Source organism: Rhinatrema bivittatum, unplaced genomic scaffold (assembly GCF_901001135.1).
Source record: "Rhinatrema bivittatum unplaced genomic scaffold, aRhiBiv1.1, whole genome shotgun sequence".
NCBI classification, from domain to species: domain Eukaryota; kingdom Metazoa; phylum Chordata; class Amphibia; order Gymnophiona; family Rhinatrematidae; genus Rhinatrema; species Rhinatrema bivittatum.
In genome coordinates, this window is record NW_021820313.1 from 377,629 (window position 1) to 438,241 (window position 60,613).

General features: G+C 53.3%; 3 protein-coding genes across 3 annotated transcripts in view; 1 reads left to right on the plus strand and 2 right to left on the minus strand.

The window, feature by feature from the left end:
* Positions 1-4,362: 4,362 nt before the first annotated feature.
* Positions 4,363-16,609, plus strand: LOC115081457. Its single transcript, XM_029585926.1, has 9 exons — positions 4,363-5,454; positions 6,665-6,793; positions 7,021-7,143; positions 9,536-9,652; positions 11,593-11,730; positions 13,250-13,417; positions 14,167-14,367; positions 14,684-14,875; positions 15,617-16,609. The coding sequence occupies exons 1-9, from the start codon at positions 4,381-4,383 to the stop codon at positions 15,719-15,721; spliced, it is 2,247 nt and encodes a 748-aa protein (XP_029441786.1). The 5' UTR covers positions 4,363-4,380; the 3' UTR covers positions 15,722-16,609.
* Positions 16,610-17,517: 908 nt separating this feature from the next.
* On the minus strand, positions 17,518-43,545 carry SLC44A4 (solute carrier family 44 member 4). Its single transcript, XM_029585923.1, has 22 exons — positions 43,430-43,545; positions 32,877-32,925; positions 32,203-32,276; positions 31,383-31,461; positions 30,887-30,986; positions 29,512-29,631; positions 29,312-29,372; positions 29,055-29,160; positions 28,621-28,704; positions 27,073-27,185; positions 26,684-26,806; positions 26,352-26,451; positions 25,860-25,952; positions 23,183-23,285; positions 22,743-22,999; positions 22,217-22,311; positions 21,923-22,026; positions 21,684-21,757; positions 20,929-20,999; positions 20,677-20,771; positions 20,197-20,281; positions 17,518-20,035 (listed from the first exon to the last, which is right to left on the minus strand). Exons 1-22 carry the CDS (start codon positions 43,458-43,460, stop codon positions 19,929-19,931), a joined length of 2,124 nt encoding a protein of 707 aa, XP_029441783.1. The 5' UTR covers positions 43,461-43,545; the 3' UTR covers positions 17,518-19,928.
* A 15,568-nt stretch (positions 43,546-59,113) lies between these two features.
* Positions 59,114-60,613, minus strand: part of EHMT2 (euchromatic histone lysine methyltransferase 2) — a gene marked incomplete in the record, with an annotated part of 20,134 nt that continues 18,634 nt past the window's right edge. The window contains 2 exon segments of the mRNA XM_029585866.1: positions 59,114-59,433; positions 60,089-60,264. Coding sequence (XP_029441726.1) covers positions 59,223-59,433; positions 60,089-60,264 — 387 coding nt within the window.

A 60,613-nucleotide genomic window follows, 5' to 3' on the forward strand; every position in this document is an offset into this window, starting at 1 on the left:
GGGGGGGGGGGGGGGGGGGGGGGGGGACGGACGACTCCTGTCACCCCTATGGAACAGGTAAGGGTACAGGAGTGAGGGGGGGGGGGCTCTGTGCCATCCCCAGGGATGGGACAGGGTATGGACGGGGGGGGGGGGGGGGGAGGCTTCTGCATCATTCCTGAAGACGTGAGGGAGTGGGAGGGGAGAAGCTGACACCGTGTGGAGGGCAAAGGGGGATGAGAGAGAAGAGCCAGAGGCGCAGGGAGGGGAGATCTTTTAAGGAGAACCAGCTGCCTGCCTCCAGGGCAAAAGTATAATCCGGAGCGAGACAGGCAGAGAGAGAGAGAGAGAGAGAGACGCACCCAGGTGCCCTCTGAGATTCAGGAGGCTCTTTTGGCAGAGAGAGAGACAGAGCTCCAGGGATCGGGAGGGGGCACGGCCGGACTTTTACAAATTCTCATCTCATCTCCCCCCCCCCCTGCACTGAAGCCTCGTGTGTGTGTGTGTGTGGGGGGGGTCTCCTGTAAGCTCCTGGGGGCAGGGACCATCTCTTCTCCAGGTCTGCCATTAAGGCTAGAGGGGGGAGGGGGGGCGGTGAGAGTCTGGGGTGAATGTCATTCCTTCCAGAAAGGAAGGGGGCGCATACCCAGGACGCCCCCCCTGCCATTAGACCGGGAGTTCCACCTTCACGGGAAAGGTAACCCGGAGAGGGAGCTGGCAGCCCTGCAACTGGGTTCTACCCTTATTGCTAAATACTCGGTTTTTCATTCTCTCTTTTCTATTGGAGCACAAGGACAGACTGGGAGGTCAGGAACGAATGTGGAGGGGGAGGCCAGGAACGAACGTGGAGGGGGAGGCCAGGAACGAACGTGGAGGGGGAGGCCAGGAACGAACGTGGAGGGGGAGGCCAGGAACGAACGTGGAGGGGGAGGCCAGGAACGAACGTGGAGGGGGAAGGCCAGGAACGAATGTGGAGGGGAAGGCCAGGAACGAACGTGGAGGGGGAGGCCAGGAACGAACGTGGAGGGGGAGGCCAGGAACGAACGTGGAGGGGGAAGGCCAGGAACGAAGGTGGAGGGGGAAGGCCAGGAACGAAGGTGGAGGGGAAGGCTAGGAACGAACGTGGAGGGGGAGGCCAGGAACGAACGTGGAGGGGGAGGCCAGGAACGAAGGTGGAGGGGGAAGGCCAGGAACGAACGTGGAGGGGAAGGCCCCAGGGAGAGAGAGAGGCTGGGGGGCAAAGGCGGGAGCTGGGCTGCCTGTGCCCCTGATTCTCTGCAGCTGGGTGGGTTGCCGGACCCCCGGTTTTCTGGTGTCTGGGGGGGGGGGGGAGCCGGGAGAAAGTGCACTTCCTAGATGCTGCCTTACTAACCCCTGCAAAAAAACTGCAGGGTAGGCGATCCAGTGAAGCCGTGAGGAAGTAACAAACAGATGGATGCCACAAGAGCGTCTCTTTCAAACTTTAATCAAGGAGAGGTAAAAAATCAAGTACAATTGCCCGACTCTGGCCGAGTTTCGCCACCTATGGTGGCTGCCTCAGGGGCTTAATAGTCAAAGAACAGTGTTCAGGTGATGGTCCGGATAAAGTCAACAATGTACATTCATAGATCTCGTGTATTCACCAACAGTGTTCGTCATTGAGAGGAGACGATGACGAACACTGTTGGTGAATACACGATATATGAATGTACATTCATATATCGTGTATTCACCAACAGTGTTCGTCATTGAGAGGAGACGATGACGAACACTGTTGGTGAATACATGATATATGAATGTACATTCATATATCGTGTATTCACCAACAGTGATATATGAATGTACATTCATATATCGTGTATTCACCAACAGTGTACGTCATCGTCTCCTCTCAATGACGAACACTGTTGGTGAATACACGATATATGAATGTACATTCATATATCGTGTATTCACCAACAGTGTTCGTCATCGTCTCCTCTCAATGACGAACACGGTTGGTGAATACACGATATATGAATGTACATTCATATATCGTGTATTCACCAACAGTGTTCTTCATCATCTCCTCTCAATGACGAACACTGTTGGTGAATACACGATATATGAATGTACATTCATATATCGTGTATTCACCAACAGTGTTCTTCATCGTCTCCTCTCAATGACGAACACTGTTGGTGAATACACGAGATATATGAATGTACATTGTTGACTTTATCCGGACCATCACCTGAACACTGTTCTTTGACTATTAAGCCCCTGAGGCAGCCACCATAGGTGGCGAAACTCGGCCAGAGTCGGGCAATTGTACTTGATTTTTTACCTCTCCTTGATTAAAGTTTGAAAGAGACGCTCTTGTGGCATCCATCTGTTTGTTGCTTGCTAACCCCTGCAGCAGGGGCAGAGAGAGGCTTGGAGCAGAGACCTCCCCGGGGCAGGTGAATCTGCCCCGGGGAGCCGGGTGCGTGGAGGAACCGGCCTTCCGACACCGGTTACACGGAGAAGGGGACTGCTCGAGGACCCACAGAGTTGCAGGTGGAAGGGGCGGGCTCCTGTTGGAGTTTCCCAGGAGGATCAGGAGCCGGAAACTGGCTGTGTCCACCTGAGGAGAGATTTCTGTGCACGAGGGTGAAATGCATGGGCCTGTCTGTGTCTGTATCCCTCTCTTTCTTTGTGTCTCTGTGTCTACATATGTGTGTGTGTGTCTCTCTCTCTCTCTCTGTGTAGCTGTGTCTGTATATGATTTTGTGTGTGTGTGTGTGTGTGTGTGTGTCTCTCTCTCTCTGTAGCTGTGTCTGTATATGATTTTGTGTGTGTGTGTGTGTGTCTCTCTCTCTCTGTAGCTGTGTCTGTATATGATTTTGTGTGTGTGTGTGTGTCTCTCTCTCTCTGTAGCTGTGTCTGTATATGATTTTGTGTGTGTGTGTGTCTCTCTCTCTCTCTCTGTAGCTGTGTCTGTATATGATTTTTTGTGTGTGTGTGTGTGTCTCTCTCTCTCTGTAGCTGTGTCTGTATATGATTTTGTGTGTGTGTGTGTCTCTCTCTCTCTCTCTGTGTAGCTGTGTCTGTATATGATTTTGTGTGTGTGTGTGTGTGTCTCTCTCTCTCTGTAGCTGTGTCTGTATATGATTTTGTGTGTGTGTGTGTGTCTCTCTCTCTCTCTGTAGCTGTATATGATTTTGTGTGTGTGTGTGTCTCTCTCTCTCTCTGTAGCTGTGTCTGTATATGATTTTAGTGTGTGTGTGTGTGTGTCTCTCTCTCTCTCTGCAGCTGTGTCTGTATATGATTTTGTGTGTGTGTGTGTGTGTGTCTCTCTCTCTCTGTAGCTGTGTCTGTATATGATTTTTTGTGTGTGTGTGTCTCTCTCTCTCTGTAGCTGTGTCTGTATATGATTTTTTTGTGTGTGTGTGTCTCTCTCTCTCTCTGTAGCTGTGTCTGTATATGATTTTTTGTGTGTGTGTGTCTCTCTCTCTCTCTGTGTAGCTGTGTCTGTATATGATTTTGTGTGTGTGTGTCTCTCTCTCTCTGTAGCTGTGTCTGTATATGATTTTGTGTGTGTGTGTGTGTGTGTCTCTCTCTCTGTAGCTGTGTCTGTATATGATTTTTTGTGTGTGTGTGTGTCTCTCTCTCTCTCTCTGTAGCTGTGTCTGTATATGATTTTGTGTGTGTGTGTGTGTCTCTCTCTCTCTGTAGCTGTGTCTGTATATGATTTTTTGTGTGTGTGTGTCTCTCTCTCTCTCTGTAGCTGTGTCTGTATATGATTTTGTGTGTGTGTGTGTGCCTGTCTGTAGCTGTGTGTGTCTGCACCTGTCAATATATGTAAGCTTGTGTGTGTCTCTCTTTGTGTGTCTGTATCTGTGTGTTTGTGCGTGTCCCTCTCGCTCTCTTTGTGCGTTGCTCTCTCTGTAGGTTTGTGTCTCTTGTGTGTGTGCACGAGTCTGTGCTTTGGAGCCGATGTTATGTAATAATTAAGGGGTTTGGCGCACAGAGCAGATGCCCGGAGGTAGGCAGAGAGAACAAATTATTCTGTACATTGTCCCTCCGCCCTAAAGAAAGTCCCCTCCTAGCCGCAGCACAATGGCATTAGGGAGTCGGGGAGTTGCTGTGCTGTTCATCATCATGAGCCCGCTGTATTGGCACGCCATGGCAGCCACAGTTGGGCAGTGCACCAGTGGGCATAGAAAAATATAAATAAATAAATCATACCTTTCAACGAGAAAGAGAGGAGAATTGCGAGTAAGACCAATAGACGCCTTTCGAGAGATGCTGAAGAAAAGTGATCTCCTTCTTTCGAAATGTCTTTTTTCTCTCTCTCTCTTTTTTTTTTTCCTTCCAGCTTTGTCCCGTCCGGCGCCTCACCCCCCCCCCCGGGAAAGAACATTCAGGCGAGAGCCCCCCCCCCCCCCCCCCCCCGCCACGATGAACGAGATCTGCCGCATCTGCGCCGTCCGCCTGCGCGGCAACCAGCGGCGCTGGGTTTTCGGCCAGGGCGGGCGGGCCAGCCTGCGGGTGCTGCTGTCCCACGCCCTGGGCGGGGAGGTGGGGCGGGACGGGCGGGGGGAGTTCCTGTGCGGGAAGTGCGGGCACGTGCTGGAGCGGGTGTACCGCTTCGACACGGTGATCTCCCGGGTGCAGGCGCTCTCCATCGAGCGCCTGCAGCGCCTGCTGGCCGAGAGGGACCGGCTGGCCGGCTGGGTGCGCCACCAGCACGCCCGCCACCACCCGGGGCTGGCGGGGGGCGGCTACGGCGGGGAGGAGATCACGGTGGACATCGCCCACCTGCCCCACGTGCGCTACCAGGCCCTGCTGCAGGAGGACATGGCGCTCTCGGAGTACGAGAGCTGGTCGGAGCGGGGCGGGGGGCGGTGCCAGGAGCGGGAGTGCCGGGGCAAGGGCTGCTACGGCTGCGGGGCCCTGCGGGTGGACGACGCGGACTTCGAGGCCGTGTGCGGGGTGCCCCGCCGGCTGCGGGGGCTGCGGGGGGGGGCCCTCTCGCAGCTCTCCCGCTCCAAGTCCCGCAGCATGCCCCTGGACGGCCTGCTGAGCCCCCGCTCGCCGCGCCCGGCCTCCCTGGGCGGGGGCGGGAGCAGCCGCGGCCCCGGCTCCTTCTCCTCCCTGTCCTGCCTCTCGCTGGACACCCTGCCCGACTCGGAGGGGGACCCCTTCGAGGAGCTGCCGCCGCCCTCCCCCCCCCCCCGCCTGCTGGCCGAGGCGCTGGCACGCCTGAGGGGCGTAGGGTACCGGCCGGTGAGGGCGCCGCCGCGCTGCCGGATCCCCGTGCGGACCCCGGGGGGGAGGAGGAGCCCCCGGTCCCCTGGGTCACCCCTCTGGCAGCTGGAGCTGGGCCGGAGTGGGGGCTTCGGCACCAGGGAAGGTAGCCCAGGTCCTAGCCCCAGTGGAGATTTCGGGGCCAGAGGAGGTGGCCGGAGCGACGATGTCCTCTTGCAGCTGCTCGGTGACTTCCCTGACGAGTACCTGACGCTCAGCCCCGAGGTGAGCTGCTGAGGGTCTACAGCAAGGCGTGGCCTCTCTAGGACCCTCAGCTTCTATCTGTGACTCTCTCTCTCTCTGTGGCCTTCACCCTCTGTCTCTCTCTAGGACCCTCAGCTTCTATCTGTGACTCTCTCTCTCTCTCTCTCTCTCTCTGTGTGGCCTTCACCCTCTGTCTCTCTCTCTCCCCCCCCCCCCCCTCTCTCTGATGCTCACCCTCCTTCCTTCTATCTGTGTTCCAAATCCATCCTCCCCTGTCTCTCTGTGACTCTCCCCCTCTCTTCTCCCTCTCTCTATAGCTTTCACTCACCCTCTCCTCCTTTCTCTCCTGCTCTCTCTCTCTCTCTGTGGCCTTCACCCTCTGTCTCTCTCTAGGACCCTCAGCTTCTATCTGTGACTCTCTCTCTCTCTCTCTCTGTGGCCTTCACCCTCTGTCTCTCTCTAGGACCCTCAGCTTCTATCTGTGACTCTCTCTCTCTCTCTCTGTGGCCTTCACCCTCTGTCTCTCTCTCGCCCCCCCCCCTTCTTCTCTCTGATGCTCACCCTCCCTCCCTCTATCTGTGTTCCAAATCCATCCTCCCCTGTCTCTCTGTGACTGTCCCCCTCTCTCTATAGCTTTCACTCACCCTCTCCTCCTTTCTCTCCTGCTCTCTCTCTCTCTCTCTGTGGCCTTCACCCTCTGTCTCTCTCCCCCCCCCTCTCTCTGATGCTCACCCTCCTTCCTTCTATCTGTGTTCCAAATCCATCCTCCCCTGTCTCTCTGTGACTCTCCCCCTCTCTTCTCCCTCTCTCTATAGCTTTCACTCACCCTCTCCTCCTTTCTCTCCTGCTCTCTCTCTCTCTCTGTGGCCTTCACCCTCTGTCTCTCTCCCCCCCCCCTCTCTGATGCTCACCCTCCTTCCTTCTATCTGTGTTCCAAATCCATCCTCCCCTGTCTCTCTGTGACTCTCCCCCTCTCTTCTCCCTCTCTCTATAGCTTTCACTCACCCTCTCCTCCTTTCTCTCCTGCTCTCTCTCTCTCTCTGTGGCCTTCACCCTCTGTCTCTCTCCCCCCCCCCTCTCTCTGATGCTCACCCTCCTTCCTTCTATCTGTGTTCCAAATCCATCCTCCCCTGTCTCTCTGTGACTCTCCCCCTTTCTTCTCTCTCTCTCTCTATAGCTTTCACTCACCCTCTCCCTCCTTTCTCTCCTGCTCTCTCTCTCTCTGAGGAAGTTCCAGAAGCTGCAGACGTTTCGGAGGCTACAACATGCGTTCGGGCAACTGAAGGGACAGCTGGAAGAGGCCCGAGCCGAGCTTCACGCCCTGAAGGAGACCTCGGCAGGGAGAGGGACCGCAGGAGAGGTAAATACAGGGGAATGGGGAGGAGGAGGAGGGGGGAGGAGAGGGGCTCCGCGAGTGTCTCCTCCATCACACAAGAGGCCCGGCTCAGCCTTAGTGGCTGCGGGAGAGGGGAGAGCGTGTGGATTGAGTGCGAGAGACGACGGGCCGCATCCCGCCTGCTGGAACGAGACTGCTCTCACCTCCTCCCTCCCTGTCCTGTTTTCCCGTCCCCTCACACACACTTCCAGGGCGTGGGAGAAGCTCCGGAGCCCGGCCTGCGGGAGAGCGGCGGAGCATCCGGCACCCAGCGGCAGGAGCAGCTCATCCGCTGTCTGACAGAGAGCTTGCACAGCAAGGAGGAGATCCTACAGGTGAGAGATCACGCGGGCGAGGCAGCCGGGGCAAGGTCCTCCAAGGGGGGTGCGATGCCAGGGTGACACGCGAGGAGGTCCCACGGCTGTGTGCGTGTGGGTGTGCGAGGTACACGCGTGAGACACAGGCCGCAAGAGGTCCTGCAGGCGACGAGGAGCAGTGCTTGGAGGGGGGACGAGGAAATGGCGGAAACATTTTCAGAGGTGTGCTGGCGGCTCCGCTGCACGATCTGGGAACGGGAGTGGTGCCGAGTGATTGGAGAAGAGCGGTGGTGGTCCCGCTTCACAAGAGCGGGAGCAGAGAGGAGGCCGTAGGTCAGCCTCACCTCGGTGGTGGGAAAAGTAATGGAGACTCTGCTGAAGGAAAGGATAGTGAACTATCTACAGTCAGGAGTATTTTGGACTCAAGGCAGCATGGAGTCACCAGGTGCTGTCAGACAAATCTGATCATTTTTTCTTTTGATTGGGTGATTAAAGAACTGGATTAAGGAAGAGCACTCGATGTCATCTACTTGGATTTCAGCAAAGCTTTTGATAAGGTCCCGCATAGGAGGCCTATGACTAAAATGAGAAGCTTGGGAATGAGTGCCAAGGTGGTGGCCTGGATTACAAACTGGTTGTTGGCAGAAGACAGCGTGTGATGGTGAATGAAGAGAGAATGGTGTTAAGTGGAGTGCCACAGGGATTGGTGGTGGGACTGTTCTGTTCAACATCTTTGTGAGCGACATTGCGGAAGGGATAGAAGGTAAAGTTTGCCTATTTGTAGACGATACTAAGGTCTGCAACAGAGTGGACATGCCAGAAGGAGTAGAGAGAATAAAAAGTGATTTAAGGAAGATTGAAGAGTGGTTGAAGACATGGCAACTGGGATTCAGTGCCAAGAAGTGCAGAATCACATATCTGGAGTGCAGTAAACCAAAAGAGCTGATTGTGATGGGGGGTGAAGGGCTATTGTGCATGGAGCAAGAGAGGGACCTTGGGGTGATAGTGTCTAGCGATCTGAAGATGGTGAACCAATGTGACAAAGTGATAGCTAAAGCCAGAAGAATGCTGGGCTGCATAGAGAGAGGAATATCGAAGTAAGAAAAGGGAAGTAATTATCCCCTTGTACAGATCCTTGGTGAGGCATCACCTGGAGTACTGTGTCCAGTTCTGGAGACCTCAACTCAAAAGGGACAGAGACAGGATGGAGGTGGTCCAGATGAGGGTGAACAAAATGGTGGGGGGTCTCCATCAAATGACTTGTGAGGAGAGGCTGAAGGACCTGAATATGTATCCCCTGGAGGAGAGGAGGAGCAGGGGAGATATGATACAGACCTTCAGATACCTGAAAGGTTTAATGATGCACAAACTTTGAACCTTTTCTGTTGGAAAGGAATCAGTAGGACTAGGGGGTCACGAAACGAAACTCCAGGGGGGGGGGGACGATTCACGACCAACATCAGGAAATATTTCTTCACAGAGAGGAGGGTGGATGCCTGGAATGCCCTTCCGGAGGAGGTGGTGAAGACGAAAACAGTAAATTAAAAAAGGCATGGGATAAGCACTGTAGCTCCCTAAAGGCCAGAGCATGAAGAAGAGGGTGCATGGTGGTAACCTGCACGGAGCGGCAGTTACTACCATAAGAAGCTTGCTGGGCAGACTGCATGGACCATGTGGTCTTTTTCTGCCATCATTAACTATGGCACTTATGTTAGGTGTGTGTGTATATGTCAGATACACATCACAGGGCAAGGAGACTCTACAGGGATGCATGTGTGTGTGTGTGATACACATGCTGCTGGATTATACTACATGTGTGTATGTCGGATACACGTCACAGGGCAAGGAGACTCTACAGGGATGCATGTGTGTGTGTGATACACATGCTGCTGGAGTATACTACATGTGTGTATGTCGGATACACGTCACAGGGCAAGGAGACTCTACAGGGATGCATGTGTGTGTGTGTGTGTGTGTGATACACATGCTGCTGGAGTATACTACATGTGTGTATGTCGGATACACATGTCATGGGGCGAGGAGTCTCTACAGGGATGCATGTGTGTGTGTGATACACATGCTGCTGGTGTATACTACATGTGTGTATGTCGGATACACGTCACAGGGCAAGGAGACTCTACAGGGATGCATGTGTGTGTGTGATACACATGCTGCTGGAGTATACTACATGTGTGTATGTCGGATACACATGTCATGGGGCGAGGAGTCTCTACAGGGATGCATGTGTGTGTGTGATACACATGCTGCTGGAGTATACTACATGTGTGTATGTCAGATACACGTCACAGGGCAAGGAGACTCTACAGGGATGCATGTGTGTGCCTGTGTATTGCATGAGCATGCAGTTACACCCGTGACGCTGGTGTGTCCTGCTCCTCTCTCTCTCCAGGACTGCCTGGGTTTACTGAGGTCTGTGAAGCCGGGGAGCGCTCCCAGCCCTGATCCTAGGGAGGCACTGATTGAGAAACTGCGGGAGCGACTGAAGGAGCGGGACAGTGCCCTGGAGGTACATATCTATACGGATGGGGAATGGGCAGCACTGCACATATCCCTTTCCTGGGGCTCTCATTCTGACCCCAGTTTGGATCAAAATCTTCCCTCGAATCTCTCTGCTTCCCCAAAAGCTCCGGTCTATCCCAGGCTGTAAAGCTCGTATCCCTCCCAAGGTACAAACAGCAACAGGGGTAGGGTAGGGGGTGAGAAATGCTTGGGTCCAGCCCCACCAGTATTCTGGACAGCAAGCATTTTATCCTTAATATAAAGCGACGGGCTGTATCCTGTGTATAGGGGACTGGTTAGAGGGGGAAGCAGGTGATTTATCCTTAATATAAAACAATGGGCTGTAACCTGTGTATTTATATGCTTAAATTTATTTTTATAAATTATATTTATATTTATTATATTATATGTATTAATATCCTTATATTTATCAACAACAAAATATCACGCACCAACAACCCCCCCTCAACTACCAACATCCCATGGTCTGACCGCAAACTGATCCACACCACACTCCAACACAAAATCAACCACAGCGAAACCAGTTACAACAAAAAAATACATCAAATTCCCCAAACCATGGGTGTTTGGTACAATGCCATGCGCCATGGTACAAACATGAGCTGAAAATCATCAAGCGAACACCCCGACAAGCTGGAGAAACGATCCTACCACAATCCACCTGGACAAATACAAAAAATGTCTTCACACCTACAAAACTAACATAGACCAAGCCAAACGAAAACACTATGCAAAGAAAATCCACGATCACCAATACAACCCAAGAGCACTCTTCAATTTCATCACCAAACTTACTCAACCCATCCAAACCACACCCTCCAATGAAAACACCTCCATAACCTGCGACAAACTAGCACAGTTCTTCCTGGACAAAATCTCCAAACTAATAACACCCAACCCTCAAACTACCTGGGATACAATGACTTTTCAACTCCCAACTGTCCCCACCTGGTCCACCTTCGAACCCATAGCCTCCAAGGAAATAAAGATCATCATACAAAAAATAAACCCAGCCACATACCCCCTCGACCCCCCCATGCCAAATCACAACCTTGAAACTAATCCCAGATATCTTAGCCAAAAACCTATAGCCGACATCATCAACATATCCCCTAGAGCAAGGAAACTTCCCCAAAGCCCTTAAATGCGCCATCATCAAACCTATAATAAAAAAAAAACACACCTAGACCCCAATGACCCTACAGACCCATATCGAACCTCTCCTTCATCGCAAAAATCATGGGAAAATCTGTCAACCATCAACTCTCTGAACACCTGGAATCCCAAAAAATACTATACCCATCGCAACACGGATTCAGAAAAACACTCAGTACGGAGACCCTCCTACTCTCCCTTGCCGACTCAGCACTCAGAGGTCTTGACGCCGGCCAATCCTACCTTCTTATACTACTGGACATATCCGCCGCATTTGACACCATCAATCACAACACCCTCCTATCCAGACTAAGCGAGATAGGACTTGAAGGTACCACAATCAAATGGTTCAGCTCCTACCTAACGCACACATCTTTCAAGGTAACCTTGAAAGATGTGTGTGTTAGGTAGGAGCTGTGTGTGTGTTAGGTAGGATCATCACTTTCCTCCACCCTGTTAAACATTTACATGCTCCCACTATCCTTAATATAAAGCGATGGGCTGTAACCCATGTACAGGGGACCGGTTAGAGGGGGAAGCAGGTGATTTATCCTTAATATAAAGTATTATATTACTCCTGTACAGGGGACAGTGAGGGGAGGGGCATCTTTATTTTATACCCACGTATGTGACTTGTCCAGGATCTCATAGCTAGTGCCGGGGCCGGGATTAGACCCCAACAGCTTCCTTTCAACCCCCCGGGCTGGTCGTGGAACATAAGTCTGCGCCTGTGCGTGGATCTGATTTTTCTGCTCCCATTCCCCCCCTCAGCAAGCCTCCGAGAAGCACTTTGCTTCCCTGCAAGGGAAGGAGGAGGCTGCAAGGCAGCTGCAGCAGGCCCTGCGGGAGAAGGATCGAGATCTCGCCCGGCTGGCGGATGTGCTGCGGAAGAACGAGGAGATGCTAAACGTAAGAGAGGCGAGGGCGCCAGCCATGGTGCACTCCTTAAACCCCCGCCTGAGGAAACGTGCACCCAGGAATCACCCCATACAGCCATTCGCTGCACAGTAACGAGAAATAATAAATTGTTTACCTAATGCCAAAGCGTACACAGCGTTGTCCAAGGTAAAATGCACGGGAGGCGTCTGAGCCCAGGGGCTTACAGGCTGACTGAGCACAGAGAGATTAAGTGATTTTCTGAAGGTCACAGACTGAGAGATGGTGACAAGAGTGGGACTGGAGGCTTGGCGTGCAGGTGTTGCATTCTCTGTGTCACCCAAAGTGGTAGAGAAGCAAAAAGGAAGATATTTGGGTAGACTAGATGGGCCAATTGGTCTTTACCTACCGTCACTGACTATGTTACTACATCACATAGTGAGAGCTGGTGGCAGCAGTGGGATAGGAGCCTAGGTCACAACTCTGTTCTCTCTGCAGTAGAGTATCACATAGCAAGAGTTGGTGGCAGCAGTGGGATTGGAGCCTAGGTCACAACTCTGTGCTCTCTGCAGTAGAGTATCACATAGCAAGAGTTGGCGGCAGGAGTGGGATTGGAGCCTAGGTCACAACTCTGTGCTCTCTGCAGTAGAGTATCACATAGCAAGAGTTGGTGGCAGCAGTGGGATTGGAGCCTAGGTCACAACTCTGTGCTCTCTGCAGTAGAGTATCACATAGCAAGAGTTGGTGGCAGCAGTGGGATTGGAGCCTAGGTCACAACTCTGTGCTCTCTGCAGTAGAGTATCACATAGCAAGAGTTGGCGGCAGGAGTGGGATTGGAGCCTAGGTCACAACTCTGTGCTCTCTGCAGTAGAGTATCACATAGCAAGAGTTGGCGGCAGCAGTGGGATAGGAGCCTAGGTCACAACTCTGTGCTCTCTGCAGTAGAGTATCACATAGCAAGAGTTGGCGGCAGCAGTGGGATTGGAGCCTAGGTCACAACTCTGTGCTCTCTGCAGTAGAGTATCACATAGCAAGAGTTGGTGGCAGCAGTGGGATAGGAGCCTAGGTCACAACTCTGTGCTCTCTGCAGTAGAGTATCACATAGCAAGAGTTGGCGGCAGGAGTGGGATTGGAGCCTAGGTCACAACTCTGTGCTCTCTGCAGTAGAGTATCACATAGCAAGAGTTGGCGGCAGGAGTGGGATTGGAGCCTAGGTCACAACTCTGTGCTCTCTGCAGTAGAGTATCACATAGCAAGAGTTGGTGGCAGCAGTGGGATTGGAGCCTAGGTCACAACTCTGTGCTCTCTGCAGTAGAGTATCACATAGCAAGAGTTGGCGGCAGCAGTGGGATTGGAGCCTAGGTCACAACTCTGTGCTCTCTGCAGTAGAGTATCACATAGCAAGAGTTGGTGGCAGCAGTGGGATAGGAGCCTAGGTCACAACTCTGTGCTCTCTGCAGTAGAGTATCACATAGCAAGAGTTGGTGGCAGCAGTGGGATTGGAGCCTGGGCTTGCAGGTGTGACACCTCTGTGTTTTCCATGGCATTGCAGGCCCTACGGGACTTGCTCCAGCAGAAGGACTTTTCCATCCAGCAGCTGGAGGCATCACAGATGACCATGCTGAAGCAGGAAGAGATGAGAGTGTACGCGCTCCAGGAGAAAGACGCCATGATCTCTTCCTTGCAGGAGGCTCTGGCCAGCAGCAATCGGGATGTGGAGGTAAAAAAAAAAAAAAAAAAAAAAAAAAAAAAATCAATGCTCCTTTCCCCCTCCAGGGTCCTGCTGCCTCTACACCTCTCGCTCCTCCGATTTACTGAGAAGACATCACTTTCGTTTTGCCCTCACGAGAGCGCAGGGGGGCAAAGGAAGGCTAAGCTCAGATTCTCCTTGTCTTTCTCCTGCGTGGATGCTACCCAACAATTCCCCGATGCCCTTAGACAGAAACTGCCTCCCCTTTCAGGAGGATCAGAGATGGGAGCCCATGGGGCAGCCGGGCACACACAGGCAACAGCCTAAGGGATTGTTTATATGCAGGAAAAAACAAATGCCCACAAGCTGCCCTCTGTGCTCCAGCATCAGCCTGCAGTAACGGAGCGTGAATTGTAGCAGGAGAGGAGCTGGGAGCAGAGCCGTAGGCCAGGCCATTCGGCACCTATGGCCAAATGAGCCATAGGCGCCCTCACCCCCTGGACACACCACGAGCTGGGAGACAACCCTTACGTTCACAGGGCTTTGATTTTTACTTTCATTGTGACCCAGAAGTTTCCTCCTGAATCACCTACCTCGGTTGCCTTTGAAAGTCAGTAGCCAAAAAAAGTCTGCAGCCATGTGCTATTTGCACCGCCCAGCTGTTCAGCAGAACAAATGACTTGGAAAGATCTCTCTTAAATGTTTAGTTTAGTTTTTTTTAGGATGAAACCTTGGGCTAGCTCCTACTTAACCCCCCTCTCCATCCCTCGCTTCTCCAGGCATTAGCCGAATCGCTGATGGGGCAAGGTCTGGGGGACGCAGACTCTCCCTCCCCTTCCTGCCTCCTCTTCTCCCAGCTGCAGGAGAAGGGCCGGCTCCTGCTCCAGGCACAGGAGGAACGGAGGCAGCACAGCTCAGCTCACCAGCAGAAGATGGAGAAGTTGCTGAGCACACTGACAGGCCAGGAGGAGCTCCTGAAGGTAAGAGGCGCTTCCAGCTGGCGCAGAGAAAGAGTTGGTGGCCAGCATGAGATGGCAGCCTGGGTCCGTAGATGTCCCAGTTCTGTGTTCCCAGCACTAAAACAGTCACAGAGAGTTGGAGCCCGGGTCTGAAAGCGTCACCCAAGCTCTGAGGCCTAGGCTGCTGCAGAGTAAGAATTGGTGGAAGCGGTGGGATTGGAACCTAGGTCCGCAGGTGTCACGCCGCCATTTCCATCGCAAACCATGGCTCCTTTTAAAATCTCTTTACAAATTTTTGAAAGCAAAAAAAACACTTTAATCTCACTCTGCGTTGCAGGAGCAGCGCCAGCGCTACGGCGAGACCCTCTCTTCGAAGTCCCAGGAGGCGCGGGATCTGCGGCGGCGCATCCTGGGAAAGGAGCGGGAGCTTGCCGAAGGCCGCGCGCGGGAGCAGGAGAGCACGCAGGCCTGGAGGAGTCGGGAGGCTCGCCTGCAGGCTTCGGTGGAAGAGAAGGACCACGCCATCCTGGTATGAACCAAAAGTCTGCAACCCCTTCCAGGCCTGGGGCCGGCTAGCGGGTCATTTGCTGGGTCAGCTGGGCTGCTTAAAATGTAAGGGGGTTAGCGAGACTGGTTGAGTGGCTGGCAAGCCTGTGCCCGTCCAGTTGGAGAGTACTTGAGCTGATCGAGATTGGTGGTTGGTTAATCAGCTTGGTTAAACCGAGGAAGCACTGAAGAGGAGTAGTTGAGTTGGTTTGGGTAGTTGGCTGGACTGGTTAATAGTAGGGATGTGCAATCTTTTTTTTAGGCAATTTCAACGAAATTGCCTAATTAGGAATGGTTCGGGAGAACGGAAAAAAAAAACGATTGAATTTTTTCCGAAATTTCGGAAAGAAAATTCATTTTTGGGTTAGCGCTCACTAACTCCTGCCACTAACGTGGCAGAGTTCGCGCCTGCTGACCCAAAAAACGGGGCCCCCTGAAAAACAAAACAAAACCGAACTGCGGGAAAAAAAATGAAATTCCCGCGGGAGGGGGGGGGGAGGGGGGGCCCGAAACGAATCCAGACACGATATACACATCTCTAGTTAATAGGGCATTGTGGGTAGCAGGGTTGTTTTAGCCGGTTAGTCAAGTTGGTTAATGGATTGGATGGGCACTCAGGGAGGTTGGTTGGCTCGGTTAGTTGGGACAGGTTAATGCAACGGGTTAGCTGGGCTGGTGGATTTTAACTGCCCCTTTGCTGTCTCCTGGCTCTGCCCACGGGTAGAAGCTCCTCCAGGAAGGCCGGGAGAAGGACCAAGCGATCGGGAAGCTGCAGGCGCGCTTCCGGGAGAGCCTGAGCCTCGGCGCGGGCATGAAGCAGACCCTCTGATTGGGAAGGAGCCACCACCACCGCCGCTCGGGGCTGGACTCCTCCCTTCAAAAACTGCGTCCCCAGCCACGCCGCGGGAGGGGGGGCACGCTGCCGGGACCGCACCGGCGAGAAGGGGCGATGGCCCGTGGGCCACATCACCGGTAAAGGGAAAAAAAGAAAAACAAAACAAAAAAACTGACGCCTGCTCGACGCAGCACCCGAGCTCCGGAGAAGTAAAAAAATGGAAGGGGATACGAGGTGGGGGGATTTGCATGGTCGCCCTCGCTGCTGCCTCCGACCCGTGGACTGTTCTCTCCCTAAGCCCAACAAAGATTTATGCATTTTTTTTTTTTTTTTAATTGTTTAAAGATTGTGTTTCGGATTCGCCCCCGGCCCCTGATGGGTGGAGGTGGAGCCAAGAGTTAACAACCCCGCCCGCCTGCGCCCCCTGTTGCCCACCGGAGCACTGCTCGGGCCGTGCAAGGTGGGACACCCACTCGGATTTTGCCAAAGAAGTGGGGGGGGGGGGGGTGTGAAGTTTTCACGTTTTAACCCTAGATAGGGGCAGGGGGGCTGGGTGCCTTGTATTTTAATTTTAATTTTTTTTTTTTAATTCTTATGGGAAAGAACTGGTGCTCAAGGGATAACTTATTCAGCCCTATAGCAAATGTAAAAAAAAAAAAAAAGTATTTATATATAATAATCACTGCCTTCTCTTATTTTAAATCAGCCGTTTGATTGGTGCAAGATTAAGCTGTACAGGCAGAAAAGCCAGGGGGAATGGAGATAGGGGCGCTGGGGGCGTGGGGTTGCGCCTCCGATAAAATGCATTATTGTTTAAACCTAAGTCAAGGCTGAGAAGTAATTTATGCAAATAAAGATATTCCGGGTGTGGCGGTGGATTCATTGTGTGCCTGCTTGGGAATGGGGAGGGGACGAATCGTCGTGGCGAGAGGGAGTGATCCACTCTTAAGACCGATCTTACAGGCCGATGCAGTACAGTGCGCTGCGACAGAGCGCACCGTTAGCCTGCTACTGGACGCGCGTTTTCCCTTACCCCTTATTCAGTAAGGGGAGGAAAACGCGCGTCCAACCCGCGGCACCTAATAGCGCCCTCAACATGAAAAATGCACGTTGATGGCCCTATTAGGTATGTGCGCGGGATACAGAAAACAAAATGTGCAGCCAAGCCACACATTTTACTTTCAGATATCAGCGCCTACCCAAAGGTAGGCGCTAATTTCTGCCGGCACCGGGAAAGTGCACAGAAAAGCAGTAAAAACTGCTTTTCTGTGCAGCCTCCAACTTAATATCATAGCGATATTAAGTCAGAGGTCCCGAAAGTTTCCAAAAGTAAAAAAAAAAAAAATTTGAAGTCTGCCCGTGGCTGTCGGGTCAAAAACCGGATGCTCAATTTTGCCGGCGTCCGGTTTCCGAGACCATGGCTGTCAGCGGGCTCGAGAACCGACGCCGGCAAAATTGAGCGTCGGCTGTCAAACCCACTGACAGCCGCCGCTCCGGGCCAAAAGGAGGCGCTAGGGACGCGCTAGTGTCCCTAGCGCCTCCTTTTGGCCCGGATCTACCGCTGGGCCTAATTTGAATAGTGAATCACGCGCACAGGAGAGCGGGCATTCACCCGCTCTCCCGCGGACTTTACTGTATCGGCCCATGCCAGTGATCTCTCTCCACCCCTCCCCCAAAAGATAGTTATCCTTCCCCAGCCGGACTCAACCCCCGGACCTGTAGCACCCTTGGTTGAGGATAAATATCACCCACGGTATCCGTCCCACAAAGAAGAGGCAGAGAGTCCAAGCCAAGTGTAAACATCTGTAGTGATTTATTTAAATATATATATATATATATATATTTATTTATTTATTTGTAAAATCTATGAGAAAAGTGCATTTGCAGGGCTGGGCAAGGCACGTGCGGTGATCTAGCCTCGAGCCCCAGCAGATTGGGAAGATGAAACGGACGCATGGATTATCTCCCACCCACGCCGTGCTTTGGCGGAAGGACGATTCTGTGCTAGTGGAAAGGTCCGGTCCAGGCACATGCAGAGTCCTCGAGGGGCCGGCGCTCTTCAGCCGGCAGCGCGGACCGGCCGTCCGGGATAGGTCGCAGCCAGCACCCAAGGGGAACGCATCAAAAAGCAGCAGATGCCCTGCCCTCCCCACTCCCACGGGACTGGAGGGAGAGGGTGGGGGGGGGCCTCGAGGCATGCCAGGCGGAGTAATGTTAAACGTGGACGGGCAGGAGGGGGAGGGTGGGTATTGCACTGGTTTTGCATTACCATCTGTGAGAAGATGCCCTTGCCCCGGGTCCTCCCCCTACCTCAGGTACCAGAAACAGAGCGGGAGGGGGGTAGAAAGCCAGGGGATGGCAACATCCTCGAATTAGGCATGAAGGGACACTGAAAACCTGCCCTTTTACCAACAGATGGCGCCCTCGTACCTCTTTGATAGGCACAAAAAATGGACCTGAAGGCACAGAAGGCCAGATGTTGGTCTCAGGCACAGAGGTGCGCCCGACCGCACCGCTGCTGGATGCCATAGCTCACGGTCTGACACAGACGTCGACCGGGGTTAGGGCTGGCGGAAATCGAGAGGCTGTGCTGAACGGCTGCACACTGGGGGGTGGGTGGGGGGGGAGGACCTACCGTTCCTCCTCCGCCTGCGTCTGGCACCATGCTCTTTCCACCATGTGGCCATGATCCCCGGGGAAGCTCGGGGCCCCATCTCCACAGATTGCGCCGTGCGTCTGCTCCCTCACAGCAAGGGGAGGGGTCAGGGCTCAGGACACCCCGGGCCTAGAAAACCTCTGCAGAGGACGTCACGCCTGCTCATTTAGTTATCTGCTCTCTCTATATATGTTAAAAAAAAAAAAAAAGGTAACAAAACGTTATGTACAGGTTAGTATTCTACATTCTCCACTGCACTGTGCTGGAATAGCAAGCATTACATGCTTCAAGGCTTAAAGAATGAGGGGAGGAGGTGGGGGTTAAACAGGAAGTGCCATGGGCAGACAGACTGAAAACAAATCCAGTCTAGAATCCAGACACCCTCCTAAGTTATCCTGAGCGGCCATTTTGAATCTCGATATCATCAATACCCACGTTCTGATCAAAAATTCAAGATGGCTGCAAGTGCCACCTGCCAGCACCTTGCGGTTTTAAAATTATTTGGCAAATTAATTCTCAAATTTTGTTTGTTTTGATGTAGGTTCATAACTTACACCGTGTCAGCCTTTGATTGCTTAACATTCTGTTTCAAAACATTAGGAAAATGGCAGGAGGTCTGCTCCCTCCTAATTCTAGTCTCCCCTGCCCGTATGGTGGGCTCTCAGTCCAGAGGGCTTTTCCACAGAAAGTGTGTGTGTGTGGGGGGGGGGGGACGACAGCAATAGATCACACCACTCCACATCTGGGAGGGAATGGGAAGGGTTGATTTTTGTCTCTTAACTGATCTTAATCAGATTTAATAAAAAAAAAGTGTTTAAAATTCAGATACAGAACTGAGGCAGCTCGAGGTGCCCTGGTAAAATTTGCGATCGGTTGAAAATTTCTCGAAAGTGCATGAAAGAAACATTAAGGTTGCGGGGGGGGGGGGGGGGGGGTAGAAGGGGGCCTTACTTCCCTGCATGTGAATGGGACCCTGAAAACTAAAAAAAAAAAAAAATAAGATCGCCAAGGAGCTGTTAATGTATTGGAAATGTTTGGCCTTACAAAAAGGCTCCTGGGCGTCAAAACCGGTTAATCCCCACTGCACAAAGGCAGCACGGACGCAGTCCCGCCCTCGAGAAGGGGGGGGCGCAGTGTCAAAGGTGGCCGTAAACCATAGCATAAAAGGTTGAACGCACCAGGGCCAGACCTGGCCCCATCCTGCTTGCAAACTCCACCCACGGTGCTAGCCCTTCCTTCCAGTAAGGGGGAAAAAAAAAATCAGGGGCCCCCTGGTGGCCAGAACGCAAAGATCGGGCCCACTGTGTATTTGAGCCTTAGCGAGCATCTCCCAGAGCATGCGCCAAGTTGGCGCCAACCAATGACAGGAAATGGTACTGGACCCTACTGGGAAGTAAGTGGGAAGGGTCATGAGGTAACGAGTCAGAGTGCCGATGATGGACGGACGGATGGATGGGGGTGGGGGAGGACAGGAAGTAATGGGAATACAAAACAGGAAGTGGGGGAGGAAGTGAGGTAGGATTCCCCAGGAAGACGTTCTTTGCCCTAGGATGATGGCGGAGGCTTGTTCTTCTTGTTGAGGATCGACATGAGGGATTTAGACATGAAATACGGCTTCTCCGCCGAGCCATCGTTGCGCTCCAGGTCCTCCACTGCGGAAGAAGAATTTAAAAAAAAAAAAAAAGAGGGGGGGCGAATTAAGAAGCATTTAATCCCAGAACGCCAGCGCACGGTGGAGGAAGGAGAGGATATCGGGAAGGAGACCGCGTCCCCCACCCGCCAGGTGGCACCCCCCCCCCCTTTGGCTACTTACAAAAGCACAGGAAGAGCGTGTCCACGCACATGTTGTACACGCTGAAGAAGCCCTGAGCGATCATGTACGAGCCGAGCACCACCGTCTGAAAGGAGAGAAGGAGAGACGCGGTCACGCCCGAAGGCGCGCACTCCCCCACCAGCACCACCACCACCACCCCGCCACGCGCACGGTGCCAGAAGAGGCTCTCCCGTCAGACCTCGGCCTAACTCCCGAGGGGGGGGGGGGGGGGGGAGACAACATTTCAGTCTCCCCCTATTCCGGTCCCAAAAACGCTTGCACTGGAGGAGAATTCGACGCGTCTTTGCGGGAAGTGCCAGAACCCCCCCCCCCCCAACCCGTCCTCTCCCCACCCTCCGCCCGTAATTCCTAGGGAAGGATGGCCTGACGGGCATTTCTTTATAAATAGTGCAAAAAAAAAAAAAAAAGAAGTTTCAGCTCCCTTCCAACCCCCCCCCCCCCCGAGCAAGGCGACGTTACCAGGATGGGAATCCAGTAGTAATTCAGCACCGGGTTCTTAAACCTGGGGTCCGAAATCGGGATCCGGCCGCTGAAGAAGAAGAAAGCCAGGACGCCTGTGGAGGGGGGGGGGGGGGGAGAGAGAGAGAGAGACTGAATGTGTGAGCGGGGATGCCCGGAGGAACGAGGCAGCTCATTTGGGCTTCCCGCCCCCTTCAAAAAGGGGTGGGGGGTGGGGGAGGGGTGCGGAGTCGGACGGCTGGCGTCACTCACCCACACCCCCGACCACCAGCAGCTTTCCAAACAAAATGAGGAGGTCCGTCACTTTATCCAGTACCACCACCCTGGGGGGGAAAGAGAGAGAGAGAGAGAGAAGTAAAAAAAAAAAACCCCACAAAAATATCCCACATCAAGTGTCAACTGAATTGAAGGGTCCAGAGGGAGGCGCAATCACAAAATAATCCAATAAGCAGATAAGAACCAGGCGTGGAGAGGGAACGGCGGCTACATCTATAGGAGAGGGAGAGAGAGAGAGAGAAAATAGAGGGCTAGCAGGCAGAGAGAGCAAGCCGAGGGTAGGAGGAGAGCTGTAGAGGGAACTAGGAGGGTGTAACAGAGCCTGGTGGGGCAGAGAGATCAAGCCCGAGGAAGGGGTGGAAGACAAGAGGGAAATTCTCCACCCACATCAAATGGTGGTTTGTTTTTTTTTAATTAATGCATCTTTTCAGTAATAATGTTTCTGTATTGCATTATAAAATGAATTATACAGACTTGAGTATATCGTGTTATCTGAACATGGGCAGTCTGCAAAACTTTAAAATACTGCGCGCAGAATTCCCTCAGGATTTAAAAGCGTCTTGGGTAGTCGACCAAAAAAAAAAACCACACACTGAAAACACTTGCGCTGTATAGTGTCCTGCCCCTAGTGTCCGGAGGTCAGAACCGCAGCCAGTCCAGGTCATGCGGCTCTCCCTCTCGGCTTGGGTTTGGTGGTCACGGCGCTGTATCGGGGGGGGGGGGGACCGTACCTGACAACGTTTCTCATCAGCAAGGAGAAGGCGTTCTTAGCCGACGTGCAGAAGTTCTTCCCATAAACGGCGATCTGAAAAACGGGAAATGCGGAAGGTGAGAGGGGAATCTTGCGCTGCGCGGTCCCCTCCTTCCCAGAGTCCGCTGCTCAATGCCCCGAGAGAAAGAGAGAGCGAGAAAGAGAGAGAGGAGCGCTGCATCTCTCCTCACACGCCTGCCTCCCAGCCCGGTAACTCACCATGATGTAGGCGTTCCGGTTCAGGAACTTGATGAATTTCTCCAGGCACCAGAAGCAGCACTTCAGGCAGCAGAGCAGGAAACGGGTGAAGGGGTTCTGTACATCTGGAAGGGGAGGGAGGGCTTAGGGTAAGCCGGATCGCACTTCCCGCCTACCCACCCTTGCGCGCGCGTCTCTGCCTCCTCCAACCCCCTCGCCGCTGACCAGATCTCCCCCTCCGCACCTCGAGCGGTGACTCATCGTGCAGGCCTCACTCCCCCCTTCCCTCCCTCACACGTCCCTGGCAGGACTCACCTTTCAGCTTGTGGTCCAGATACTCCAGTATAATACGGATCATCTGGACAATGGTGAGAATGAGGGAGCCGAACGCCAAGGAGCCTGTATGATACCTGCCAGAGAGAAAGCGAGTGAGTGAGAGGGGGAGAGAGAGAGAGGAGGCCCTTTGTGCTGTTGGCAATGCCAGCTGAGCCACGGGAGCAAGGCGGCGCACAGTCTCCCGCAGGCACAGCACGTGACAAACGCCTGAGAGGAAGATCCGTAGGCCTAGATGACCGCGGGGCCGAAACTTCGACTCATTCTCGGTCCCCCACCCCTGGCCCCAGCCAACCACGGCATCCTCTTCCCATGACTCTCAAGACACACCGTGGTACCTTGTCATGAGAAAGACCCAGCCCTCCAAACCTGAGACCCAACCTCTAACTAAACCATCACCTTCCCCCATCAACACCAGTATAGCTCCCTCACCAGATCTGCGAGATGCGAGCTTTCGTCTCCCCCCTGGCAGCCCCGGAGAGACCCACGCTGCCCCAGTGCTTCTCACCTGAGGGTCCTCACGAAGGCCCCCGACACGGGGAACCAGGGGATGTCTTTGGGCTTGTGGAAGGCCCAGTAGTAAGAGGCAAAGGCCCCCGCCAGCACGCACTGCCCCAGGGCGATGACAAAGTTTATGCACCAGAGGAAGGCGAAGATGTTGTAGATCTGAAGGTTGAAGAGGTTGCGTTGGTACAGGCCCTCCGTGTTGTACTTGTAGAAGATGCACCGGACTTCCTTGCAGGCGTACTCGGAGATGCTGAAATTCTGCAGTGGGGAGAATATACAGGTAAAAACGGGCGCCAAAGTCAGAGCAAGAGCCGTGTTTGCCGCGAGGGGCCGAGGGGAGCGAGAGGGAAGGGCGGCCGATGTAACGTGCGAGGGAGAAGGGAGGGAGACACCCACAGTGCCTCCTGGTGGTGGCAGCGGCGAGGGTGGGTGGGTGCTTACCAGCGGGTTACAGCTCTGGTTCCCAGTGATGTTGCTACAGTTGGGGGCGCTGCTGTTCAGGGTCGTGAGTCGATACAGGGGCGAGCCGGAGGTAGCCAGGTAACTGAGATCACCAGGTTAAGGGTTTGAGAGAGAGAGAGAGAGAGAGAGGGGAGGGAACAGTCTGCTGGATCCCAAGAAAGTCCATTTCATAGCAACACAGTAAACAACGGCAGAAAAGGACCAAATGGTCCATGCGGTCTGCCCTGCAAGCTTCTCATGGTAGTAACTGCCGCTGCGTGCAGGTTACCTCCATTTTTCTCTAATTATTTCCAAGCCTTACGATAACCCATAAAAATAAATTTACTGCCAGCAAACGTTTTTTTTATACTGGGCGATGAGCCTTCTTGAAAAAAAAAAAAAAACTGGGAAAGCGCTGACGTGTTTCGCTTATGGACCCAGCCTCAGAAGCCGTCCTGTGCTGTTTCCCTCCCGTCTGCCCTATCGGTACCCCAGATCGTAAAAGCCAGGGCCCGGGCTGGTTGTACTCTGAATCCGTTTTACCTTTGTCACGGACATTTAATTTTAAAAATGATTTAACAAAAAAAAAAAACCCCCAACACCGCCACTAACTTAGATTCCACCTTTTCAAGGGTGGCCGGCACGAGGCAAGATTGCAACATTCGCAGTGGCAAGCTACTGCGAATATAGACAAAAAAAAAAACATTTAGGCCGGTCCTGGTAGCTGAGGGGTAAAAGTTCTGGGCGGTGTCCGCCGAGGAATGGGATCGGTTTGGAGGGAGTCCTGGTCCTTGCTCACGGTTTAGATTCCCAGGGAGAGGCGGGAATCCCCAGGTGGCCGGGGCACGGAGGGCTCCGGGTGCCAGGATCTGGACCGGAGCCGGAAGCATTAAAAAAACAAAACAAAAAAAAGAAGGAGCAGGCGGAAACTGCCGGCAGTCAAAATAATGAATTAAAAAAAAAAAAAGGTCAAGTTCATGATTAATCCCACAGTACAAAACAGGTAATAAAAAAATAATCATCTTACTGCTATGCATAAAGCAATAAACTAGAGCCCCGACGCGAAATAAAACAGTCATCGCCTTCTAATTCAGGAGCAGCGCACGCCAAAAAAAACCCAAAACAAACAACCCACACAGTTAAATAGGGGGCCAGAAGTCCAAGAGTAGCTCGCTGACCCGCAAAAAAAGTCCCGCTGCGGGAAATGATTAACCCAGCTTCCTCGCAGCCGGGTTACGCCAGGTACAGAGGGTATTCCAATTTAGGGCGAAACAAGGGAGGGGGGGGGGGGGGGGGGAGCAGCTCTCCGTCTCCTTCGGGTCTACGGGGAACAAATTAAAGAAAAAAAAAAAACCAAAACGGACAAAAAAATACCCACCCTGGGCGCCCCTCCCATCTCTCTGCTCTTAATGAGATGCGGCATTCTCTGGGGGAGGGGGCCACCAAAAAAACGGGTCTCGTGGATCCAACGGGCCACGGCAGAGATTAACGGGGAGCAGCAAATTCAAAAGCCTTTCCAGGGCGGGGCTCTGCGAAATATTCAAGGTTAAAAATTCACCACCCCCGCGGCTCGACGGGCTCCGCCTGATCTTTCAAAATTAGAGGCAGAACAGAAAGCAAGGAGCGATGTGAATGCCGGGGTGGGAGGCACCTCCTGGCAGGTCACGCAAGGAGTCGCCATTCTCCTTCTCCTAAGTTATCATCATCATCATAAGTGGCTTTATCATGGCTTTAGCATTTACACTTGTTTGTGCCTTGCTTTTGCCAGACAGGTCAGACGCTGCAGAACGGAAGACGCTAGATAAAAAAATGCAGTGAAAGGGTAAAAAAATAATAATAATAATAATAAGGTCAGCGGGCCCCGGTGTCGCAGAGTCGTGCTTAGGAACGCACCGAGGCCACGCCGACACTTCCGCAGGCTCGTGGAAAGCGACTGCAGCACCGATTGCTTAGATTAGCGGCCAGGGGGATTACTTTTGACAGCTGCCTTAACCCCCCACCCCCGTGAGGAGGGTAAAAACCCTTTTGTAAGGCCTCGTTGGCGGTGAAATCATCCGAACGCGCGCTCCACGCTGCCAGCTCTTAAGCGGCTACTGAACCAACATCGTGAAGTAAGGCCGTCACCGTCCTTGCTGAATTTTGAACCATCTGCAGTCCAGCCACTGTTCCTTTGGCTATTAATCCCAGGTGACATGGAGAGGCAGAAGTCTAACTGACTAAGGGGTACAGCCTACGTCACCGTTCAGAAATACCCCAGGGTTCCAACAAAGGTCTTAGATGGTTTAAACAACTCTCAGAAGCCAAAAGCCTTCCCCCTCTGTGACCCTGAACCCTCGAGTCTCCCATGAGAGAGAGATCCAAAAAGGTTCTCCCCAGGGTCCAATCCTCCGAGGAGAGCCACGCGTGCCCCATGAAGACTGAGCGATCTGACACCCCCTGTGAGCCGCAGAGAGAAAGGCCAGGCCTGCTTTCGCCTTACCCCAACTCCCTCTCTCCCGGACCTGCTGCACGAGCCTATAGAAAAGCAGGACCCTGCGGCAGAGACCTAGACACCCCCCCACCGCCACCCCACCTTCCAGAAACAACCCCCAAATCCCTCCCCGCTTCCAGCGACAGAACAGCGTGCGTCATCCTTCCCCTGCCTTCCCCTCCGGCCTCCAGAAGGGCTGAAGGATACAGCGCGGTCATGCCCCAGTAGGCCACGCAGATGACCAGCAGCACGAAGGTGACCAGGGGGTATAAGAGAGATGTCATCATGTATCCGATGGCTCTGCAAAAAAAATAAATAAATAAAGGGAGGAGGATGAGCCTAGGCTGCTTCCTGAAAGGGCCGACGATGTTATGAAAGAGGCCACGGGGGGGGGGGGGGGGGGGGAAACGGAACAAACAAAAAAGCCAAAAGCAACGTTGGAGGAAGACAGGAGGAGGAGCTTGGCTGATGGAGGGAATATCAGGATGAAGCGGGCCTGCCTAGGGGCAGAGCGGAGAACACAAGTCCGTACGGCAGTAGACTGGAGCGCACAGGTCCATACAGAATCAAAGGGGGAGGGGGAGGGAGAGAAGGAAAGAGAGAGACCCCAGCCCTGGCACCCAGAAAAAAAAAAAGAGGAGAAAGGCCGGCGCCTTCACCTGCAGAGGAGCAGGAGGAAGGAGTCTCCGGGCATCTTACTTGCTGGCTTCCTTGATCAGGGCTATGGCGATGAAGATCCTCTTCCGGAGGAACAGCAGCATGAGCAGGAGCACCCCCTCAACCACGGACAGGATGATCACTGCTCAAACCAGAGAGAGAGAGAGAGACACACACAAATCACCCAAGGGATGGGCAGAGGCGGCAAGGACCAGGGGCCTAAGAAGAGAGCCTGACATGGAGGTATTCCCCCATCTCCCCCCACGTTAGGACGGTCCTCGATGGCCAACAGCGGATCGCGATACAACACTCAGCGAAGGCGACCTCCGTTGCCTACCACGATAACGGCAAAAAAAACCGTTCAGGTGACTTACAGAAGGCCAGCCAGGTCTCCTGGACGTGGATCAGGACGGAGAGGTTGGTGGTGATCTGGATATCCTTTATGGATGCTCCAGTCTTTTTGAGGGCGTCGTACTCCATGTAGCAGTGGTAGATTCCTGATTGAAAGACAGGAAACAAGAATCAGGAGCAAAACAAGGTCTCACGACTGGAAAACCACTGGCTCATGTATTTCTAGAATGCCACTTCCCTCCCGTTACCCTTATTTGAGAAAGAGAGAAATTTTGGCATAAAATGAAAAGGTTAACTGATAGACTGGATGAACCTTCTTGGTCTTTATCTGCTGTCAATTACTTTGTTGGATTTCGGGAGATTTCCGACTCTTCCCCCTCACACACACACACACCCCCATCCCGATTCTCACCATAGGCGAGAACGCCAATCACGCCGACGATGAGTATCCAGACCAGGATCCCTGCTAGGAATCGCAGGAGGACGAGGAAGAGGAGGCTCACCAGCATGGCGATCCCAAGAGCTCTGGGAAGAGAGAGAGAGAGAGAGAGAGAGGCATGAGTTGAGAGCACCGGGAGGGATGGTTTCACTTTCCAACCCCCAGGGACGCGCGGGCAGCACGCTGGACTGGGAAACTCTGCAACAGGTAACTCTCGCAGGCAAGTCTCTGACCTCGGTGACGTCCGACCGGGCGAACCCAAGGAGAATGCCTAAGCTGGTCCACCTCCCGCTTTCTTCAGGCGTCTTAAAATTCTTCATCTCCTGTGATCATTTCAAAGATCGCTCTAGGGCAAATGGCATCCCAGGCAAAAAACCGTTGATGGCATCCCTTCATTCCTGGTATGATAGCCTCTCCTCTTCTCCCTCCATCAGTTCTTTCCTCCTCTATCCTGCCTTCCCAGACCCAGCTGACTCACTGCTTCTCACTCATGGTTGGCACTCCTCCTGACTTAAATCTAGGGTTGTTTTAACCACCTATGGGGCTCTTGGCCACCTTTAATTTTATCTAATCTGCCCCCCCCCCCCATACACAGACAGAGCTCCATCTCACACCACCCACTTTCAGAGATTTCTTTCAAAGAGAGTTTAGCTCACTTGGAAAATGTGAATGATTGAAGTCAGCCCAGTTAACCTTAGTAGAAAGCTGAAGAAGCCCCGAGGCTCCCTGGCTAAAAAATACAACGCGATGCTGGAACACGAAGCTGCCCAGACAAAGTTACTCAGGTGGATCTGTCCAAGTAAAAGACACCTGAACAACTTTAGAGCGAATCTGCAGCCAGCACGGTTTCAGATAAAGTTACCCAGACACGGCCACTGAAACGTCGGCTTCCATGGATTTGTACACAGGCGTGTCCGACCCAGCAACCCATAAAACCTTTTCAGCCAACCTGGACCCAGCAGCACGTTCGTGGGTTTCCCCCCTCTTCTGCTGCTCCAGAAGGTTGTGTAGAGCTATAGGTGACCGCAAGGTATAAGCACGTGCTCTGCAGTACCTGTAGGCAGTCTGACTCACAACAATTTGGAAAAACGCCACCCCCCCCCCCCCCCACCCCAGCTTTCGTGTCCTTCCCGTTGCCTCGAATGCAGCTGCTCCTGCCTCTGTGGTGCCGGCGCTTCTTCTCTTTCAACCCTGCAGGCGCACAACAACGGCAGAGCGTGCGGCCACGGAGAAAGGAGGTGCTGGCGCCATCAAAAGGCAATTTCAGTGCCGCCAACCTGGAGACGTCTGCGCCTTGGGGAGTGGACGCTCCGCAGCGAGCATCTACCCGACTCGCCTCTCCCGCGCCAGGCTCACATCCAGCCAGCGCGACGGGCAATGCCAATGGCATCAAGGGCGCCTCCCGGCGTCCTGAGCAACCACCCAAGCTCACCCTGCCAAAAGGCTGGCCATGTCCAGAACCCCTCAGGGATGGATTTTCCTTCCCTTGGGGTAGCCGTCAGGGCCCGACGCGTTACTCACATCGCAATCCAGTACCAGGATTTGGCAAAATCTTGAAAAATCTTCTTCCCGATATTCTGGAAGTCGAAGGATTCCACAATGGCACTGGAGGGAAGAGAGAAAGAGAGAGTTCGGGATGAGAGGGCAGATGGACACAAGGAGAGATGGAACAGCGACACCGGCTCTAATGAAAGGTCTCTGGGTTACTCGCCCTTAGGCTCAGGGGAAGGGGACTGCAGGTCAGGATTGAGTTGCATTAGCACAGATGTTTGTGTGTATGGGGGGGGGGGAGGTCACAGTACTGGAATAGCAGGGGATGCTGCAGGGCAGGAGCAAGGTGCATTGGAGCAGCTGGGAATGGGAGGGTGTGTGTGTGTGTGTTTGCCATGGGGGAAGGAAAGAGATGCACTGGCAGAGAGGTTTCTCTTCCTGCTCTACCTGCTGCATGCACTCACTTGATTGCGCTGGTGACGTTCTCCTTCGTCACGTTACCCTGGATGCTATTCGTGGTGAAGCCAGGCGGATACGAGAGGTTAGCCTGCGGGAAGCACCTGTTAAAAACTGGAAAGAAATCCAAAATTTGGTTTATAAATCGGGACGCAACAAAGAAATCAGAAAAAAAAAAAAGCACACACTCATCCTTGCGCAAAGGATAAACAGATTTAGACTTTCTCTGTGGCGGCAGGAGTCCTGCCAGATGCCGTGGACTCACGGGGACTGGAGGGGATTGTGAAGACCGGGCAGAGCTCCTGGTTCACAATCTGTACGACGCTCTGGGGAGAGAGAGAGAGAGAAAGGTGTATCATCGCAGGGCGGCAATGAGATGCAACAGCACGGGATGTGTTCTACCCATCTCCGACGAGCTGCAGCGTCACGCGCCATGCGTCAAGACACTAAAGCCAGGGGACTCACCAGGGTCGTGGTGGTGAGGTTGATTTGGGGTTGGCAGAACTGCTGATCGAAGGCATCCGCGGGTTTTCCGAGCGTCGGCATAACCCACCTGAATGTTTCGGGGCAGGAGGCAACGCAAATCTGGGAGGGGGAGAAATCAGAGACTGAACATTCAAAATCAGGAGGGAATATTAGGCAGGGCGTTAAAAAATAAAATAAAATGCAAAACAAATACAGCCCAGGTTCTAAATGTGGCACTAAGCCACGGGGAATATGCCTTTCAGTTTATCCCTAACTTGTGTCACTTAACCCCCAAATATGGCTGGGTGGTGGTCTCCTGTTATAGAAAGCGCGTGGCTTGGCCATTGGGCGCCTCTGTAAGCAAAAGGTGCGAGCGCCAGCTTCTAAAGGGAGCGCGCGGTTCTAGACTTGGGATTCCGGACCCGACGAGTCCTGCTGGTTCGAGCCAGGCCAGCGGGGGGGGGCTCTGCCACCATGGAAGCCAGGGAACCAATCACCGAGCTCCCAGGCAACCGCCCCCCATCTCGTGGCAGGTCCGGGATGACGGACAGACCACGATGCCCTCCCTGGGGGCTGGAAGTGGGTCCAAGGACGTTCGGGGATTTCATTCCTTCAAGAAGCGTTACATAGAAACAGAGAAACGAGGGCAGAAGAAGACCAAACGGCCCATCCAGTCTGCCCAGCAAGCTTCGCGCTTTTTTTTTTTTTTTTCCCCTCATACTTATTTATTTATTTTTAATTTTTATATACCGACATTCTTACATCCGATGCAAATCATACCGGTTTACATTAAACAGAATAGCAGGAAATAAATTTCCATAGTCTAATACAATGAACATTTCTAATTAAAATTGTTAACAAGCGAAAAGAAAAAGGTAAAGAATTGGAATAAAGGTTAAATTACAGAAAAATATAAAAGTTTTTTTTTTTTTTTTTTTTTTTTAGAAGCACAAGGGTTGCACGAAGGGGTGCACAAAGAGGAGAGCCCCTTTGTCGCGCCCCTTCGGCACGCGGCGCCTGATGGTGAGGCGCTCTTCAACCGTCGCCAGGGCTCCCAGTACTTATGTTAGTGGAAGAAGAGGAAATGTAAAAGGTTTACTTTTTTTTTTTTTAAATGAGTTTTTACTTTTACTGTAAATTGACTGCTGGTAACCCCAGGGGAATAAAGGTTTTCGGCTTTGAAGATTCACTAAATTCCAGAGCAGGGTGCGAGAGCCTGGCTGTCAAAGGAACAGCGAAAGATTATTACTGCTGGGGTGCAGCCACGGTGCTCCCGGGGCGGGGGAGAGAAGGAGAGGATTTTATTACTTTTCCCCGTCCAGGACGACACACATACACCCACGGATTTTATCTTGGGTTTTTTTTTTCCCCTTACCTGCGTGGTGGGACACTGCGCGCCGTTCAGCGCAGACGCCATTAGGTTCGTCCCCATGACGCACTTCAGCAGGTCGAAGTAGAGGAGATAGGGCTTGCCCCTGTCACAGAGAGAGAGAGAGAGAGAGAGAAAAAAGCCACAGGGTGAGGATGAGAGAGACGAGGAAAGCGTGCGGGAGAGGGCTGGACCCGACCGCACCCCGGCGATCTGAAAAGGGGACGGGCAGCGGCTCAAAGAGGAACGCGCAGCTCCGGACGTTATCCGAACGCGTCGTCTCCGCCGGCTCCCTTCCCCCTTCAACCCTAAAATCAACACCCCCCCTCCCCTTCTCGGTGTAAGTCACGGCGCCCAGGCAGGGGGGCCGCTTGAGAGTGCGGTGGCCCGTCCGGGCAACGGTACGGAAAAGAGCCGTCCTGCGTCTTTCGTGTCCGGACCGTGCTCCCCAGCCACCCCGCCCCCACCCGTGGAAGCGAATCCCCGACCCTCGAGCACCTACTTGTTCTCGTTGTACCCGCAGTAATGGCCCGTGGAGTTCCTGGGGTAGATGACCTGGCGAGGGTCTCCGTAGATCCAGGCTGGAGGGACAGAAAAATAAAAAAAAGAGACACGTGGACAGGCGCACGCACATCCTTCCAGCTAAAGGATTTCTGCCATTTTCTTTTCTAGAGGAAATCAGAACTGCGGGTCCCCCCCAGACCAAAACCAGAACCATCTCAGGCTGTCCTTGCTCAAACAGAGACATCCGGCGAGCCCAGCCCAGGATGTGCTCATAGTGCCACGAGAACTTACGAAAGGTGAGAAGGATGCCCTGCCATCCAGGAGGGCCACTGAGCCCGCAAAAAAAGACTACAAGGGTGTCCTGCCGCCTGTGAGGGCCATGGAGCCTGCAAGAGAGGCTACAAGGGTGTCCTGCCACCAATGAGGGCCACAGAGCCTGTGAGAGAGGCTACACGGGTGTCCTGCTACCAATGAGGGCCACAGAGCCTGTGAGAGAGGCTACACGGGTGTCCTGCTACCAATGAGGGCCATTGAGCCTGCAAGAGAGGCTACAAGGGTATCCTGCCACCAATGAGGGCCACAGAGCCTGCAAGAGAGGCTACAAGGGTGTCCTGCCACCAATGAGGGCCACAGAGCCCTGTGAGAGAGGCTACAAGGGTGTCCTGCCGCCAATGAGGGCCACAGAGCCCGCAAGAGAAGCTGGAAGGTCGCCCTGGCACAGAGGAGGGCCACAAAGCCTTTGGAAGGATTGTTAGAAGGGATAAGCCCATCCGTGGCTCCCCAATCTCGAGCTTCTGGATGGAGGCGCTTGCTCTTACCCACGATTCCCACGACCACGTAGCCGGCGATGAACACCATGAACAGGAAACAGCAGATAATATCCGTGCAGCTCCTGCCAGAGAGACACAAGCAAAGAGGAAAGTTATATTAACCTGTGGGGGGGCCCCCCTCCCTCCCCCAGGAAGGTTAGCACCCTGGGACCCCTGTCTGATACACACCCTCCAAGGGGGGGGAGATTAGCACCCGGGAAACCCTGCCACCAGGAGCAGCTTGTAATCCCAGGGAGGAGGAGAAGGAATAAGAAAATAAAGCAAACCAGCTTTGGGGGGGGGGGGGGAGAAAGTGCGCCAGAGAGGCAGGAGTTCCCCCCCCCCCAAAGCTCCCGGCAGGTGGCAGCTCGCCCTCAGCCGTGGAGCGCCGGTTCCAGGAGCAGGTGGCACCTGAGCCCTCCTCAGGGTCTCATCGGTTACAGTCACACCTCCTACGCCCGCCTCCCCTGCCCGGGATAAACATCCGCGCAAGGCAGGGGAGAGAAGGGAAGCCCGGGGACCGGAGAGCTGAGACAGCGCTTAGGGGAGGGTCTCGTGGGGGGGGGGGGATGCGAGACCCTTTTTAGCGTTACCAGACCTGACCCCCCTCCTACGGCCGGAACGGTTCAGCAGTGGCCGGGCGCTCACCACAGGAGAGCCAGCGCCCGGTCACGAAATCATACCTGTTCTTGATCGGCCCCCTGAAGGTCGGGTCATACTTGGTTGGGTCCCCTGAAAACAGGAAAAAACAAAAACAAATTTAAAAAAAAAAAAAAAAAAAGAGAGAGAGGGTGACGCAGAGGGACATCCCGCTCCCCCCTCTCTCTCCTGCACTGCCTAACAGGACGACTCCCCTATCGCTTCCACGGCGCTGCTTGACCGAACAAGCACCACCTGCGAGACCGTTCCTGCTCCGTAGAGCTTACAGTCCAAGACAAGCAGGCAGGGCCAGAGGCTTCCGTGAATTTCATTTGTTTAAAAAAAAACCAAAAAAAAAAACCCAAGAAGGCTCGGGAAACGCGCATCGCGGACTCTGCGCACGATCAGGGGAGGGGGGGGGCGGTCGGCAATCTCGGCGCTGGTAGGGAGGCCGGTCGTGAACGGAGTCGCGGAGCCCCTTCCTCCACCACCCTCCCCGTCCCCCCTTCTTCCTCAGGAAGGGGACCGGGCCGAGAGCACACCCCCCCCCCCCCCGAGAGCATCCCGGAAGACGCCTCCAGGAGAAGCCTCCGCGAGGCGTTTCCCCTTCTTACGACGTTTAATCAAAACCCTCGGCGTAGACTCCCCACGCCCGGCACGGGAAGGAATCTGGGTCGGCAGGACGAACGGGAGGGGCGGGGACGGGACTCCGGCGCGCGCGCGTTCGAGGGCGGTGCCGGGGGTTTGGAGCGGAGGCTCGGGCGGGATCTCTCGCCCGCCTCTGAATTCCTCCCCTAGGACTATTATTCCGTTCTCCGCCACCTCCAGGCAAAAAATAAAAAATAAATCAAATCTTCGGAAGGATTTCCGTCTTAGTCTGGTGTAGCAAAAAGTGAGTGCAATTGTTTGCTTTTTTTTTTTTTTTTTTTTTTTAATAGACTGCCTGTGGCTTCTCTCTGCTCTGAATATAATTTTCCCCATTTCCTGTACCTCACGTCATCGGTGTCCTCGGAAGCTCAGGCCTCAATAAACTGCTTCGCCTATCGGGTGCCACCCGACTCTTGCCAATTTTTGCTCCGGGCGGAAAAGGTTAAGCCTTTGGGTCACTGGCACAGGAACGCGTCCTTCATGCAGATGCCGTGAGGTCACCCGTGACACGGCAGGTGGCGGCAGAGAAACATCCAGCCCGGCCCTGTTATTCCCGTCCGTTCTGCCAGCGGTAAAAGCGCGCGACTGCCCGCTAGGTAGGCTGTCGCTCCTTATCCAAGCCAATTTTAATTTTCTCAACCTGGCAGAGAGCCAAAGATCCCCCCCCCGGCCCCGCTTAACTCGACACCTAGCCGGCTACCCAGACCCTCCGAGCCCCCGGAACAACTCGGACACCAGCCTGGCCCTTTCCCCAAAGATCCGACCCCAGGCCACCGCCATCTTGCCCCCCCCCCAGTGGGTTTCCAGGGAGTTGTGGCTTTCTGGGACCCAAACCGGCTACCCCACGCCCCCCCCCCTCCCCGTCAGCTCAACCCCGGGGAGAGTGAAGGCAGGATCGCTGGCGTTACACTGACCTCCCTGCCCTAGATCATGGCATCAGTCCAGAACCGCCAGGCCCATCCGGGCCAACCCGCCCGGATCTCAGAGGAGCGGCGCAGGCCCCAGCTGACACCCCGCCCCTCCCCCCCGGGCCACCCCCCCCCCCCCCCCCCCGGCCTCCGAGGGTCCTCTGTCCCCGGCCTTCCCTGGATTCCATTGGAGTTTCTGCCTGCACTGGGAGTCCATTCCCCTCCCCCCCCCCCCCGAAGATGGGTTAATGATTCACCGCCTGAGTCGTTATCTCTTATCAAGCAATTAGCTCAGGATTGCGCCTCTTATCAGGGGCGCCGGCGGCCTTGAACGGCGCGAACGGCCTCGAATTCCGATCCGGCAATTCGCGTCGGCGAGCGGGGGGGGGGGGGGGGGAAGGATCTCCTAGAACGGCCCGAATTCAGACGGCGGCGCAACGCCTTGAAATATCGTAGGGGGGGGGGGGGGAGGCGGAGGGGCCCGTTCGCCTGTAAAAATAAATAAATAAATGAGAGGGTGGGGGGAGGGGGGGGCGGTCGTCGCGGGTTCTAATCCCCGTCCGTCACATTAACTCCACCACCGCCACCACCACACGCGCGCGTGCGTTTGAAAAGCAGCAGCAGCATTGGGCACCCGTCGACTCGGGGACCGGGAGAAGGAACGAAGGGAGGTGAGAGAGCTGGTGGGGGAAGGGAGGAAGAAGAAGCAGGAGACCCAGGAAGCAGGAACGCTGCCCCTCACCCGCCCAGCCCCAAGCGCCGGGAATCCGGTGCCGGAGCAGGTGTGACCGGCGCATGCATTATGCAGGAAGACAAATGTGTCCCCACTGCTGAGGCTTAGAGAAAGGAGGGGGATCACGTTACTTCCCCCTCCGGGAACGGGGGGGGGGGGGGGGCGAGAGCGCTGCCGCTGCTTCTGATACCCACATCCGAAAGACATTTCCCGACGGCAGTGCCGGCTCAGAGGTGAAGGGTGCTCCCCGGGCTGGGGGCGCCCTGGGTCACCGCCAGCTCAGAGGGAGAGATGTGTGTGTGTCGTGTCCCCCCCCCCCCCCGATACCAGGCTGGGCCGCCCTGGGTCAGGTGCAGGCTCCCCGCTGAGGTTCTGCTAATTCGGGGTGACTGAATTCAGACAGCACCAAAAAAAAACACACACAGACAGCAGTGACCTCGGAAACAGCGAGCTGTCCACCTCGTCCAGAAGGAAAAAAAAAAAGAAAGCACCTTCTGAGGGGAATAGTGCTGGCATTTCCTGGTGCAGACGGGTTCTGGGGCAGGGAGGGAGGAGGAGGAGGGGGGGGGTCTAGCATGGAGGCGGATAGATGACCAGGCCAACGCACGGCTGCACCTGTAGCAGCCCGGCTAGCTCAGTCGGAGGGGCAGGACGTTCTTGACCCGTGGCTCGTTGGTTCCAGCTCCACCGTGGGCGACCGACGTCCCTTCAGCGGGGGGCGGAGGGGCACAACTCGGGAGTAAGACTGCACGTCTTCAAGGAAAAGGGGTGGTCGGTTGCACAGAACAACCTCCCGGGGGGGGGGGGGGGGGGGGGGGGGTAGCGGCGGGGGCAAAACCCGTTGACGGAATTCGGGAGGGCCTTGGGGCAGGCACGGTGGACTCCTTGGGCGCTGGGAAGGACAGACATTCGCCGGGGTGCTCGGAAACCGCACCGGGAAGCGAGTCGGGCGGGGACCGGGCTGCCAGCAGATTCTAGGACCCGCGCACGCCCGCCACAGAGGCAGCTTACGGGGCTCGTGCGGCTGCAGCTCTGGAAGGCACGGGCCGCGGGGCTTTCATCCCGCGCCAATGCCCGTGGCGGCCAGGAACGGTCTGGGGATGGCGGCGGGAGAGGTCACAGCCCCGAACAGATGCCGGGGGCTCTCCACCAGGTCGGCCTTCCGGGGCTACCGATCCCTTCCAGGGATGAAAGGCTATTCCCAGGGACAGCGCTGCGAGAAAGGCCAGTATGGAACGACCAGGCAGCTTCATCTATTTGCGCATTTAGCCCAGCAAAAGATTAATCGCCCGTCGCGCGCGGCTTCTCTGTAATACCGGCGCCGGCGGGCTCGCTGCCACCCAGTTGCTTTCGGTGCAGGGCGTCTGCCAAGCGGTCAGTGGCCGGCGAGGAGCCGTGCTCTCTCAGGCCCCAGGGGTGGCGGCTGCTGCAGTGGTCTCGACCTCGAAAACCAGGATGCGATGAGAGGGTCGACTCGGAGCTGGCCGGGCTGCCCAGAGAGCCCCACGGCTCGTCCGCGGCCAGGCGCCCGCGTACTGAATCACAGAGAAAACGCGCATAGTCACTCACAAATACCCGCAGATTTGTGGTTAAACACCATAAAAACATAAGAAGCTGCCATGCTGGGTCAGAACAAGAGTCCATTAAGCCCAGCATCCTGTTTCCAACAGTGGCCAATCCAAGTCACAAGTACCTGGCAGGTACCCAAACATTAGACAGATCCCAAGCTACTACTGCTTATTAATTACCATCGTAGCAGTTTATGGATTTTTCCTCTGGGAACTTATCCAAACCTTTCTTAAACCCAGTTACACTAACTGCTGTAACCACCACATCCTCCGGCAATGGATTCCAGAGCTTAACCGTGCGCTGAGCGAAAAAGAATTTTCTTCGATTTGTTTTAAATGAGCTACCTGCTAACTTCATGCCGCCCACTTCACTTACACTCATTCTGGTCGGCGCGGGGCAGGCTGGGAAGCTCGACGCCCTGGACCTGGCCAGGATGGGAGCTGCAAATTAGATCGAACACCGCCCCCCCCCCCCCCCCCGCGCTGCCAGCTTTCCACCCAAAGTGCCATTAAAATTAAATAAGGAAACGAGAAGAGGAAAAAAATAAAAACCCACACATCCCCCCCAACCAACAGACCCGGACTTAGGCACAGACAAAGCAGGCAAGTGCCTGGGGGTGCCAAAAGGACCCATGGGCGAAGAGCAGCCTGGTCCTGCATCAAAGGGTCACCGCCTTCGGGCTCCCAGACCTAGCACCGGTGAAAGCCTCTCCTGACATTCCTAATCACCGCCACTCGCCATCGCCCGGCCCTGTCGCGGGGCAACCGAAACAGTCACAGACGCTACAAAAAAAATGCCTCTGCCAGACCACCGCGACAGGGAAAAGGAAATTCACCCCCCTTCGTTAATGGATTCTACACCGGCTCTACCTGGGCAAGCCAGATCCCTCGTCTTCCGCGCAGTCAACGACGGCAAATCCTGCTCCTCCAAGCAGGCGCACCACACAACGCCCACCGCGGATCGCGGTACAGGAGGAATCGGCCACGGCGGCTGCGCCCGCCAGGACGCTCGTCTTAGGGGGGGAAAAAACCCCAAAAAACAACAAGAGAAGGGCACGTTCTCTGCGGCGGGCCCCCCAAGCCGCGCAGCACTCCCTAACCCGAGGGGGCTACGCCTCGCCACGGGAAGAAAGAGCTTCAGACGCGACCCGAAAGCGTGGCTCTTCCAAAAAAAAAAAAAAGCACGTGCGGTCCATCACAAAGAGAATTAGACAACCGTAGTTAAACCGCTTAGATGTGGACCGGTGACCGACAGTCACTAGGAAACCCAATGAACGCTCAGACATCTCACAGACTACCTCTAGGAGGTTACTCGAAAGGAACTTAAATCACCAGGCATTACAAATTTAACAATTCGGCCATCACGTTCCGATGTTACGTTGACTGGTAATAATTATTTGTTTATTTGCTTGCTGCTTTCATACAGCGTCAACCTGTGGGGATGTGACTAGCGCAGGTTTCATGTTGTGGGGGACGGGGGGGACCTAGAACGTGAACACCACGCGTTCCGATGCCGCGCGGACATCGGACGTGAATGTCGGCTTCTGCAAACCGCTGTGGTCTTGCTTTTGGGACGGCGGCATACAGGACGCCCGAAATAGATACGATATACATAGATAAAACGTGGCCTCATCCACGCTCACCACTTCTTCCAGCAGTCAGACTGCCCCGCTCAGAGGTCGCCCCCCCCCCCCCTCGCAGGTCCAAACATTTTAGTGTTGGGGAGGAGAGGGGGAGAGAGGGGGAGGGGGAGGTGCTTTTCAACATATATATAAATGATCTGGAAAGGAATACGACGAGTGAGATAATCAAATTTGCGGATGATACAAAATTATTCAGAGTAGTTAAATCACAAGCAGATTGTGATAAATTGCAGGAAGACCTTGCAAGACTGGAAGATTGGGAATCCAAATGGCAGATGAAATTTAATGTGGACAAGTGCAAGGTGATGCATATAGGGAAAAATAATCCTTGCTGTAGTTACACGATGTTAGGTTATTATTATTATTATTATTATTATTATTAAAGGCTTTTATATACCGAATTTCTTGATACAAATCAAATCAACTCGGTTTACATCGAACAAGTAGAAACTATAACCAACCAAACAGTAGAGACAATTTGAAGGAGTATAAAGTTACATTATAACTTTACATTGATGTGAACGAGTTCATGAATGCCGGTATAAAAAAACCTTAAATAAATAAATAAATAAATAACAAGGATGTGTAAACTTGGAGTAGGACATAAGAAGGGGGAATAAAGATTATACTATGCATTGGAGTATGCGAGGGAGGCAAGGAGCAGTCCTCATGATAATTTGTAAACGTTCTCTTAATAATTTATATACATGGTTTAGCGCTTGTTTATATACATAGTTGCTAGAACAGTTATAAGTCAGGCTGTTGTGCTGGTGTCGGTGAAAGCTCGGCTGAACAGCCATGTCTTTAATTTCTTTCTAAAAGTTAGTAGGCATGATTCCTGCCTGAGGTCCGGAGGCATGGTGTTCCAGATGCAGGGACCTGAGATGGAGAATGTCCGGTCTCTGATATTTGAGTGTTGTATAGCTTTGATAGAAGGTACATGTAGGGATCCCTTGTAGGCGTCCCTTAAAGGTCTAGATGTTGAGTGCAGTTTGAGGGGGTATCGCAGATCAATAGGGGTCTGATGGTGAATATTTTTGTGGATTAATGTAAGAGATTTATGAAGAATCCTGAATTGTACTGGGAGCCAATGGAGATCTTTTAGAATGGGAGAGATATGCGCTCTTCGATTGGTATTTGTCAAAATTCTCGCCGTTGCGTTTTGGAGTAACTGGAGGGGTTTTACAGTGGAGGCCGGGAGTCCTTGCAATATGGAATTACAGTAGTCGATTTTGGTAAATAGAATGGCTTGGAGGACAGATCTAAAATCATAATGGAATATTCCATATTAGGAGCTACCACCCAAGAAAGAGATCTAGGTGTCATAGTGGATAACATTGAAATCGTCGGCTCAGTGTGCTGCGGCAGTCAAAAAAGCAAACAGAATGTTGGGAATTATTAGAAAGGGAATGGTTAATAGAACGGAAAATGTCATAATGCCTCTGTATCGCTCCATGGTGAGACCGCACCTTGAATACTGTGTACAATTCTGGTCGCAACATCTCAAAAAAGATATAGTTGCGATGGAGAAGGTACAGAGAAGGGCTACCAAAATGATAAGGGGATGGAACAGCTCCGCTATGAGGAAAGGCTAAAGAGGTTAGGGCTGTTCAGCTTGGAGAAGAGATGGCTGAGGGGGATATGATAGAGGTGTTTAAAATCATGAGAGGTCTAGAACGGGTAGATGTGAATCGGTTATTTACATTTTCGAATAACAGAAGGACAAGGGGGCATTCCATGAAGTTAGCAAGTAGCACATTTAAGACTAATCGGAGAAAATTCTTTTTCACTCAACGCACAATAAAGCTCTGGAATTTGTTGCCAGAGGATGTGGTTAGTGCAGTCAGTGTAGCTGGGTTCAAAAAAGGTTTGGATAAGTTCTTGGAGGAGAAGTCCATTAACAGCTATTAATCAAGTTTACTTAGGGAATAGCCACTGCTATTAATTGCATCAGTAGCATGGGATCTTCTTAGTGTTTGGGTACTTGCCAGGTTCTTATGGCCTGGTTTTGGCCTCTGTTGGAAACAGGATGCTGGGCTTGATGGACCCTTGGTCTAACCCAGCATGGCAATTTCTTATGTTCTTATGAGGGGGGTGGAACGCCAGGCAGAGTCCAGAGCTCCATTTAACAGCGCAGCACCAACAGGCACAGGATCTTAGGGGGGGGGGGGGGGGGGGCACACGCCAGGAAATGAAAGAGCTGCAGGAGGAATAAACATGGGAGTAGCTGGCTTGTTACGGAGGTTACTACCCCGAATCAATTAAGCCTGATACTTGACTTGGAATAAGTATCCAGCGCAGCTCTCTGCTTCAGCAACAGAGGGAATTAAGTAAAGAGGATTTGTATTCAGACAACCAACAATGGCTGAATTGTACATGCAGGGTAAACAAATGGGAGTAGCTTGCTTATTACGGCTGTAACTACCCCAAACCAATTAGGCTTGATACTTCACTTGGATGCAGCTCCAGCACTGCTGTGTGCATAGATGGTGGGGGTGGAAGGGAATTGGAACCAAAAAGTTACCAATAAGGGCCCTGACCTCAGCGGTCAGAGTAACAGATAAGTATGAAAACAAATAGGTGTGAAGGCTTGCTGGGCAGTCTGGATGGGCCGTTTGGTCTTCTTCTGCCGTCACTTCTACGTTTCTATGTTTTGTGGGCGCCTTCGGAATCTGCTGCCCTAGGATTGCGCCCCTGCGTCTAAACCACCCCCAGCCCTGACCAGGCTGCCACGCGTGGGCACCACGCAGCGCCAGGGGTTAAGGGAGATTGGGGGGGGGGGGGGAGGGAGGAGGGTGGCTTCTGACTGATGTTACCACCGTACGGTGCGGGAAATGAGCCAGCTTGCTCACTCGGGGGGGGGGGGGGGACGGACAAGTGTGCGACGCTCTGGGCAAGAGCTGGTAGCAAAGCCTTCACCAGACACTGGGCATCTCTCCCCCCCCCCCCCCCCACCTCTCGTGACCGCCTGGATCTCCAGGGGGGGGGGGGGGCCCTCCGCCAGAGAGAGAGAGAGCGAGGCCAGGCCATCTCACACGCCCGCCGCACCGCCTGTGCTCTCCCTGGCCCCCTCCCGGGACAGAGGGATGGGCGGGGAGCAGTAATCCCCCGACTACCCCTGGCAACGGGCCGGAGGGAGTCAGCCTCCTAGCGTTAACCATTGCGGAGCCGGACGCCGGTGCCAACATGCAACGCATCTCAGGGGGGGGGGGGGGGCCCTTCCCTGGCGCGACAGGTGCACGCCCTCTCATGCTGTGTGTGCGCCGTACGCTCTCCGTCGGTCCGTGCGAGCGGGGGAGGGGGGGGGTCGGGGTTCGGCCAAGGCCGCCACTTCACAACACCACCCCCCCCCCTTCTAAATCCGTCCGCTCGGGACGCACGTTCAGCGGCCAGTGATCGGGATTTACCACCTCCGTGCGCCGATAAGAAGACCCATAAACCAATTAAGCCTCACCTGGTCCCGCTTTCCTGCGAGGCGCGGCCGTCCGGGGGAGGGGGAGGGGGCAAGCTGCTGGCTATTTCCCGGGCCGCTGGTAAAAACCCGGGGGGAAGAGACCCCGGGAGCAGGAGGTTTACCCGACGCCCGCTAAAAAAAAACAACAAAAAAACGCGCGGTCGCCCGCGAGAGCTCCCGCCAAGCCGGGTCAAAGCGGAGGGTCCGCCGAGCCCAGCGCCCCCCCTCTCTCACGGCGACCCCCGTCTGGGTCAGGAAGTCAAGGAGCGGGTTCTAACCCCTCGGCACCCACTCCCCTGGGATAAAGCAGGCGATTTCCCCCCACCCCGAGCTCTGCTGCGCTAAGATGCCCTGTCCACATCCTCCGGCAACAAACGCCACAGCTTAACAGGGGGTCCGAGCGAAGAAAAAAGTTATCTTCCCTCCAGGTCGTTTTAAAGACCCCCAGGTACCTGCCACAGCGTCATGGAGTGTCCCCTTCGTCCTGGTACTGTCTGAAAGGGTAAATAGCCGTTCCCCGTTTATAGACCCCCCCCCCCCTATCATGTCCCCTCCCGGCCAACCCCTTTTCCAAGCTGAACGACCCTAAAAACCCGCCCGGCTTTTCTTCACCAGGGAAGCCGCTCCTGTCCCCCTTTTAACTTTTTTGCTGTCGCTCTCTGTACCTTTTCTAGGCAGGGGCCGGTGAAAGCGTATTTGGCGCCCTATGGCGCGCTGCCTCCCACGACTCGGCGGCAGGATTTTTTTTTTTTTTTTGCCCCCCCCCCCCCCCAAACCTTGGCGCTCCAGGCAACCACCTTAGTTCGCCCGACGGCAGCACCGGCCCCGTTTCTACGTCCGCCGTATCCGTCCTGAGACGGGGGTGGGGGTGGGGGGGTTCGACACGATGCTCGAGGTGCACGCCGGGGGGGTGTCACCTATTAAGCTCCTCCTCCCCTAGGGGCCCCCGGACCAGCGCATTCCCCGCAGGGCGCACTCTTACTCCATAAAAGACCATCAGGATGCTGCGTTGGTGACCATGGTTTCCTTCGACCCAGGCCTCTGCGGGGTGCAGAGCTCGGGCACTAAAACATCTTTTGGGGGGGGGGGGGGGGGTTGTTTTGTTTTTGTGGTTTGTCTTTTAAAAAGGCCTCCCAACCTGCCCAGGCTGTGCCTAAGCCACTCTTATGCTGTAAGAGATCAGGTAACTTGCCTGGCCCCGTCTCTGACCGTCAGAGGAAGGTGAAATTCCTCTCCTCTGCTTCCTCCTCCTCCCCTCTCGGTCTCCCCCACCTTTTAACCACTGCGATCATGGGGTTTTGTTAAACATTCACAACAACCTTCCTGCTCCCCCCCCCCCACCACCACAACGGTTCATTTAGCTTCCCCTCCCAGGAGCCTTTCCTTTAAAAGTGCATTTTAATAAAATGAGATTTCTTTATCAGATGAGCCAGGAGCTGGACCCAAACCTTGACCGGGGGGGGGCCTTAAAATCCCACCCCCAGCTTGAGGGGTGGGAAGAGAGGGCACAGAATGAGTTCCGGCCTTGATCTGAACAGGGAGGGGGGGGGGGGGGAGAGGACTCTCCCCTGGCCGTAGGGAGGGGGGGGGGGGGAGCTGGTCGTCGATCTGTGTTGGTCCCTGCCCCCGTGACCCCGACTCACCGTAGCTTCCGGAGTCCTTCACCTTGGCCATGGCCTCGGCCGGGAGCGGCTCCTGTTTGGATACGATTCGCACTTCTGGAACCCCGGAGCTCACCTGCCAGTTACGGCCCCGCCCCCCGCCCGCTGACGGCCGCCAAGCCCCGCCCACTCCACCTGAGGCTCCGTTCCTCTCCTTCCCCCGCCCACCTGACCGGGGCCACGCCCACCGTGCACCTGTCCCGGCAGACCGACCGCGCCCTGCTTGTCTCCTCCCCCCCCCCGTCACCTGTCCTCCTTTAGCCCCGCCCACCGTTCAGCCTTGTCGCTGCTATCTGCCTGGGTCTTATTCCGAGCTCTCCTTCATTTTACCTGGAATAGGAGCCCGTTTACATTTCTACACTTTTATTTATTTATTTATTTTTTCAGATAAGAGTGTGGTTACCCAGAAATAAGCGCTAGGAGATAGGGAGAACAAGATATGTCTGACTGGCTTTGGAGGGCTGTAGCCTGCTTTCCTTCCTCAGGAGGCGGTGGGCTGGGCTGGAAGGGGCCTGGACGTGGGAGCAGATTACAGGTGGCACTTCCAGTTTCCAATGCTAGAAACCAGCAGGCCTGCATTTGTCAATAGGCACCCGGGCAGCAGGCTGGCAGAAGGTTTGCCCCCAATCTCACTGAGGCAGCTCCTCCCCTCCCAGGAAGCCTGCAGCAAGGGGGGATCACTTTGGGGAGATTGGGAGTTGCTGTGTATAGAGGGAGAGTGGGTGAAAGGGGGACCGCCTGGGGGGGGGGGGGTGTGTATGTGAGAGAGAGGGGGAACATGTGCAGGGAGAGAAGAGGGAGGTGTGTGTGTGTAGTGGAGGGTGGGAAGAGAGGATGAAAGGGAGATCGGCTGGGGGTGTGTCTGTATGTCTGTATGTGAGAGAGAGGGGGAACATGTGCGGGGAGAGAAGAGGGAGGTGTGTAGTGGAGGGTGGGAAGAGAGGATGAAAGGGAGATCGGCTGGGGGTGTGTCTGTATGTCTGTATGTGAGAGAGAGGGGGAACATGTGCGGGGAGAGAAGAGGGAGGTGTGTGTGTGTAGTGGAGGGTGGGAAGAGAGGATGAAAGGGAGATCGGCTGGGGGTGTGTCTGTATGTCTGTATGTGAGAGAGAGGGGGAACATGTGCGGGGAGAGAAGAGGGAGGTGTGTAGTGGAGAGTGGGAAGAGAGGATGAAAGGGAGATCGGCTGGGGGTGTGTGTATGTGTGTGTGTGAGAGAGAGGGGGAACATGTGCGGGGAGAGAAGAGGGAGGTGTGTAGTGGAGGGTGGGAAGAGAGGATGAAAGGGAGATCGGCTGGGGGTGTGTGTATGTGTGTGTGTGAGAGAGAGGGGGAACATGTGCGGGGAGAGAAGAGGGAGTATCGGAGGATGGGAAGAGAGGATGAAAGGGGGATCGCCCTGGCTGGGTGTATGTGTGTGTGTGAGAGAGGGGGAACATGTGCGGGGAGAGAAGAGGGAGGGGTGTGTGTCATATTGGGCGGGATGTTAGGGGCTAGGACTGGAGCATGGTAGGACCCTCCCCCTCCCCCTCCCCTGCAATTCAAGTCCTCCTGCCCTTGATCTTGTATTCTGTCTCCCACATCCTGGATCCTCCCTTCCTTCCTTCCTACCTACCTCGCCCTTCTCACCAGGTCCGGGAACCCACTCCCCAACCCTTCCTGCTCCCTCCCTCCTCTTACCCATCCCAGATTCCTGACCTTCCCCATCTCCCATCCCTAGACCCTCTTCCCTTCTCACCCCATTCCTGATCCTCCATCCCCCGTTCCCAAGGTCTCCTCCTTGGTACTGAATCTTGCTATCGCTTTTCTTCACCCAATAAAAATTAAATGAATAATTAGGGTGCAAAACTGCTTCATTTTTAATAATGCAAAGGTTAAACGATGGAAATGCCCGCCGGTTTGCTTCAGATTTTTTTTTTTTTTACGTTTCTCACATGATCTACCCCTGTGAGCTGCCACAGGAAACCCGGGGACGGTGTCTTAGACCAGTGGTTTTCAACCTTTTTTTTGGCCGGGACACACCTGACAGATGGTTCTCACATGCGTGACACACTGAACATGTGACCCTCCCGGGACTAAATGTAAACCTGCACTCTGCATCCTCAGGAACCCCCTCGACCCCCAGCAATGAGTGCAGAGCAGATCTAGGGCATTACCCTGTACAACTCGCCGTACAAAAAAAGAAATTCTGGTTCTGATGACATCTCAGTAAAAGCAAAACAAACTTCCTTTACTGCCAGGCACAATACCCCTCCTTATGAAAAGGCAGTAATTTACCACTAATGCATGTCCTATTGAGAAAACACAACAGATAAGACTGATACAAATGCCTACATGCTAGTAAAATACCTCACCTCGGTCACACCCCCTTCACCAAGTACAGAAAAACCACAAATTACAAATATAGAGACAGAAACTGGAATGGAAAACAAAAAAAGCCGCTCTGCATGCAGTGTGAACCTGGAGAAATGGAAAGAGAAATATAGCACCTAACAGACTCTCAGGATTTGCAATAATGCACACAAACTAACCCGCACAAAGTTACACCTGCATTATAGAACACACTCAAACAGTAACAATCCTGTCTATGAAAAGGCAACACTACAAATATTAAACCAGGCCCTAAACACCAATACACCTCCTATTAGGAAAACAGAACAAGCCAAGCTGCTATAGATCCCCAGGCAGAAATAATTGTAAAACTATACTAATAAATGTTTGAAAACAGCTGATGAACAGAATAACACCCAACAATTAAAAACTCATAAAAATTAATAAAAATTGTCCAAATATCAATAAAATATTTCTACAGCAGACGTCGCATAATACCCAATAATTAAAATGGCAGTCAATCAAGAAAAATGAATTTAAAAAGCCACCTTTACTTACCTTCTCCAGCAGTTCCCCTACTCCTTTCTCTTGCAGGCCAAAAGCAGCAGCGGCTGTGGAGCTCTGTCCTCAGGATCCTCTTCTTAGGGCCCACAACCAGTCATTCACTCACACACACACACACCCCAAATTAGACCCCATGACCAATCTTGGTCATCTTCCTGACCAGTCTCTCTCTCTCACCCAGAAACCCATCACCTCCCTGACCAGTCTCTCTCTCTCAATCTCGCGCCCATTCACACCCACACACACCAGCACTCACCCATTCTCACTTGCATGCACCGGGCCTCACCGCCAAACCTCTTTTTCCTTCGCTGCAGGGATGGGCTCCAGTTCCGCCACAGCTTTACTCCAGCGGGACTTCTTTTTCGCCGCCACGGGGATGGGCTCCTGTGGCAGCCTCGCTTCGACACTGCCACTCCTCCCAAACCCGCCCAGCCTATGCTATGTCCCTGCTTCCTCCCTTCTTCCTACTCCCACTGGCAGGTAGAAGGGAGGAGGCTTCTGACTGGCCTGCACAGGGGGCAGGAAGAATGGAGGAGGCTTGCCATTGGCCTGCGCAGGGGCAGGGAAGCACAACCGGGGCAGTGGGACACCGGGAGCCGCGACACACCGGTTCAGAATCGCTGTCTTAGACCTGCGGCTCCCTGATGTTCAACCTGGGGTTAGACGGATGACAGGGGGGTGACAGCACCAACAGTGCCTTAGGGGGGCGCCAAAATCATAAATCCATCACTGTAAATCATTGCTTGGGCACCCGCCCCCCAAACTCCTTCACGGTGTCCAGAGAAAGGTGATTCGGGGTGATTTTACATTCCCCAATCTTTTTGAAAAGTTGGATCTTAACGCTGTATGAAAAGAAAAGGGGTGTGTGTCCTATTTATTTATTTATTTAACATTTTTATATACCGGAGTTCATGTAGCAAAATTACATATCACGTCGGTTTACATTAGAAGAGTAACAAGCATGTAAGAATGCGTAATACATTAAACAAGGGATAGAACATGGATCAAACGGAACTGGGGGATGAGGATAACTAAAAAATAGTAATAATAATAAGATTCTTTCATGGCTCAAGATCTAAGTGCATACTGGATTAACTTAGGGTCAGGGTGTGAGGTGCATAAGTAGTATTGATCGGCTGCAGAGCTGGAGTGATAGTCTGATAACCTATTAGGTGGTATGAAAAGCTTGTTCGAACAGCCAAGCTTTGAGTCTCTTTTTAAAGGTAGTCGGGCATTGTTTCCAACCGCAGTTCTGCAGGTAGAGAGTATTCCATTGCGCGGGGCCTGCTGAGGACAGAGCTCGGTTTCCTATGGAGGTTTGGATGGGTGGGGCGAGGCTGCTCTCACCGGTCTGGAGGGAATATGTGGTCGGAAAGGAATGTTGAGCTCCAGTGCAATGAGCTGGGGAATGGCTTTGTGTATGATCGTTAGTGCTTTGTACACGATTCTAAACTTAATTGGGAGCCAATGTAGGGTCCTCAGGATGGGGTTGGCTTTGTCAGGATCCTGTTATCTGTACCCTCTTGTTTGATGTAATTTCCAACTTTGGTTCTATGTAAACCGACGTGATATGTACCAGTACAGGAACATCGGTATATAAAAGCTCTCAAATAAATAAATAAATAAATAAATAAATCAATCCTAGCTGAGGCGTTTTGAAGCATTTGTAAGGGTTTAATGGTGTCGGCTGGGAGGCCGAGTAGGAGAGAATTGCAATAGTCAATTTTTGAAAAAATGATTGTTTGTAGAACTGAACGGTCCTAGGGGGGACACATGGGAAGAGGGAACCACTGTACGTCTGTCACTCTGTGCTATTTTATAGCCCCTCTCTACTCAGCCAGACCGGCAATCCTGGGAGAGGGAGACGGATAGCGGAAGATCAGAGCTGGGAATCAAACCCAGGTGCCTCCTAAATGCATTACGCAGCACTGAGCCACTGGGTCCCGCTCCTCTTCAGCTGTCTGTGCTGTATTCATGCTTTACATATATTGGTGTGAAGCCTTCACGGGGCTCTGATGAAGATCTGCTCTTCAGCTGTCTGTGCTGTATTCATGCTTTACATATATTGGTGTGAAGCCTTCATGGGGCTCTGATGAAGATCTCCTCTTCAGCTGTCTGTGCTGTATTCATGCTTTACATATATTGGTGTGAGGCCTTCATGGGGCTCTGATGAAGATCTGCTCTTCAGCTGTCTGTGCTGTATTCATGCTTTACATATATTGGTGTGAGGCCTTCATGGGGCTCTGATGAAGATCTGCTCTTCAGCTGTTTGTACATAAGAATATAAGAAGTGGCATGCTAATTCAGGCCAAGGTCCATTGAGCTCAGCATCCCGCCTCTGACAGCCAGTCCGGGGTGACAAGTACCCTGCAGATCCCATAAAGTAGATCTAATTCCCAGGGGATAGCAATGGCTCTCTTTAGCCTGCCTGGCTAACGATGGGTCATGGACTTTTCCTCCTGGAACTTGTCCAAAATTCTTTTTTAAAAATAAAAAAAATCTTTATTGAAGGTTAAACAATACAAAGGAGTAACTTAAAGAAGTGCATCACATACTAAAACGCATGGAATACATAGAAAACAACAGTTTACATTTTCTACCCCACTTATACTCCAGCTCCAAAATCCCCATTTATCCGCTGCAGCTTTACATCTGAGGAACAAACAGCAGCACAGAGCATAAGACTGCATGCTCAAGTGTTTATACCGCAGCCAGCCTGCCTTGAAAGTCAAGCTGACTATCAGACTTCTTTAATAAACCTCATAACATCTTCCTTCTTAACTCTACAGGTAATGCCAAAAAAAAAAAAGGGCTGTGCCCAGAGCTCTTTTAAACCCTGCTGGGCTAGTCTGGATTGGTAAGGCAAGACCTCCATGTGCTAGAACTACGTCGACTCCTCCCTCTTAACGTGTGTCTATCTATATGGCCAGCGATTTTATTTCTAAGAACGGCTTCCACCATTTTGCCTGGCCAGGACATCAGGCTCACCGGTCTATATAGTTTCCCGGGTGACCCCTGGAAACCTTTTTAAAAATTGGCGTCACATTGGCCATCTTCCAGCCTTCGGGATCATGGCTGTCTTAAATGATAGGCTACAGATTACCAGGAACAAGTTGCATTTTAATGTTTTAATTCTTTTAGAACTCTGGGGTGGAAGCCATCCGGTCACGGCGATGTGCTACTCTTTAGTTTGTCAATCTTATCCGTCACATCCTCCATTGGCACAGATATTTGTGTTAGTTGCTCAGAAACTTCATCATAAAAGAATATTTCAGGTGTGAAAATGTCCCCAAGATCCACTGTTCAGCTGTCCATGCTGTTTTCATGCTTTAAGTGTATCATCAATCTGATGCCTGCACGAGGCTCTGATGAAGAGCCTATTTATCAATTTATTTATCAACTTTTCCTCCTGCCTTATGCACACAGTGCTGTAGGTAAGTTATAGCAGAATAAATCAATTAAAGGATAAAATCACAAACACTATACAAAATACTACTAAATACATACAATAAAAGCAGTAACAATGCACCAACAACATCAAACTCATTGATCATCACATGGCTGCTTTGACAAACAAAAACGTCATCACTCTTAAACACACATAAGCCAAAGCAAATATATTCTTTTCAAAAGAATGCTAGAAGTGTTACGCCTACAAGGATTTGCATCCTTATTCCACAAAACCCAGCAACCTCTTGGCCAGGAAGAAAGTCGTACCATAAATAAATCAAACTTTCTAAAGCGTCTAGCAGCCAGCACTCTTAAATCATGCCAAATCCCCAACCCTTGATCACTCTAAGGCTAAGCTTTCTAAAAAAAAAAAAAAAAAAAAAAAAAAGGGCAACCTTGAAAACTTTCACATAGTCAACAAAGTATCAGAAATAATTCTACCATCTCTCTGTCATCTTTTTATGAGTAGGGATGTGCTTTCCTTGAAATGAAATGGGAAATCTAATGAAATTTCCCATTCGTTTCACTTAATTTATAAAATGAAACGAAAGAAAAACAAAATTTCATTTGTTTTGTTTCAAAAAATAAATTGTCTGATCTCTGCTCCACTGAAATGACCCCTCCCTTTCAGTGCCCTTTTCCCAATGTCTGCAGCCTCTCCCACCCTCTCTTACCCCATGAAGTCTTTAAAAATCTGTTTAAATCTTTATAGGGTAGGAGCAATCCCCGGTTACTCCAACCCTGCCACTGGCAGACTGAGCCCATTTGAGATAGCAGCATCAGAGGGGCAAGAGCAATGGGTTTCTTTCCTGCACCATGAAAATTTAAACTGATTTTAATGACTTCATGGGGTAAGATGGACTGGGAGAGGCTGGGGATATTGGGAAAAGTCCCAGGAGGTTTTTTTCTTGGGGTTTTTTTTTTTTAAATTTCATTTTTTTTAAATTTTTGATAAATAAAACAGGAAACAAGACAAAAAAAATGTCTGTGCTTTTCCCCTACTTCTCACTTGAAGACATCGTCACTCTCGTCTCCCTTTCCTTTTACACTGCCATTGTAATGTAATTTGAGAGTCACTAGTGTGTTCTGGTAAGGTCATCTTTTGTTCTGATCTATTCATTCTGCTTGGACCAAATGAAGGGAGCGTCAAATCCTGAAAGCTAGCCAAGAAACGCATTAAGTCAATCCAGTAAACAGGTATCACCTTATATTAGTTTGCCGACCTTTTCTTCTGCTCATTCCTGTGGCATAGCAACATAGTAAATGACAGCGGATGAAGACAAATAAAAGATGCATCCAGTATGCCCAGCAGGGAGTCCAGGCTTGTAACCACAGCTGCATGCAGGTTATTGCCTTGTGTTTAGGATTGTAAGGGTTGCTCCACGCAGGTTAACCCCCTTTCCATCTCCATGTACCTCAACGAAACCTACGATCAGCTTAGAAAGGTCCTACTAACGATCCTGTCGATACGATGTGCAGAACTCTCGCAAGTTCGTGAACGTGCAATCTCGCTTGCAAGCCCAAAATTATGGACCGCACTTCCCACTGAATTACGATTACAAACGAGACTCAAAACATTCAAAAAGGACACAAAGACCTGGTTATTCACAAAGGCATACCGAGATCTCCAATAATCCACTTATCCTCTACTACCTACTCTCCATATTCACCCCATGATCTTAACTTCTTATAGTCCTGCTTTTAATATTTATTCTCTTTTAATGCTTAAATGTAACCTGTTCTTATCACGAGTGATGGTTTCTTTTTTTTATTATTTTAGCATGTCATGTTTTGTTAACCGTTGTGATGGCTACGCCGAACGACAGTATATAAAAATCAATCAATCAATCAATCAATGCACATTACCCTAGGGCCGGTGTTAAAGAGTTTTTGGCGTCATCTCTCGCTTCTTTGATGGCACTGGCTCCGGCCCATCTCTTTGTGCTGGTGGGATTTTGACACCCTAAGAAAGCTCGGCGCTCTAGGCAGCCACCTAGTTTGCCTAATGGTAGCACCAGGCCCTGGAGTCCCTTCCATGCAGAGATGTTACACCATAATCACCACTGGTTACCTCGGTTCTTCCCTTCCCAGCCTTCCAGCCACTATGGTTTCTCTGTGTTTTAGCCACGGGTCCCACTGAAGCCCGCCTCCTCTTCTTGTAATCACCAGGTCTTCTTGTGGACTAACAGGGCAACCAAAATACTTCGTCCATAGTAAATAATGCCCTTTTTTTAAAGTGTGTTTATAAATATATTTGTTTTCTCACCTTTCCTATGTGGCTAGGCAATTTATTTATTTATTTATTTATTTTCTGAGTTTATTTTGGGCAAGGGAAAAAAAGGGATCTTAATTTTTGGTGCAGGGAAAGGGGCAAGATGAATTGCAATGGGGAGGATTGGAGATGGGGGTGAGGAGGAGAGGGAAGAGAAAGGAGGCAGGAAGGAGATGGTCGGGGGGGGGGGGGAGGGAAGGAGGATTCAAGATGGTGGATGTTGATCTCTTCTTTCTCACACATCTCCTGGCTCTAATGCCCTCTCTCCCACACACACACACGCCCATCTCACATTCACAATTCCCCTCATGCTAATCAAGGCTGTTTCTATGGCCAGCCAAGATGGATGCCTGCCCAGAGGACCGTTATGAGACCCTGCTGATGATGTAGAAAAGTCCCACACCCAGCCTCCTCCTGTCTCCTTTCTGCAGGCAGGAGCTGAGTAGCCAGCCGAAGGGGCAGGCACCTATCAAAAGTACTGATGCTAATCTCCTACCTCTCATTGCACACCAACGCCTACCGCCTCCTTCCACCTTTTGCTGCTCACACCTGTGCGCAGGCACACACATACACTCCTCCAGTCCTGTAAACCCTCCATCCCATACACTGCCTACTCTCCTGACACACACACACACACCTCCCTCCCCCCCCCCCCCCCACACATACACCCCTTGCTGCTCCTCTCAGCCATGCTTCACCCTGCCAATTCTCAGCCCCTTCGCACCCTTTATCCTGCCAGTTCAGGAAGAAGAGGGCAGCAAGGCAGTCGCTGGACAGAGAGGCATTCCGGGGGGAGGGCTGCTTTCTGTGCCAGCCTCCCCCCACTCCTTCACTCTGACTCATGCATTTGTATACTCAGAGTGCCCTGCTTGCCCAACCCTCGCCACGGCCCTGGGGAGCAGCGTTCATGCCCATCCTCTACCTCTGCTGCCAGGTGCCTTAACTTGCACCTTGAACCATGGAGTCCATTTAGGTGGCAGAGGGACACAGCTGGACGGAACCATCTCTCACTTCCTCCTGCTGCTGCTGGTTCAGCATGGGGGGGGGGGGGGGGGAAATCAGCCTGGGAATGCGGGCATGAACTCAGCCGCTGGCACCCTCATCCCTGGGTCCCCCGCTAATTGCACCAGGGGCCGGACGATTCTGCGGCAAGGGTTGAATTCTGCAGGCCCTCGCTGCAGCTGCAGAATCGCGGGAGGCCACGTAGAGGACCCAATTCGCTGTAGCCATGGAACGGCTCGTGTTCTCTACCCATCTTTTTTGCTTTGACCGAGACATGGCTTTCGCTCCTCGAGCCACACCACTGGTTCCCGCACCCAGTATTCCCTCAGTATAAGGATCAAACTTCTGCTACTTGCCTCTGAGCGCATGCACTCAGCAGCTCCCCCCTTAACCGTCCCTCTCTTATCTCTCTTTACATGCCTCTTCCCAAACTTCCCAGGCTGGGGCCAGCTGCTTTCATCTGCACCCTTCTCCTCCATCCCCAAATGCAGACATCACACCTCGTAGCACCATACAGCCATTCCGAGCAGGTGTGTAATGCTGCTCCCTCTCCATGCCACCTACAAAGAATGACTTAAACACCCTTCCCCACACACACCCCTTTCCAAGGCTGCTTCTAAAACTTAAAACCTGGTTCTTCCCGATCAGGGCCTGATTAATATTACCATTTCCATAATAAATGATGTTTCTCTTATCCGTGCCTCCCTGACTAGGCTGTAAGCTCCACGGAGCAGGGACTGTCTCTTGCATGCAGCGTTACGTCGGTCTGGTCGTGCCATAGCAGTAGCAGCAGGGGAGGTTCGACTCGGGTTTGCACCACAATCACGGTGGGGGGGGGGGGGGGGGGAAAGATTCCCCTCCTGAGAGTGAGCTGGGCAGGGGTAGCGAGAGCCGGTAGCCTGATTTCCTGGCCCATCCGTGCCAAGCCACAACTTTTGGACCACGTGTTCAGCGAAGGGCTGGAGGCAGAGGAGAGCCCCCTCTCCTTCTGCCATCCAGAAAAGAGCAGCAGGGATGTACGGAGGACACCAACGGCGGATCCCTGACCAGCAGAGGCATCCCCCCAGGAACGGTTAGACGGCGTGGCAAGTCGCCCACTGGGACATTTTATTCTGGGACACCCAGACTGGCAGGAGCCACTCACGTTATTTTAACTCCATGACCACTTACAGCATCCCCAACCAGCAGACATACCCCAGAGACAGGAGGTAATGGGGCTTTTAATTCTGGCACGACACCAGGATAAGAGGCAGGGTGATGGGGGCACTGGGGCATTTTACTCTGCAACCGCTGGTAGTAACTGCAATTACTGCTGGGGGCTGTGAGCGGCGGAAACATAGCTCAGAGAAAGAGTAATACTGTGACCGGGACAGTGGCACCGCAGGCAGGATTACCAACCCGCTGCGACATAACACCGGGATATTTTATTATGAGAGTTGCTGGTTAGGAGTCCAGCTAGACCAGCACAGACGCGTAGGTTTATGGCAGCAGATGCAAACAGAGGACCCCGTTTTTTTTTAGTTTCATCATTGCCTTAAGAAGTGGTGCATACAGAATTTACCAATATCCTTATCTCAAAGCAATGGAGTGGGGAGGGGGGGGGGGGGGGGAAGACAGCCCGTTGAATCAAACTACAAAACAAACATGGACGCAGGGAGGAACCGGCCAGCTCTGCGGAGGGGGTTTCAGACCTCTCCTCATCTTTTTCCCCCCTGATTTCATTATAATGCTCCACAAGGCCTTCAAAGCCCAGAAGGCGACGAAGAGGCAGCCAAGAGGACATTCTAAAGCACTGGCAGGGGCCCGGCCCCACAAAATGGTCTTGACCCTCGGACAGCACTGAGGCTCTGAGGGGCAAAGCGCCCCCCTTTGGTCTGCATTGGCCCGTGAGTGGAATAGCTCCTCCTCCATCGAGGAGTCCGATGCGGAGAATAGGGAGCTGAGTGACAAGCCGCCACACACCACGGGGGAGGAGGCAGGGCCGTAGCCCCTCTCATGTCGTTGAAGGTGATGATCCCCAAAAGTGGTGCGTTAGAAGGGACGAGCTGGGCCCTCTTATTCCGGATGGTTCTAGAGGAATTAGGCATTGAGACTCCGCCAGAGGATTCCAGGATGGGGACCACTGATCCAGTTACGGTGGGCCTTCATGGTCGGACCCGGTCCTTTCCCTTTCATCTTTCTGGCATCGAGTTGTTTCTGGAGTGGGACACTCCGGACTTGGGACTGAAGGTCAGAAAAAGCCATGGATAAGCTCTATCCTTTACCGGAAGAGGCATTGGATCTCCTGTGAGTCTCCAAAGTTGATGTGGCTGTGTCGGCGGTCACCAACCCTGGTGACAGGCGCAACAGCTCTCAAGGACCTTCAGGCCCATAAGCTTGAGGTCCAACTCAAGAAGATTTTTGAAGTGTCCGCTCTGGGGGTACGGGCTGCCATGCATAGCAGCTTTGCCTTGCGGGCTGGGTTCCGAGTATCTCATCTCTCTCAGGCGATGACACCACTCAAGCGGGACACTTGGAGGCGGCAGTGGCTTACAGTGCAGATGTCCTATAGGACCTGGTACGTTCCTCGGCCAGATCTATGGTCTCAGCTGTTTCTGCCCACAGGCTTCTCTGGTTGAGGAACAGGTTTGCAGCTGTCCCCTCCAAAGCTCAGCTGGCTTCTTTGCAGGAAGGATTTGGAAGACATGATTCAGTCCTTGAGGGAGACCAAGGTCCATCGCCTGCTGGAGGATAGGCCCCAGGACGAGAGAGTCGTTGCCTTCGCGGCCTCGGTTTCAGGGGAATCGGAAGTTCCGTTCTTCCTGGTCGTCGGGCTCCTCATCTGGCAGTCAACAGTCCTAGTCCCAGTCCTTTTGAGGCCATCGCTTCAGCAGGGTCAGAGTCTCCCAGTCTGCAGGGGGAATTAAATCCTCCCAATGAAACGAGGCCGGTCCATTCCTCTGCTCCAATTGTAGGAGGCAGATTGTCTCTGGATTTCAGATCAGTGAGCCCTCAGTGTGATAAGACATGGCTACACTTTAGCTCGACGCCTTAAAGACCGCTTCCTCATCCCTCCACACTTGTACGCAGAGAAGCGTCAAGCAGTGCAGGGCACCTTACAACACCTTCGTCATCTCGGCGCCATTGTTCCAGTTCTTCCGGCGAAATGGCAGAGGGGCCGTTATTCCATCTGCTTCGTGGTGCCCAAGAAAGAAGGCACGTTCCAGCCCATTCTGGACTTAAAAAGGGTCAATTGCTGTCTTCGGGGTCCGCGGTTTCGCATGGAGACCCTAAGGTCGGTCGTGGCGTCGGTGCACAAGGGCGAGTTCCTAGCGTCCCTGGATCTGACCGAAGCGTATCTGCACATCGGGATCTGACCCGCATATCAGAAATTCATGAGCTTTTCCATTCTGGGGGCGCATTTCCAATTCTGCGCTCTGCCGTTCGGACTCGCCAAGGCACCCAGGACCTTTACCAAGATAATGGTGGTGGTGACGGCACAACTCCGGAAGGAAGGATTCTTTGTTCATCCCTATTTGGACGATTGGCTGATTCGGGCGAAATTGGAGTCTCTCTGTCGCTCCATAATGTATCGAATTCTTCATCTATTGCAGTTGCTAGGTTGGGTGGTCAACCTAGCCAAGAGTCACCTAGTTCCCTCCCAGTTCCTGGGGGCTGTGTTCGACACATGGCTAGGGAGAGTCTTCCTGACAGAGGAGCGAATCATCAAGCTGCAAGGACAAGTTCAGGAGTTGTTGTACAAGCGCCCTCCCAGAGTATTGGATTATTTGCGAGTCCTCGGCTCGATGGCTTCCACCTTGGAGTTAGTCCCGTGGGCTTTTGCTCATATGAGACCTCGTCAGTCAGCATTGCTTTCCCGTTGGAACCCAGTGTCCGAACAATGTCACCTTCCCCTTCCTTTTACAGATTCTGCACGTTCCAGTAATGATTGGTGGCTCTTCTCGGACAATTTGCACCAGGGGATGGCCCTGAAAGTTCCCGCCTGGACGGTGGTCACTACAGACGCCAGTCGCTCCGGTTGGGGAGTGGTTTGTCAGGACCGATCGGTGCAGGGACAATGGTCAGTGGAAGAAGCTCGGTGGTCGATCAATCGTTTGGAGACCAGAGTGGTGAGGTTAGCATTGCAATCTGTCTCTCTCAAGAGGCCGATCGCTGCGGGGATAAGGTGGGAGGAGACTTCCCCTCCCTCTCAGCCGTTTGTGCCGCTGCGCAAAATAATTTCAAAATGGCGTCCGTTCCCGAGCTGAGTGGGAATGGATTAGAACATGCCGAGGCCGTCCGGAGCGCGCCGGATTACAGTGCGCTTAGCCCCTTCACTCCTGGCATCCAAGGAGGAGCCCTTGCCGCGGGGAAGACAGGCAGAGCACAAGCCGTCCCACGGCAGGCCACACCACGCAGCATCGGCAGCGGACTGCGGCTCCCAAAGTTCACAAAACAGTTCTCCTCGGCCTTCAGCACATCCCTCCCCTCATGGAGGAACAAACGGAGACGCCCGCCGGCAGCGACCAACTTGCTCTGCTTTTGCTTCCCCCCCCCCCCCGTCACTGCGGGTCCTGTCTCCTGGGATGAGTGAGCCGAGCTCCCCAGTTTCAAACCCCGAGGGCAGAAGTGGTCCTCAGGGCCCTCGACTCCTGCCACCCACAGCCTCTAATACCAGGGAGGATGGTCCCCTCAGGACCTGCCAACTCCCTGGGAGGCTCCAGTAACAGTCGTCCTTCTGAAGGGTTTTCCTCACTGGACTTCGCTTTTTTTTTTTTTTTTTTAAAGAAAGCCAATCCTAAAAACAAGAAACCCTACAACATCCTAATCTTTTTTTTTTTTTCCTAGTCACAGACTGTAGGATTTTGCACCTCCACCGTCTGCTGAAGACAGAGAAATACTGACGGACTGTAGGTGGCACCTAAAGGTATAGGGCAGTCCGTCAAAACTTCTCTGTCTCCATCTGCTGGAAGGGAGGCAAAACCCAGCAGTCTGGACTGATCCGGGTACGTACAGGGAACAGGCCAGAGGCTGGGGGTAGTGGTGGTGGTCTCAGGAGAATGGAGGTGGTTACCCAGAGCCAAGGCAGGCGAGATGCATGCCCCAGCTTCCTCTCCTGACCCCCCCACCCCACCTGCCACCGACCAGGGGAACACAATCAGAGAACAAAACTGCTGTCCTTGGAGCTGAAGGCCCTGCTCTACCCCAGGGAGAGAACCGGGAATCTGCTCCTACCAGTAAACAGGGCCCAGGCTCCGAGGACCTGGGAGCTCAGGAATCCTGCTGCGCCGGTCCAGCACCTGCAAGCAATCCCTAGCAGGGGCGGCGCTGCCGACACTAAAAATAGCTGCGGTTCTTCATTTCCATTTGCTAACAGATGGTACAAATCCACACGGCTGAACTGGTCTAGCGGGACGAAGGAAGGTGGCGCTCTCCATTTTCTGTTCTCAACGTACACAAGCCGAAGCACCGACACATGGGATGGGGTGCAAGACATCTGGTTCTGCCAAAATAAGTTGGGAGGGGCGGACACCCCAGCACCAAGCTAAGGAATCTCCCTACTGCTTTCTTGGGTACGTTCCCAAATTTATTCAATTTATGATTTCAGTACACATGGAATGGGCTAGGGCAGTTCTAGATCTAAACCTCCGAAACGAATGTGCATTCTTTAGTTTACGCTCGGTTACTGCGAAGTGGCACTGGGGCACCAGAGCTCAGGGTGCCTTTTGCCGTAGCCAATGGGCCCCCCCCCCCCCCGAGTGCAAATGGCGCCACCCGCGTGAATTCGGCTCCTGCCGGGACACCCAAGCTCAGATCTTGCTGCGGCCCCAGTGGTTAAATCGTAAAACGAATTCACTTCACGACGTTCACTTCCTGCACAGCAGCAGCAGCAGCAGCACTAGAGGATGAGGCTCCAGCCGCGGGTGGTGCGCCAAGTCGGTGCCTTTTGCTAAATAGCAGACACCATTACCGTGGTAACTGAAACCACCACCCCCTCCCCCTCCCCTCCCTCCTGCATCCCAGGCAGGGGGGGGGGTCACATCCCCAAGGAAACAGTGCAGGCTCCGACCCATCGCTGACAGTTTATTCATTAACCTGCGTGTTTTATGTAAAAACAAGACAGAGACGCACACAGACCACGTTAGTTAGGAATGCGATCCCGGCACTTAGCCCCCCATCAAGGCACAGGGGAGGCCAGGGGCGGCAGCAGCAGGGGTAAGGGCTCGAGGGGCGGGGAGGGCAGGGCGGAGTCCTGGTGGGTCTCCAGGCGGAAGAGACGGCTCTGCTCCTGGGCGATGGCCTCCGCTGAGTGCTTGCACTTCTCCGAACCACACTGGCACGTGAAGTACTTGCTCTTGATGTCCCAGAAGCGGTCGCCGTAGTCAAAGCTGCGGGGGGGGGGGGGGGGGGGGAGATAGGAGAAATACGCCGTCAGATACACAGCGAGCGAGGGAACAAGCGAGAGAGGGAACAAGCGAGAGAGGGAACAAGCAAGAGAGGGAACAAGCGAGAGAGGGAACAAGCGAGAGCGAGCGAGGGAACAAGCGAGAGAGGGAACAAGCGAGAGCGAGCGAGGGAACAAGCAAGCGAGGGAACAAGCAAGCGAGGGAACAAGCAAGAGCGAGAGAGGGAACAAGCAAGCGAGGGAACAAGCGAGCGAGGGAACAAGCGAGAGCGAGCGAGGGAACAAGCGAGAGAGGAACAAGCGAGCGAGGGAACAAGCGAGAGAGGGAACAAGCGAGTGAGGGAACAAGCGAGTGAGGGAACAAGCGAGAGAGGGAACAAGCGAGTGAGGGAACAAGCGAGAGCGGGAACAAGCGAGAGCGGGAACAAGCGAGTGAGGGAACAAGCGAGAGCGGGAACAAGCGAGAGCGAGCGAGGGAACAAGCGAGAGCGAGAGAGGAAACAAGCGAGCGAGCGAGAGAACAAGCGAGAGCGAGCGACGCCCAAGGTCAGCAAACGAGCCTCGGTGACACAAAACTATCACAGAGAGGACGCTATGCATAGACGTGTGGCACCCCAGCCCTCCCCACCATCGCTCACCCCAGTTCCTCCCCAGCCCGGATGTCACGGCTGGAGAAGAAGGCGATGCGAGGGAAGCGCAGGTCCTGGTGCAGCATGAAGACCCGCACGGGGATGATGTTGGGGTCGCAGAGGTGGTTGATGAAGCGACTGACGTTGCCGTAGTAGCGAGCGTCGATGCAGTACACCTCCCCGTCCTGAGGCACAAGAGAGGGCAGAGAAATCAGGGAGGGCGAGCACTGGAGAGAGGAGGCGAGGGGTGTGGTGTCGGGCAGAGTGGATCCCCCCCCCCCCCATATCTCCCTTCTCTGCTACCTGCGGGAGTCGTGGACCACCTTAAGCATAAGCCATGTCTCCTCCCTGCAGAGTACACGGAGTCTCCCCCACCCCGTCCAGCAAGACTGGGGAGTGGGGTGGGGGGCTGTGAATCCTTAGGGCCTCCCCAAGTAAGACAGCTGGCATAGGACGACACGACTACAAACCTCCGCCACATCAGGGGGGGGTCGCCCTGGGGTACCAGCAGAACATGAGTGGATAAATCTGCTG

Excerpts from the sequence above, each read along its gene's own strand:
- SLC44A4 (XM_029585923.1), bottom strand. The coding sequence starts at position 43,460 with ATGGCCAAGGTGAAGGACTCCGGAAGCTACG. Across the intron at positions 25,953-26,351 it reads CTGATCAAGGAAGCCAGCAA|AGCCATCGGATACATGATGA; the intron begins GTAAGATGCCCG and ends TTTTTTTTGCAG. Across the intron at positions 20,282-20,676 it reads ACTACTGGATTCCCATCCTG|ACGGTGGTGCTCGGCTCGTA; the intron begins GTAACGTCGCCT and ends CTCTCCTTTCAG.
- LOC115081457 (XM_029585926.1), top strand. The coding sequence starts at position 4,381 with ATGAACGAGATCTGCCGCATCTGCGCCGTCCGCCTGCGCGGCAACCAG. Across the intron at positions 11,731-13,249 it reads AGAACGAGGAGATGCTAAAC|GCCCTACGGGACTTGCTCCA; the intron begins GTAAGAGAGGCG and ends ATGGCATTGCAG. Across the intron at positions 14,368-14,683 it reads GCCAGGAGGAGCTCCTGAAG|GAGCAGCGCCAGCGCTACGG; the intron begins GTAAGAGGCGCT and ends TCTGCGTTGCAG.